Source organism: Nelumbo lutea, chromosome 1, assembly GCF_056320005.1.
Source record: "Nelumbo lutea isolate HS-2025 chromosome 1, American lotus-T2T, whole genome shotgun sequence".
Lineage (NCBI taxonomy): Eukaryota > Viridiplantae > Streptophyta > Magnoliopsida > Proteales > Nelumbonaceae > Nelumbo > Nelumbo lutea.
The window spans coordinates 76204245-76256118 of NC_142684.1; the positions used below are offsets into that span (position 1 = coordinate 76204245).

General features: G+C 36.3%; 2 protein-coding genes across 2 annotated transcripts; one reads left to right on the forward strand and one right to left on the reverse strand.

Annotated features, from left to right (window-relative positions):
* Nucleotides 1-1597: 1597 nt before the first annotated feature.
* Nucleotides 1598-34773, forward strand: LOC148875454 (rab GTPase-activating protein 22-like). The gene is made up of 11 exons (XM_088964768.1): nucleotides 1598-2401; nucleotides 4092-4187; nucleotides 5902-6005; nucleotides 6391-6764; nucleotides 14748-14870; nucleotides 24375-24463; nucleotides 25996-26101; nucleotides 32019-32116; nucleotides 33491-33751; nucleotides 33988-34071; nucleotides 34418-34773. The coding sequence occupies exons 1-11, from the start codon at nucleotides 2312-2314 to the stop codon at nucleotides 34430-34432; spliced, it is 1440 nt and encodes a 479-aa protein (XP_088820894.1). The 5' UTR covers nucleotides 1598-2311; the 3' UTR covers nucleotides 34433-34773.
* An 8800-nt stretch (nucleotides 34774-43573) lies between these two features.
* On the reverse strand, nucleotides 43574-46877 carry LOC148875455 (COBRA-like protein 10). The gene is made up of 2 exons (XM_088964769.1): nucleotides 46111-46877; nucleotides 43574-45601 (listed from the first exon to the last, which is right to left on the reverse strand). Exons 1-2 carry the CDS (start codon nucleotides 46667-46669, stop codon nucleotides 44181-44183), a joined length of 1980 nt encoding a protein of 659 aa, XP_088820895.1. The 5' UTR covers nucleotides 46670-46877; the 3' UTR covers nucleotides 43574-44180.
* Between the last annotated feature and the right edge of the window lie 4997 nt (nucleotides 46878-51874).

A 51874-nucleotide genomic window follows, 5' to 3' on the forward strand; every position in this document is an offset into this window, starting at 1 on the left:
AGGGGACTTTCAGACATTTACTAAGTAAGGTGAAGAGAGATTTTAGACAATTTTCCTATGTAAAAAAAATGTTTATAATATTGAATGCAACTAACAACCATGCTTCTAAGATGAATCTTGTTTTTCTATTCCATTTTATTTAATGTTATATATCTATTAATAATTTATGAGTATACCTGTTGTATTCTTTAATTAAAAACCAAGCAACACGAGGAATTGCCATTTAATGCTCATGGCGTTATGGGATATGTCAGCGAAAGGAAAAAATAATAAAACTTCAATCAACAACCCATTGGCGTGAATTTTGATAACTACCATCTGATTACTTACCACTTCTTTGATACAGGTACATTGGTTATAAGCTTTTCAACTCAGAATTTTGTTTTGTTTTCTTCTTTAATGGGGGTAGCCTGTTCACAAACCCATAACCCCGTCAACCTTAGTCAAGGTGGGACTTAAGTCTCAAGTCCCAATTAGGTTTGTCAATGAACTGGATATTGGTCCAATCCAATCTAGTCTAATATGAATCCATTATATATGGACCAAGTTGAATCCAATCCAATAAATATTTTGCACTGGACTTCTCCAATTCAATGTCTTATTTGACCATCTGACCTGTTCAAGTTGGGTTTAAATCAGATTGTGTTTAACCCAAACCTGATCCATTGACACCCCTACTCTTATGTTCAATCCAACCCGATCCGATGTAAAACCATTACCAATAGACCAGGTCCTATCCAATATAATAAGTACTTTGGACCAATAAGTTTGGATGGGTCCGATTCAGTATGTCTTATTGGACCATCCAATATGTTCAAACTAGTTTAGTTTAGACTGGACTCAACCCAAACATAATCCATTAATACCCCTGATCCCAACTACTACAACCAACCAACCAAAGAGCTTACCAACTGAGCCAAGCCAATTGACTCTTCAATATAGAAATAGAAATAATAAGTGGAATAATGAAATATTCGAGCATAGAAAAAGAGGGGAAAATTTTTTATTAGTACCCTGTACCTTGGGCCTAGTGCTACTTTGATCCCTTTAGCACTCCAACTTTCAAAATGTGCCAATCCAATACCTACCATTAACCAGCCTGTCAACCAGTCATTAAGTGGCATTTGAAAAGATATAAATGCCCTTTGAGTGTTATCTAATTCTCTTTATCAATCATTCAAATGTTGATAAAAAATGAATAGTCCCAAATCCTTGCCTCTTCTATTCAAGAAATTTGGGGTGACGTCTAAGATTTGGGACTGTTCATTTTCTATCAACGTTTGCATGATTGATAAAGAGACTTAGATGACACTCAAAGGGAATTTATGTCTTTTCAAATGCCACTTAATGACTAATTGATGGATGTTAAGATACATTTTGAAAATTTGGTTGATAAATTATCACATTTTAAAGTTAGATGACTAAAATGACATAGGTCCAAATTATAAGGTATCGATGGACAATTTTTTTTTAAAGGCTGAAGTGAAACAAACGCAGACCAAGTGAGAATACCATATGCCCCCCAAAAAGTGAAAATACCATATCTTCAATATATCGTAGATTGATAGGCTGTTTAGTTTATTTAGTTAGCGGAGACTATTGGTAGGAGAAATGAATGTATTGACCGATTCCTGTTTGATGGGTGGTCTCTGGTCTTCTACATCAGATTTCTTACCGCGTGCGCGTGAGAGTTGTCTCAAATCAACAGGAGAAGGAGTCGCACGGACAGGACGCGCACGCGCGCTCTCTCTCGACTGATCGACTCTCGTCTCGTTGGGTAAAATAAAGTAATGGAAAAACCGGAAAAAGACCAGAAATAGATGTGAAATAAGAAGGTGGAAAGTGATGGTCGGAGAAGTTGGAGGGAAGGAGAAGCGCATTTAACGGCCGTTCCATATGGAGAAGATGGGGGAGACGCTCCGACCATTTTCAGCATTTTGGCGGACAAAACCATGATGAGCTCCACGTAACAAATATCGAAAAATAATAAGAAAAAAAAACTAACTAGTAAAAAAAAAGCCAGAGATAATCCTTCTTCGTCTTCTTCTTTCATCGTTCCCCCTTCTTTCTATTTCTGTGAATCGGTCGATTGGTCTTGCTTTCACCAGCACCCGATCTGGTTCCCCTGTAAGTGTTTAACATTTTCTATTGAGTTGATCTTGTAAGGGGGGGCCCAGTTCGTTTGTGCTGGTCGAAATTTTTGGCAGCTGGAGATTCCGTTTCATCCCCAATCTGGTGTTTCTGAATATATATTTAGTGATTGAAATTCGCCTCCATTTCTTGATTTCTTGGGATAAGCTTTCGATTCGGCATGTGGAGGGACCCCGGAACTCCTGCGGATTCCTTTTATGAAGTCCGGCCCGAATGCACTGATGTTCCGAAGAGTCGGTTCAAGATCAGGGTTCGATTATTTTGCTTTTCTGCAATCTTTATTCTATTCGTATGTTGTTAAATATTTGAGGCTGTTGCTGGTTTTGTTGGGTTCAATGTTTTATTTGCTAATTTAGATTACTGCCAATTACACATGCAATTTAAGAATTTTGTGTTCTTGGGAGAATATATGCATTGTCGAATTTTGATGTGCTTGTGTCTCTCTTTGTTGCCATTGGAAAAAGTTGTTTTGCCTGCGGCATTTGCGAATTTTACCTGGTTTTCTTGATGCCAGGTTATAAACAATTACGTTCCTACTAATGTTCCAAGGACATCTTGGCAAACACTCTAACAGATTGAAACATCTAATGGCACCATTTGGTTGGGGCCTCTGTCAAATTGACCTTGGACACATTCCCGGCAATTTCAGCATACTTGTTAGGTCTTTCTTTCCCTGCATTTTTAAATTATCTTCCATCGTTTCAAATCCAAGATCATCTAAAACATATTACTAACCAATTCCCTCCCAGAGAATGGTTCTAACTACTAGGACATTCAATCACATACTGAGGTATTTCCAGATCTTAATGGTAACATAAACAAGTATATAATTTAGAGTAATTGATTTACTATAAAAAATGCTATATACAAATCAGCTAGACCTGCACATTTAAGCTTTGAAATGCCAAGAGCTACTGCTGTTAAGATAATTATTCTTATTTAATTTGTATTAAGTTATAACTCAATGTTCAAATGATTTCATTTTGTGGGAGAATGGACACCTAAAAGAAAATACAAACAATTTCACTTTATGGAAAAGTAGAAGTGAACTCTTTGTAGATTGATGTTTTAAGAGGTGCATCTAGACTTGCAAGCGAGGCTCATTTTATGGGGTGCATCGTATTTGTCTTGTTTCTATGTTTTTATGAATTAACTCTAAGTTGATGTTTGAATTAGGTAATTTACTATGTTCTAGGTTCTAACTACGATTTTGTAGAGTTTGAAACTTTGAATAGTCTAGTCTATGTAGGACTTGAACCTACTACACTGTCACCTTCATGTTGATAACATTGATGATCTAACCGATTGAGTTAGCAGGATTCTATTTTTTTTTTCATAATTTATGTTTGCACATTGTTATATATTAAGATTTTCTTTTCTTCTTTGATAAGTGGTGTCTCATTTTGTTTAGGCATGTCTCTTCTTGCACCTTATCCATCAAGTTTTAAGAATCTCTTTCACTTGTTCTTTTCAATTTTTGAACACTGACAGATGAAGTTAGTGACCCACTTTCAATATCCAAATTTGGGAGAAATTTCTTCTCTTTCAATTTCCTGATATGGACATTGTTCTCCAATTAAAATTGGAATAAGAATCAATTGGAGTGGTTCAATGTCATGTGTAAATGGATCAATAATTAGCTTCTTGTCATGCCAACTTCAACTGATATGTAATGCTTGTTGGCCCAACTAATATGCAATGCTTGTTAGACTACTTCCTAATTTCCTTATGATGAGTAGTGTTGTAGGAACTTGGATAATCAAGATTAAATCCATTGATAATTCTTCTTGTTGAAACTCTTTAAATGTGACATTTTGGATCTTGAGCATCTGTTTATCTATTTCTGTCAGTTCAGTTTGATCTGTATTTCCAGATCCACTATGGTTTTGTGCATTGATTCCTTCCACATCTAAATTTTCCTGCCTAATCTGTTTATGCAGGCTGGTAAAACTTTAAGTGCAAGAAAATGGCATGCTGCATTTAGTCCAGATGGTCACTTGGATATTTCGAAGACACTTGGCCGGATCCAACATGGGGTATATCATATTTTCTCAATGAGCTGTTAAAAATGTTGTACAGTTTGGCTATGCACTATATTGTAAGAGAGATGGTATTCTTATAACATTGTTTATTATGTGTATTCAAATCTTTAACTATTTATGGTCTCTGGACAAACTTGTCTTTTGATAGTTGTCTGTGCTGTATGAATTATTTTTGTAGGTAACCTTTTAGAAACCAGGTTATTGAAGTGGGTGCTGGAACTTTTAGTGGATCATCTATAAGTTTCTTATTACATGATCGGTTAACTTTTCTCAAAAAAGTTTCTTATTACATGATTCTATATATATATATATATATATATATATATATTTTCTTTTTGAAAAATTTGGTCATTGTTGACTCTGGATTACTAGAAAATCACCATATTTCAATGCTTTCAAGTTAGAATTGCTTGAGGCCAAATATTAGGTTGAATAAATATATTTCACGGAGATGGCGTCTTGAAGTATCATCAACAATTGTCATTATGGATTTTTGTTTCTACATGAAATGGGTGGAGAAATTTTCAGTTTAGATTATTTCATTTAATTTTTTAATCTTTTACAATCAAAACTTTTGTTTTCCACCCTTTTTAAATAGAAACCAATGAAACCCATATTGCAAGCTTTTAAATTGGAGATCTTGAATTTTCATTATTTTGAGTTTCTTTTCTTTGTATTTATTTTTTTGATTTTTCATTAAGCTTATCTTCCAGTTATTCATACCCTCTACTATTAGGTTGGTATCCAATACTGTAATTATTCTTCTCTGTAAGAATTGGTAGAAGTATTTCCTTGTTTTTTTCCCTTTTTTCTTTCTTCTTTTCTCTTCTTAAGAAAAGGCTAAAGAGAGGCTACTTGATGTCTGCACATTATCCAATTGCTTCTGATTTCTCACCTATTTTTCTGTTCTATGGTTTCTTTGGTTTTATTGGAAAGTTTTTTTCTTTCATTATCAGGTCTCTCTTTATTTAATACCCATGCTAATTAAATGCTTTAAAGGATCATAGCAACTTCGTTGTCACTAATCTCAAATGTCATTTTAATATTTTAAATGGTTGAAAACCCACTTAATGTTCTCCTCCTCTCTCTCTCTGTTCATTTTTTTATTTTTTGTTTTTTTATGCTGTTGTGATACCTTCAACAAGGTTTTATTTCATAAATGTATATGTATTGTTTATTTTTGTATTCAAGCAATTTGTTTTTTCATGGCATTCCTGGTGAAATCTACAATTATGTATGATCACAAGATCATCTTTGTCCTTTACAGTTTAGTCCATGTCTTCATTTTTGAACTTCATGTTTCTTTGGATTCCATGCTCAGAAAATGATATGGAGTTATAAGGAATCTATACATAAACTTAAGTTTTTAATATCTTTGGCTTTGTTTTCTCCTTCTGTATCCTTCAGAGGAAAGGGTTTCATGTACTTTCTTCTCATTCCCTTAATTTAATAATTGTGCTTTCTGATTATCAAAATTACCAACAAAAGTGAATTTGGTTTTTTCCAATGAGCATTATCATTTGTTAGTGGATTATGAAAGAGATCTTCTTGACTTGTTAATAAATTACCAACATGCCTTTGGTCATGTTGGTGAAAGGAAACTTGTAGCTTTTAAATAAGGCACTGGTTTTTAATTTTATTATTTCTATCAATTTTTAGAAGTAAAAAATCTGTGAGTGTTAAACTTCGTTCTTTTGGATGAACTCAGGGTATTCATCCTTCAATTAGAGGAGAAGTTTGGGAATTTCTACTTGGTTGTTATGATCCTAATAGCACCTTTGAGGAACGAGAACAGATACGGCAACATCGAAGGTAATTTGGCTTACCTACTTCATACAAAATATTGGAAACTTAAAGCATGATATCGTATATCATACCGGTGACTATAAAAAAAGGGACATGGGATAATGAGGGTTAGTGCATAAATGACCAGTCAAAAACTGGTGTCAAACCAGGGTTTGTATTGTAGTCAGGCCAGGCATGTGCTTACACCTAATTAAAATATCATAAAATCTCATCCCAAGTTGGATCATCTATAATTTCTAATTTAGGGCTAAAAGGAGGAGAGAATAGTGTCAGTAAAAAAGATACTTAGGGAAATACTTCCATTTGGTTTGAAGCCATACTTTGGCATGCACATTCGAGGGGATTGATACCACTTTTTTCTATGAAAACATTCTTGTGTTTGCAACTTCAGGGTGCAGTATGCCTTGTGGAAAGAAGATTGCAGGCAGATGGATCCTGTTGTTGGCAGTGGAAGGATTATCACTGCACCCTTAATCACTGAAGATGGTGTACCTATTCAAGATCCTTTAGTGCTTTTAGAAGCAAATCCAGATAAAGTTCCTACTTCAACTGCAGAAAAAAATGAAGATGATGTGAAGCCAGAGCCTTCTAATGACAACACATCACATGATGCTACATTAGATAATGACAACACATCACATGATGCTACATTAGATGCTGCAAGTTCAAATGGATCAGAATCTGTATCAAAGCCACCGCCACCAGTAGGTGAAATTATTCTGGACAAGAAAATAATTCAATGGAAACTCACTCTACATCAGATAGGTAAACCTTTCTCTTTAATTATGGTATTTCATACATTTAAATGACAATTTCAGCACTATTGGCAGGTAGTTTCACCTTAAAATATTGTCTATAATTTCTTTTTCTTTTCAATACTTGGTTTTGCATATAGAGAGAAACAAATAGGTGGTTCTTATGTTGCCTTCATGAGTTGCAAACTGATGCCACCTGATTCAATTTAGATTCTTGCAGTAACTTTTTACTATTGTGATTGCAAACTGAATTTGAACTTTCAAATCAATGTGTAGCTTACACAGTATATGCATATAAAAACTGTTGGTTCTCTGGGCCTTAAGGCATCATCAAGTTTCATTATATTATCTTACCATTTTCTTTAACTATTCCAGTAACATAGAAACTGATTATTATCATGTGATAAAGAGACATATTATCTATGGTAAGTTTTAGGAAATGTATAGAACATTCCATTGTTAATTCCAAGGTTAACCTTGGAACCAGGATGGTTATGATGCAGAGTTAACACTTTCAAACCATGTTTGTTTTCCTTCTTTAACTGTACTATGCAAAGTTGATAACTGAATTTAGTCAAGTACTGGGTTCTTTGGGAAGGTAGTGTACTGCAATTTGTGTTCCTAATTTGCATCATAAATATAGTCCAATTTACATCCATAATGTGTCCATGATTGGGAAACGAAATACCTCTTCTTGTCTGTTCCTTCAAGTAAGCTAAATTTTGTCTACCATAGCTAGATGTGTATCATTGGGTGTATGCATAAACTGACTGACAATACTTACCACATGAAATGTCTAGCTATATTATACAGAAATACAAGAGCTTCCCAACTGAGCACTGAATTATTCCGTTGTGTTTTAATGACTTTCTATCTGATGTTGATAATATAGGTTTGGATCAATATTCAATAGGTGTATCAACTAGTTTGGTCCCTAGTTTACCTACATCCTTTGGTAGATCTAAAACACATTTCTCTGAGAAACAAATATGTCATGCTTGTATCAAGCTACCTCAATAATCAATACCCAGGAAATATTGTAGTTCCCCTAGGTCCTCACATATGCAATTTCCATTTACACATTTTTCTGAGAAATAAATATATCATGCTTAGATCAAGCTACTATTTCCATTTAAAATGATGTCATCTACATATGCAATGAGGGCTGTAAGCAAAGTACTTTTCTTCTTGATAAACAATGTATGGTCTAACTGTACTTGAGTAAGTCTAATTCTCAACAAGTCTCCCTTAAACTGATCGAACCAAGACTAGAGAGACTACAGCTCATATAAAGAATTTTCCTACTTGCATACTTCCTCTTTTCCAAATTACCATAGAAACCACGTGGGAGAATCATATAGATCTTTTCATTTAGATTACTGTTTAGAAAAGCATTATTTACCTCTAATTGGTATAAGGGCTAAGAGTAGAAATTGTAAGCGATAATGAAACTCTAACATTGTTCACTTTTTGTAATAGGTAAAAAAGTCTCTAGATGATCCAACTCACATGTCTTTGTATAGCTTGTAGCCACCAATCTGGCTTTACACCTATTTATGGAGCCATTTGCCTTGTACTTCACTATGAAGACCCATTTACAACCCATTGATTCTTTCCCATCCAGCAAATCAACAATATCCTGAGTTTGATTCTTCAATAGGGCATCCTTCTTAACTTGCATAATTTCCTTTCACTCAGGCCTAGACAATGCTTTGACACATTCTTAGGAAGAAACTTAGAGGATACAAAAGAAAAAACCTATAGGAAATTAGGAATGTGATAAAAGATCATATAAAAGTACTAAGACATATGATGAGAATAGCTGAGTAATGTTTCTGCTTTCTTAAAGCAATAGGAATATCAATGTCAGTGAAGTCAACAAAACTGTGTAAGTGCATACTTGGATCTGTCCTTTCAGAGTTATGAGGGTGGAAGAAGCTTTGCTTCTGAAGGAGGAACAACCTTCTTACGCCTTAGATAGGCCTGTAGCTCCTTTTGAGGACTCATAGCTGAAGTAAAAGAAGAAAAAACTGAATGAATGGAAGTATCAATCAAGGTAAAAAGGATGAGGAAAATATGGTATGAATTCAAAATATGTAACATCTATAGACACAAATCAGCTTCCAGTAATAGGATTAAAATAGTCATACCCTCTTTGATTTGATGCATAACCAAGAAGCACACTTACTAGCTTTAGGATCAAATTTGACCTTTTTTTTGGTAAATAAAATTTGACCTTTGAGGACCATGAACATGCACTGAAATACCCTCGTAAGATTATAGGAATGGAGAACAACTCATCATTTAGATACAAAAGACTAAATGGTATTTTGGAACCACTTATAAAAAATGGTATTTTGAAACCACTTGTAAAAAATGGTATTTTGAAACCAAGAACATGAAAGGGTTTACTATTAATCAAATAAGTAGCAGGGTGGACACATTTCAAGAATCGAATAGAAGTTTAAGCAGCAAGATGGATGTGGTTGAAGGGATGGAGGAGTTGATCGGAAAGTACTCGGTTTCCATGAAGTTTAAGCAGCAAGAGGATGATTATATGTGGGTGCTCACAAATGTTTACGGACCGAATGATTACAGAGAGAGAAAGGAGCTGTGGGAGGAACTGGCTGATGTTCGAGGGTTGTGGGATGGGCCTCGGTGCATGGGTGGGGACTTCAATGTGATAAGGTTCTCAGAAGAGTCCAATAAGATTAACCAGAGGGTGACAAAAAGCATGAGGAAGTTTAACAGTTTTGTGGATGCCTTTGAGCTTAAAGAGATTCCCCTAGTGCATAAGGCATTTACATGGTCAAATCTCCAATCTAGACTTATTTGCTCTAAGCTGGATAGATTCCTGTTCTCTTTGGATTAGGAAGAACATTGGGGAACCTTGGATGCTAGAGCTCTCCCAAGGGTGACCTCGGATCACTGGCCCATAGTGTTATGCAAGGAGGAAAGAAGGTGTCGAGGTCCTACCCCCTTTAGATTTGAAAATATGTGGTTACTGCATCTAGGGTTTACTAACAAAGTGAGGGAGTGATGGCATGAGTGTAACCCGTCGGTGGAGTGGGAGGGGATAAAATTCCATAAGAAACTACAATTCTTGAAAGCAAGAATTAAGGAGTGGAACTTGATGGAGTTTGGGAGGACAGAAGAAAGAAAGGGAGACTTGATGAAGAAGATTGAAAGCCTTGACTTTAAAGAGGAAATGGGAGAATTTGGAGAGGAAGACAATGATCTCAGGAGAGAATTGAGAAGACAGTTAGAGGATTGCCTGCACAAGGAGGAAATTAGTTGGAGGCAAAAATCTCGGTGTAAATGGCTGCAAGAGGGAGATAGAAACACTAGGTATTTCCACTCTCTAGTAGATGGTAGGAGAAGGAAGAACTTTATCTCCAAATTGGTAGTAGATGGAGTTGAGTTAGCACAGCAAGAGGAGATTGCCAGGGCCTGTGTGGAGCATTTCAAATCTATTCTAAGAAGGCCTGTGAGTAGAAGGGTGTGGGTAGAAGGTTTGGATTGGCCAGATGTAGGGGTGGAGAATAGGAGAATGATGGAAAGAAGCTTTAATATAGAAGAGATCAAGGGGGTTGTGTTTTCTATGGATAGAACAAAAGCTTTAGGGCCAGATGGGTTTACAATGGCTTTTTATCAGGATTGTTGGGATATTTTGAAAGATGATCTCTTGCGGGTGTTTGAAGAGTTTTTCAGGAGAGGAATTGTCAATCCGGGTGTGAACTCTACATTTATAGCCTTAATTCCCAAAAAGAAAGATGCATCCCACCTAAAGGATTTTAGGCCAATAAGCTTGGTGAATAGCTTGTACAAGATCATTGCAATTGTCTTTGAGGCTGAAGAAGGTAATGCCGGATATCATTGAACACTATCAAGGAGCTTTTGTGAGTGGAAGACAAATTACAGACAAGATTTTAACTACTAATGAGAGTGGAGAACTTTAAGAGGGATAAGAAGAAGGGAGTGGTCAGTAAGCTGGACTTGGAAAAGGCTTATGACTTGGTGGACTGGGAGTTCTTGAGGAAAGTTTTAACCAAATTCGGGTTTGGGGCTAGATGGTGTAAGTGGATCATGGGCTGTGTCCGGAATTGTCATTATTCAGTGCTAGTGAATGGGACAATGGTAGATTTCTTTCCAGCCAGTAGGGGTATAAGACAAGGAGACCCCCTTTCTCCTTTCTTGTTCATGCGGAGGTTTTGGGGAAATTGATTCACAGAGCAGATTCTAGGGGGCTCATTAGAGGCTGGAGGGTTGGGAGGATGGAAACCCCCTTCACACATTTATAGTTTGTTGATGACACGATTCTGTTTTGTGAAGGTGGTAATGTGAGGTTTATCAGGAATTTAAAGTCGATGATACAACTGTTTGAGCAACTGTCCAATTTGAAGGTTAACCTTGGGAAAAGCTGTGTAGTGGGGGTGAATTTGGAGGAGGGAGAGATTAGGGAGAGTGCTGAAGTGCTGGGGTGTGAAGTCACGGGGTGGCCTCTGAACTATTTAGGATTGCCATTAGGTGATAATCCCAAGAGAGAGAGCTTCTAGAACCTAGTGATGGAAAGGTTTGAAAAAAGATTGGTATCCTGGAAAAAGAATTACCTCTCTCTTGGCGGGAGAATTACATTAATTAAAGCCACGCTTGCTAACTTACCCATCTTCTTCATGTCGGTGTTTAAAATCCCAGTGAAGATTGTTAACAGATTAGAGAAGTTAATGAGAGATTTCCCGTAGGGGCCGGGAGAAGAGAAGAGGGATCATAGAGTTAGCTGGGAAATAGTGTGCAGGAGTAAGTCGTGTGGTGGTTTGGGGCTTGGGAGTATTAGGAGAAGGAATATGACTCTGCTGGGGAAGTGGTTGTGGAGGTTTCCTATGGAGAAGGAGAAGCTATGTGCTAGAATAGTGGCAAGTATTCATGGGCTGGAGCACAACGGATGGGACGCTGGAATCAGAGCTAGGATCACAAGCAATGCTTCTTGGAAAGCCATTCATGACCTGCTACCAGTTTTCATTCCTAATATCAGGTATGACTTGAATTCCGGTAACTTCATAAAATTTTGGGAACAAACCTGGGTGGGGAGCGCCCCTCTAAAGGATCGGTTTCTGTCTTTGTACGCTCTTTCTGATTTGAAAAATGAGCCGATCTCGTCCTTCATCACCCCGTCTTCCACTTCTGGGATTGGGTGGAACTTGGGTCTAAGAAGGGATTTGAGGGATTTAGACTTCGACTGTATTTCGAGCCTTCTTGCACTTCTTGATAACGTTGTCTTAGACCCCACTAGGGCGGATTCTAGAATTTGGAGACCTAACCCCAATGGCATTTTCTCTTGTGCTTCGTTCTTCAAAGTCTTAAGTCAGTCCACCAGTCCTACCCTGTCCCCTTTTCCTGTTGGTGAGGTTTGGTGCAGAGCTATACCTCCTAGGGTTGGTAGTTTTTGTTGGGAAGCCTATTTGGAAAGAATCAACACTGGTGATCTACACCAAAAGAAGAGACCCAATACTTGCTTGTCACCTCAATGGTGTGTTTTGTGTAAAGCAGATGGGGAGACTGGTTTTCACCTAATGGTGTCGTGCCACTTCGCGAGGTCATTGTGGGATTGGGCTTTCTCCTTATTTGGATGCAGCTGGAATCCCCCATCAGACATGCAGGGCCTTTTCGCCCCCTCCTTTAGGTGGCGGTTAAAAAGGGGAAGGACAATGTGGAGAGGACTAAGGGCTGCAATATGTTGGACATTGTGGGAAGAAAGGAACTCCAGGATATTCTCAGAAACTCAAAGAGGGACAGCAGATTTGAGGGCTATCATACAGTTTAGGGCGGTACAGTGGCTGAAATCTCTGGAAATATTCACAGATTACACTGTGGATGACATGTTGAGGAAGTGGGGTGAAATTGCAAGTTGCACGCAGACCAAGTCAGTAATGAGTGTGGCTTGGACCCCCCCACCTAGTGGATTCTTGAAATTAAACTTTGTTGGATGCAGTAGGGAAACCTGGGACAATCAGGGATCGGGGGTGTTTTTAGAGATGAAAATGGGGTCATCTGTGCTATGTTCTCAGGCCCAATTGGAGTGGGTGACTCCCTTAGAGCTGAGATATGTGCAGTTATGGAAGGAGCCTGGAAAGCTAAGGAATTGAACATCAAGAAACTTATAATTGAAGGGGATTCAGAGGTGGTGATAGGGTGGCTGACCAAAGAACAAAATGATCTTTGGAAGTATAACAATGAGAAGAGGAAATTCAAATGGCTGGTGCGGGAGATGGAAGTTAAGATATGTTGGATTAAGAGATCAGCTAATTCCCTAGCTGACGGTTTAGCAAAAGAAGGGGCAGAAAGGGATTCCTTGTTTTGGGCTAAGTTGTAATGTTATGTCCTTGTATCTTTTTATTTTCTTCTTTCCTTTCTTGAAGTTCTTTGTGACTCTTGGAAGATAAGTGTGTTTGTCTTCCACTTGTAAATTTTCTACTGATGAATTAATGAAAGTGTTATTGATAAAAAAAAAATCATGAAACATAAATCCCCAAAGGGACTGATCAAAGCCCCCACAGATTGACAGAATTAAGCGTCACAAACATGTTCTGCTGGGATATAAATATAGTAACTCCAGTGAGACATCTTGCACAGCCCCCCTTTTTTCTATTTATACGAAGTAGTAACACTGCAAAAATTGACCAATAATGTTCCTGGCAAACCACAGCTATATAAAAGAATTAACATAAAGGATTCAGCGGGACATATCTTCTCTTGACTATGAACTTTTCAATAGGAGGCAATTGCATAAATCATGTTGCTAGAGAAATTTGAAGCTGATTAGCAAAACAATCATATTTAATCTAGACTTAACCTTTTGAAATTTCATTTTCAACAACTTCTTTCTTTTGACAAGTAAGATGTAAATTATATTACTACACCAAAAGAAGGGTTAGCACCATTAAGGCCATAACCCAATGTTGATCCAAGCTATATACTGCAAAAATTGACCAATATACTCCTAGCCAACCACAGCTATATAGAAGAATTAAAATAAAGGATTTAGAGGGACGTATTTACTCTTGACTATGAACTTTTCAATGGGAGGCAATTACATAAGTCATGTTGCTAGAGAGGTTCGAAGCTGATTAGCAAAATAACCATATTAAGTTAGAATTAACCTTTTCAAATTTCATTTTTCAACCACTTCTTTTCTTTTGATAGGTAAGATGTGTAAATTATATTACTACATCAAAAGAAGGGTTAGCACCATTAAGGCCACAACCCAATGTTGGTCCCAGCTATCTTAGGTCATGGGAGGGGTAGACTGGGTACAGTCCTAATGTTTAGAATTTTTGTATAAAGCAGCCACTCTCAGACTTGAACCTGCATCCTCACACTTACCATCCTGAGATTTTACCATTACATAAAGTTGTTCAAAGTCTGATCAAACCTGAGAGACGAATTGATAACAAATGAGTATAAGATGTGTTACAAAATTCCTCCTTATCAACATTAGAGAGAATTAAGTTCTCTAAGTCACTTCCTCTGTAACTCAAGTGAGATATTTACAAGGATACATTGTAATTTCTACCAATAGATATTCACTTTCAGGATCATATCAGGGCATTGAACATTGTTAATGACTTCCTATTTTCTATGCTTAAGCTAAAGAGTCTGATTTGTCTCTATTTAAGGTTTACCTCAACTGCTTCTTTGTTAGGCTTCTGGATAACATGACACGATATTTGGTTTAGTTTAGATTGTTCTCTGGTTTCCTCATGAATGATTTTCTTAACCTTACACAAGTTCTCGAGAAACAATTTTCTTTTGGGACAGAAATGGTACAATTTTATATCCTATTACAGAGTTTGAAAACTTTTCACCTCAGCTTATTATTATTTTTTTGATTGTTCAAATGAGCTTATTATAGTTCTAATGCATTCCAGACCATAAAGTTATTTGTATGGTGTTATCTCAACTTTTCTTTTAATGAATGAATTGTTATTTATGTTAGGTCTCGACGTGGTTCGTACTGATAGGACATTGGTTTTTTATGAGAAGCAAGAAAACTTATCAAAGCTTTGGGATATTCTGGCTGTTTATGCCTGGATAGATAAAGATGTTGGCTACTGTCAAGGTGGGTAATCAAATATTGGGTTAGTAGGGGTTTACCTGATCTCAAGAATAAGTTGATTATTTGTGAGTGCCACTGCCACATAACCAAGCCAGCCTTACAAGATTTGCTTGCTTTTCTTGGATTTGCTACTAAGTTTGTAGCTCAGCTTACAAGAGACAATAGTGGAAGCCTTATTTTGCATTTGGTTAGCAACAGATCTAAACAACCAAATGTGAGTGTTGCTATTGTCATTTCTTAGCTATAGCATCCAAATACTTAGAATGAGTTCAATGCCTGTGGCATGGTTCAGTATTAAGACTACATGCCATTATCTACACTGTAGGTATGACACATTCTTGTTGCATCTGGTAACTAGTTTCAGAGTCCAGTTTTGTAATGAATTTGTTTTTTTGGTCAGCAAAGGTAGAATTTATTAAGTATATAATTAAACTGGATGTCACATTGCTGTGGGTAGATTACCCACTTCCAACTGATTACCCCTGTAAAATTTGAACTTTAATCTCAGAACAAACATTATAATTTAGCCCAAAATATCTGCTGCCTATTTGCCCCTTGTTTAGCTAAAGCATCTGCCAAGCCATTTGCAGATCTTCTCACCCCTTTAGAAGTAACATAGGATTCCCTTATTAAGCATTTAATTTCCTGGATCTTGCTTTGTAAATACAGCGTGTTTGATTGCGAGTTTTGTCCATACCTGGGAGTCCCCTTCCACTTCCAGCATTTGGAACCCGAACTGTTTTGCAAATTTCGGCCCTTGTAGCAGAGCCAATAGTTCTGCTGTCAATGAATCTCCTTGCTCTACAGGACCCAAATATAGTCTAGTAAATTACCTTCTGAATGTCAAATGACACCTCCTAAGCCTAAACCAGTCCTTCATTTCCCAAAACCTTCCGTCAAAATTTAGTTCCAAAGCATTGGTTGTTGGTGGTCTCCATTCTATAATCACTCTCTCCTTCTCCTGGGCTGAATTTGCCACTTCCTTCCATGATCTCAAAATATCATTAGAGGAGAAATCATGGAAAGTTTCAAAGGTTTTTACCTGGTGTGCAACTTTTATCTTTATGGTATCTGTGATGTCCGATTCAGACCTGCTCTTCTCATTGAAGGTCCTCTCATTATTCTTCTTTTCAAACAGTTTAAATCAGTGTTGCTCGCACTGCTTTCCACAAAATTCTTCCTCTCTTCTTTGGCTGTCTCAAAAGGTTTGGATCAAAGAGACTCAAGGGGGGGGGGGGAGACATTTATTTGGCCTTGTTTTATGCAGCAAATCACAGGTATTATCTTTCCAAGAAAGATCTCCCAATAAAGGGATTGGATTTTTGGTGGAATTGGCTTGCTCCAAATTTCTTTCATTGGGAGGTTTAAATCCAAAGTGGTAGGCTGTATTAGGATATTGAAGAAAGAAGCACATGTGAAAATACCATCTGTAGCAATAGCCCAAACCCTTGAGTCCTCTGTACTTTGGTCAAAGAAAACTGAATCTAGCTTGGCCAAGAGAAGTATGAGTCTTACCTTCTATCTCCTTTAGACCCCTTATGAAACCAAAATCCCAGTTTAACCCATGCACCATAGTTGCTGGTCACAAATTTGGAAATAGGTTCAGATTTATAATTTGACAAAGCAAAAGGTAAGGGGAATTGGGTCTTTAAAGGTTGTTCCCCTAACCATAGGTCTTCCCAAAACAGTACCTTGTTCCCACATCCCATATCAAAATGAATATGGCTAAGGAAGGAAGGATACACCTCATGAATTGCTTTCCAAGGAGATGTTGATGATGCATTGGGAGCTACTTTTGCATCCCCACCATTGTCCGACAACCCGTGTATACTTTCAATCACCCTATACCAAAGCCTTTCTCGTTCTAAGGAAAATCTCCATAACCATTTTTCTGGGAGAGCTGTATTTTTCCAAACTAAGTTCTCTATCCTCAGCCCCCTTTGTCCTTTGGTCTACAAACCTGCTCCCATAATCCCATTTCACTGAATGATCTTTCTTTACATCTCCTAGCTCTCATAAGAAGTCCCTCATCATCTTCTCCAACTTTCTTGCTAGTTTGATTGGAATTTTAAAATTGGATAAATAATACACAGGAAGGTTAGCTAGAGTTGAAAAATAGTTCCTTTTCCACAAGGCTAGCTTCCTAGCAAATCTCTCCCCCACCGGTTTCCAAAAACCATTAGGCCTTGGGTTTCCTCCCAATAGTAGACCTAAATAATCCAAAGGCCAGCTTCTGATTTCACAACCTAAGATGTCTGCTATTCTAACGATTTCCTCCTCTTGCAACTTTAAGCCCGCAACATAGCTTTTTCCTAGGTTCACCTTCAACTTTGAAACATTTCCAATGGAGGTTCCCTAAGGAAGGAAGGCTAACAAGTAACATCGTCATAGAAAAGAATTATATCATCTGCATATCGCAAGTGGGTAACCACAACCTCGTTCCTCCCCTTCCTCCAACCTCTGATCAGGTTGTTTAAGTCAGCCTTGATGATAATTTTGCTAAGCACCTCTGCACTAGAGTGAATGGGAAATGAGATAAGAGGTCTCCTTGCCTTGTGCTTCTTTTTGCTCAGAAGAAATCTCTATCAGTTCCATTGATCAGGAGGGAGTATGGCACCAGACTTCTTTTTTTTTTTTTGAAGCAGGTAAAGTATTGAATTGTATTAAAGTAAAAAGTAACAGCCCATGTACAATGGGAATATACAGTGTCAACAAAAGAAAGGTCCAGCTTGCAAAAAAGAGTAAAGCTGGACACCCCCTTAACCAAGAACACCAAAAGCCTATAACCTTGTTCTTTACTGAAACTACAGAAAAAGAGTTGTAAAAAATTCGACTGTTCCTTTCCTTCCAGAGGGCCCAAATGATAGCAGAAGGGAAAATCCTCCAAAGAAATTTACCCCTATTGTTCAAACCCTTGAGAGACCATCCTTGCAAGAGCTGAAGGGCTGATTCAGGTGGACAAGATTGGACTCCAAAGCAGGAGAAAGCCAAACCCCACAGCTGGGAGAAGAAGCTGCAATGAATGAATAGATGGTTGGAGGATTCAGGAACTTCGTTCATAGAGGGCATAGGATGTTCGGTAGGAACATCCCCCTTCTGAGCAGCCGATCAGTGGTAAGACATTTACCCAAAACAGCAGTCCAAACCAGAAAGGAAACCTTAGAAGGGGCATGAGAATTCCAGATCAAGGCCCATGGGAAGTCAATACCCTCATATGGAAGCAAGTTAATGTAGAAAGACGGGAGAACTTTCCTGAGGGGCTCCAAGCCCAAAATCTTTCATCTTCAGTCTGTAGATTAGGATGGATGCTTTGAATTAGATTTAACAGCTCAGATAGAGGACCAATTTCCCAATCATTGAGGTTTCTTATGAAAGTGGGACTCCAAATAACATCCCCATTCACACAATCAAAACAGTCTTCGACCACAGCATCCTTGTCAAGAGCAATCTCGAAAAGAGAAGGAAATCTCTCTTGTAGAGTCTGGTTTCCACACCACCTGTCATGCCAGAATTTGAGGCGATTGCCTTTACTAACCTTGCATCTGATACCCCTCAAGAAAACAGGGAGAATAGAGGCTATGTTACTCCATAAAGCACATCCCTAGGAGATAGACCAGGACCTGAGTCCCCACCGAAATTTGTAAGCCCATATTTGTCTTCAATAAGCCTTCTCTAGAGGCAGTATCTTTCCTTGTTGAACCTCCAGCACCACTTACCCAAAAGGGCCTTATTTACCATTTCGAGATTTCTGATGCTGAGGCCTCCAAGTTCTCTAGGCTGGTACACAAATTTCCAGTTCACCAAGTTGAATTAGAAGGTGTTCCTCCAACCTGCCCAAAGGAAGTCCCTCATTTTCTTCTCTAGGACCCTTGCAACACTTACAGGCATCTGGAATTAAGACAAATAGTAGATAGGGAGTGAAGAAAGAACACTCCGGATTAAGGTGAGCTTACCTCCTTTTGAAAGGTATTTAGATTTCCACAAAGAAAGTTTCTTATCAAATCTGTCAATAACAGGATCCCAGATCTTCTTGGAGCTGCATCTGGCACCCAGGGGACGGCCAAGATAGGTGGAGGGTAGTTTCCGTACCTTGCAGCCTAGAATGCTAACCAAAGTGAGGTCAGGTAGCCCATCTTCAATCTTTAAGAGCTCACTCTTAGAGAGGTTAATCTTGAGACCTAAGATAGCTTCAAACCACCTTAGAATGAGGCCTAGAGAAGTCAATTGTTTGGCTGAAGAGTCAAGAAAGAAGATGGTATCATCAGCAAACTGTAGTAAGGCAAAAAAGATTGAAACCTCCCTCAACTGCCCGAAAACAATTTTGCTTAGGGCCTCCATAGCTATGATAAAAAGAAGAGGGGATAGGGGATCCCCTTGCCTTAGGCCTCTAGAGCTTTTGAACTTCCTGCAAGAGGTCCCATTGAGGAGTATTGTGAAAGTGGGAGTAGTGACACATACCTTGATCCAGCTCCTCCATTTTGAGCTAAAATTCAATCTCTTTAGCATGTAATCTAGGAAGCTCCAACTGACATGATCAAAATCTTTTTCCAAATCTGCCTTGAGAATCAGTCCATCTCTGCCTTCCCTCCTTTGAGAGTCAATCAGTTCATTAGCAATGAGGGCGCTATCAAGGATTTGTCTCCCTTCAACAAAAGCTCCTTGGGTAGGGGAGATGAACAATTCCATCACCTTTTTCAACCTCGAAGCCAAAACTTTTGCAAGAATTTTATAAACACTTCCAAGGAGGCTAATGGGCCTGAAGTCCTTCAATCCTAAGGCTCCTTACTTCTTGGGGATTAGAGTGATGAAGGTGGAATTGAGGCATCTTTCCAAAGCAGCCTTGGAGTGGAATTCCTCAAAGTATTGCACCGAACTTAGGCATCCCTTAATCCACATTTTCAATTTTCCCCCAACCTAATCTTCCCCATAGCCTCAAGTGATAGAGACCATCCACATAATCATAGACTTCTCTAGATCAAGTTTACAGATGAAGCCTTTCCCTTAGCTTTCCTTTTTTCTGCTACACACTCGTTTTCCTCTAGGATTTGGTAAACTATTTGTCTCCCATCCACAAAGGCTCCTTGAAACTGTGAGATCATTGAAGGTAAGACCTTTTTCAATTTACCTGCCAATACTTCAGCTAAGATTTTGTACAGGCTGCCCACTAGACTAATAGGTTTGTAATCTCTTGGGGTTGTAGCAATTTTCTTCTTAGGTACTAGGGCAATAGCAGTTGCATTTGCTCCTGGTGAAATCTCTCCTTTTTGATGGAATTTCTCAAAGACCTCTAGCAAATCGTCTTTTAAAATCTCCTAATAATGTCTTGATAGAATGCCATAGAGAATCCATCAAACCAAGGGTCTTTTATCTCTCCCTAGGGAAAATGACTTCTTTGATTTCCTCTATTGTAAAGTTGCTCTCCAAATACCTAGATTGATCACTTGTCAACCTATTCCACTCAAGATCAGGTAGTTCTTGGCTTCTATCATCTCCTCTGGAGAAAATACCTTTGAAGTGATCCATAAGTAATTTGATGATTTCCCCTTCCCTCCTGATTTCCTGCCCTTCCACCTCTACCGAGGTGATAAAGCTTTTCCTTCTCCCATTTTCAAGAGAATGGAAAAAACTTGTATTCCTATCCCCTTCTTGAAGCCATTTACTTCTAGATTTTTGTCTGCATGAGATTTCTTCCTTCCTTATTTTCCTTCAATTGTGCCTTCAATCTCCATCTTTCTTCTCTTTTTTCCTCACTCAAAATTCTCTGGGTTTCTTTCTTATCTAAGACCTTAATTTTTGAAGAGATTCTTTCTTGGGCCTCTTCTAACCTTCCAAAGTGAGTATTGTTCCAATCCTTGATTCTTTCTTTTAGGTCCTTGACTTATGAATCTAACACCCTTTTTCTTATTTCTAGGTCTACCTTCTCCCCACCAAGACTTAATTCTTTCTTTGAAAGTAGGTAAAGGGCCACCTAACAACTTTTCTTGTTCTAAGGTAAAGCCCTTGCAACCAAGTTTTCTCACAACCCTTCCCAATCTATTGAAAAAGAGGAACCTATCGAGCTTAGAGCAGGTTGGGCTGGTTTGGAAATTTGACCAGGTGAAATAAGCTTGTAGTAGAGGTGGGTCTCAGCTCAAAGGTATCAGCTAGCATGTTAAACTTTCTCATGTTTTGGGTAATGCTTTGGTTTGGGTTGTTAGTTTCCCTTGAAAATCTTATGACAGAAATTTACCCCTCTCTCTGTACAAGTTAGGGCCATAGATATTGGTCAATACCCACTCCCCCCCCCCTCCCCATCAACTACCTTTTTAACTTTGATTGAAACTGTTCCTATGAGTTCTTCTACACAATCCAATTCTTCATTCTTCTAGATTGTAAGTATACCCTTTGACCCTTGAGTCTCTCCAAGACGGTACAAAAGCCTAACTTAGTCCTCTAATTCTGCAAATACTTCTAGTGTCCACCTTCTATCTAGTTCAGGCAGTTTTGTCTCTTGGATCAAGAATACATTTGGTTTCTCTTTCCACAAAACGCTCCTTATTAACCTCCTCTTCCTTGCACTTCCTAAACCCCTCACATTCCAACTAATAATTTTCATTCTAAGATCCAGATGCTGTCCGTTGAAAACTCCCTCTAACTGAAGCCTCTCCCTTTTTATTTCCTTTGATTACTCCCCTTCTCATAAGTTATTTCAATCACCAATCTCCCTACTTTTTTTTTTTGCTTTCCCCCTTCCATATCTTTTCTTGAGTAAACATTTACTTTCAGTGGAAGCCTCCAAGATATTGTCTTCCTTCAGATTCTCAAATCCTTCTTCTAGTACAAGGGCTTCCCTTCCTGTAGGGTTCATGAGACACCTCTAACACTACCCCTCTTCTCCTCTGCTTCCAATAAGGAAAATAAATTATCCAACACTAGGCTAGGAATTTTACCCTCATCCTCCACCTCCTTTCCTCTCCTGAGATCCCTACCCCATTCTCATTGGCAGTTTGGCATTACAAACATCGGAGGCAGGAACAGAGGGCTCCAAATTAGGACCAACAGAAGAAGGAATTGAAGAAAGAAGAGGAAAAACAAAAGACGAGGAGTTAAAAGGGTTTGAACCTCCTTGTTCCACTCTTTAAACTATCCCTCTTTTACTGTTGCACTTATATTAGTAGCAAAATCTAAGTCCCTCTGCTCTAACACCTACTCTTGGCTTTGGTTGAGAGGCAATTCTTTGTCCTTCTTGGAATTAGAGTTTATCGCGCCGCACCCCCCCCATCCCCCCCTCCCCCCTTTGGAGTATGCAAATAACAATTTTGTCTCCAAACCCTCATCTTCCCAATTCTTACAAGCCTTCATTAAATCAATGCTCCCTATGTTGGTGGGTTGATTAACTTCCTCTTCCTCTTCAAATTCAAAATCTTGTGAACCTTCCTAGTTGTTGTCGTCTTCCTTAACTTCACAGTTCACACGTGCTTGTACAATACCTTGGATTTGGCCTATTTGGGGTTGTAGAGTTCTCTGAGCGCATTGATCTCCAAACTAGAGAGCAATTTCCACAAAACTCCAAAGGGGCAAAGCTCTTTTTGGCTGAGCCAAGACTATTGAGCCACACTTCTTTGAGAGATCTTTAACAGGGGCTTCTCCATCAAGTGGAGGGGATGATGATAGACTCCTATTAACATCTCCTAAGTCCTGAAGTACTTAAGTGGGGCACATGCTCTTTTAAGTTGTCATGTGCCTTTATAAGGCTCGGTTCCAAAGAGTTAGGCTGCCCTGATTCATCTTACAAAGGGCTTAGTCCAGCTTGGTTCACCAACCCCTCCAACTCCCACTTATATTTTTTTTTTCTTTTATCTCCTTTCTCGAAGTAATTGGCAACCCTTCCACTACCTCTGCAAACGATTTGAATTGGACCCTGTGATGGCCAATCGAAGGTTCTTGTTTTATCATCTTGGTAACCTGAAAATTACTTTCGTCTTGAAGTGATCGTTGGCCTTCTTTCGCAAGAGGCCGTTTGCCTTCTCCACCCCAACACCGAGGTGCCAAGTGTTCTTCTTGGAGCCACATCATCTTCTTCTTCCTCTGCTTCCTCCCAACTGCCTCCATTGCTAAAAGAATCCAGACCTTGTGTTCCATACCTTCTGCCTGAACTTCCACCATTTGGGGAACATTCTCTAGTTTTACTCCCAGCAGTTTGAAGGAAGCTGCACAAGGGTTACTAATGTTAAGCTCTTCAAGTACTGAACCACATAGCTGTGCAATTTTCCATAAAGTCGATTTTTCCCAAAGATGGAAGGGAAGTCCCACAATCTTCACTCAAGGATTCTCCCCCAGGGCAAAGCCAGGGCTCCAACAAGGTTCAAAGTATCAATACGATACGCCCCATCGGGCATATTGTATCATATCTTTGGGTGTCTGATACACCTGTTTATAGGTGTTTTTAGGACCCCGAACTTTTTATTAATTAAGTAATATAAAAACCTTTATAAAAATGAAAATTGGAAAAAAAAACTAAAAAATAAAAAGTGTGGTAAAAAAAGTATCAATTCACCCTTGCCTATACACAAAGGTGTATTGATACTTTAAACCATTGGATCCAACCTTCCTTCATTTGAATCTGCATCACCCAGAAGTCAATCAAAGGGAGTGGAGCTCCATGATTGCTTTGCGGTTCTGAAAGGGGGCCGAGGATAACTTTTCCTGATGCTTTCTGCAACTTCTTCCCAATCAGATTTTTTTTTTTTTATTTGCAGCTATGATCAGTCTTTTGCCCCAGACTTACTTTGTTTGCATTTGCCCTTAGCTTTGGTTGCTTAGTGTAGCAAGAGAGGTGTAAGTCTTCCCCCTGTGCAACCTGTGTATCCATTTTACTCACCACCATTTCCTCTTCCTTTGTTTGTTCCTCTGCTATTCCTTCAAAACCGGCACTACTGCATCAACATAATCCACTTTTTTCCTCTGCTGAAAGCCCTGTATTACTTCCAGGATTTTGTTCCATCCCAATCTCTGTTTTCCCATTGGAAATCAGACCATCTGTTTTCTATCATTCCCGAATCATTCAGTCAAAGTAATGAACCACCCATTCTTGTTGTTTCTTGTTTCCACTTCAAAGTATTTTCTATAACTCCTTAGACTCCTCCACTCTTGTATGCTAAACAACTTGCAAGCCCCTACCAGGAAACACTTGAACCACTGTAGGTCTCGTACTCTTCTTCCATCAAAAAGACTGTACCCTTCTTCCCTTCTCGCAGCTTCAGTTTCTCCAATCCTTTTGTTCTTATTTCTTCAGCGATGAAAACCTTTGCTTATATATTCACTTGCTTTCTCCATCTTCCAGCCAGATCAAAAGTTCTTTCACTTACTTTCTCCATCTTCTGAGTTCTGACTTGCCCACCATATCTCTGTAAACTCTTTTTCTCTTTAGCACAATGCACTTCCTTGTCCACTTTTGTAATGATTTCCATGTTTATCTGTTCAAAACAAAGTGCTAAAACATTTGAACTTTGTAAAATTTCTGAGCAGGAATGAGTGATCTCTGCTCTCCGATGATAATGCTTCTTGAAGATGAAGGAGATGCATTTTGGTGCTTTGAACGTTTGATGCGCAGATTGGTATGCATTTCTTATTCATAGCCTTCATATTATTCACCTAAGTGTAAATATGTATCTTTGAAGTTTAGACTCCCATCAGAAGGGCATAGAACATTCATGTACCTCCTCTTTTTTTGTTTTCTTTTGTTAGTGCCTTTAAATTTTCTTCTTGTATTTTGGTTTGTTGGGCACCTATTATATGAAAGATTTCCCTGTCAATTTAGTACTCTCATAGAACTCATTGATAACTCACTACAGTAATGTGTTCATTTGCACATAAATTAGCTTAACAAACTTTGTCTTTTTGTTTTTCCTTTATTTGGCATTTCTTTTGGTAAATTCTTGGTTCTTTAACTAAAATAATTATCTAATTTTCTGAGTATCTCTATGGAGCTTTGTCAAAATACGTAATTCTAGTTATTAACAGGGTTCACTATGTTTCTTGGGCCCATCTTGTTTCTCTTTTATCATACTATGTAATAATTCAGTTGTTGCATCTGCTAGAAATTCATGAAAGTATTCATTTCTTCCACTGTCAGAACCTTTTATTGAGTCTTTGAGCTGGAAATAAAATTGCATTCCAACTTCTACAATGTATTAAAAAGTTCTACTATGTATTAACAACTAATTTCTAAACATTTTAGTTAAAATGAAGATATACTCCTTCACTGATTTGTGAAAAGATGAGTATTTGCAATTAGGAGGCGATCTTTGAAAATGTAAAGTGCCTTTTTTTATTTCTCCCAATATTTTATGGATGTTGTTATATTCAGTGCAGTGTATTAAATGAATAAAGTATGTAGATTTTGATTCATGAAAATTCAAGTATTGGGACTATAAGCCCCTCATTTTTTAATAGATTTCTGTGTTTGTTTATTGGTTTCTTCTCTCTTTCTTTTTTCCTTTCTAAATATTCATGTAATTGTGTAAAATGTATTAGTTGGCTTATAGGGAATTCCGTATTTCTTTCTGATATCTTTACATTTCGTAATGAAATCTGAAGAGAAAACTACTTGCCTGCATCAAATGATCTTCTAATTATGGTTTCCTCTAATTTTATCTAGAAACAGATATATGAATCTAAAGTATTTCTCTTGGATTTCATAGGAGTTGATTCCTTCAATCTACTTATTCAAATGGTTTAGTTATTGTTTTGATAAATTCGAATTTGTATTAATTGCAAAAGAGGCCAAGAGGGGGTTAGATTCCATTTAGAATGAAAAAAAAAAGAATAAAAAATGATGTGTTCCAACTGCTTCCTGATCTTTTCTTGTTTGATGCCAGCAAACTTATTTATAATTACCATCCATCTACATAGCAGACCTTCAATCTTCCCAATAATTGCTCCCACCAGAAGGATCAATTGATATTATTCTTGCAAACTTGTTTAAGTCCTTGCAAATTCCAAATTTTCTAATGCTTATACTTTCTTTTTATATGAGAAATCCGTTCTTGTTCTCTTGAAATTGCATCTTGTTTACTTTTTGTTATTTTTTTCTAATTTGTTCGACTTCAAGTTGCTTATGATATGCATTGCTATTTGATTTTTAAAGCGAGGAAATTTCAGATGCACGGACAGCTCCGTTGGTGTGGAAACACAATTAAGTAGTCTAGCATCAATTACTCAAGTACTCGACCCAAAGCTTCATCAACATTTAGGTACTATTTTGATTACAATTCTGGTTATTCTGAAATCTAGTTCATTAGTTTTTTCTTTTCTTTTCTTTTCTTTCTATTTTTTTGAGTTTCATACTTCTATTTTTTGTCGCAATATGTATGTATATATATCATACTCTTTGATTAGTTATAAGAAAAAAGATAAAGCTTTTTTCTTCCTTTTTTTTGTTGATAGGTAACAGATCAAAGAGATATATTAAGGAGTAAATAAGAAAAGGAGATAGAAAATCATTAAATTTTAAACTGAATACATGCAAAAAGACTGAGGCTTTTGACTTCACCAAGTCCCTCCCTACCAAAAAAAAAAGGATGAAAAAGTATCCAAAAGAACTTTTCAATTTGGTGTTTCTATTCTGACATTTGAGAAATCAAAAGTGGCATCAGGAATGGGGATTTGGGGAATGCTGAAAAGTATTTCAAAACATGGAGATTTGGATTGTGGATCAATGGAGCATCAAACTTGGTTGGGTAAATCAACTGATTGACAATCAAACTTGATCAAAGCTGGATTTAAAAGGAAAAAGGGAAATAAAAAAAGATTATCTTAAAACATGTTAGGTTACACAGTCATTCTCTAGTTTCAAGGCCATAGTTGTCAAGGTGTTGCCTAGGTGACTAGGTGCCTTGCCAAACACCTTGACTTTTAACAACTAGGTGCCCTTCTAGGCAACAAAAATGACAAGTTGGGCACCTTTTATAATATCATTTATATTGCTATATCTTATTAATGTATGTATTAATACATTTTATTATATGCTATATATATCAATTATACTTTGTTTTAATGTTTTACTATTGAAATTTAAAGATCAAAGGGTTTTGAGGAGAGAAAAAGAAAGAAAGAAAAAAAGGAAGAGGAAAGAAAGAATAGAATTATAAAGAGGTTCTGTTTTTTTCTATTCTCTCTCTCTAATTAAATAAAATAGAAACTCCATCCTTTTTTTTTTTATCAGTAAAAATCTTTCATTAATAACAGAGAGATTAAGATACAATAGCTAAAGATTGCATAGGAAATTGCAATCTCCAGCAATCAGTTACAATTCTGCCCAATACAATGAAGATCTATTTGCCCCTTGTTTTGCTAGGGTATCCGCCATCCCATTTGCATCCCTTTTAACCCAACCAAACTGAGAGTTGAACTTCCTTACAAGTGTGTCAATTTCTCTGAAAATAAGCTTGAGCTTCCAAGGTGCTGATGTAATTTTTTGGCCCTAGAGATGACCAATAGAGAGTCTCCTTCAATTTCTAAGTCTGTTGTTCCCATCTGCTCAGCCATCTTTAGACATTGAAGTAGGGCTAGAGATTCAGCCTGTATTGAATCACCATAACCTATTGGTCCAGTGTAGAGTGCCACCACCACGCCCAGATAATTTCTAAACACACCCCCTATGCCTGCCCTTCCAGGGTTGCCAAGAGAACTCCCATCAAAATTCAGCTTTAGTTTGTTCCGTGCTAGTGGCTTTCATTCCATGCTTACAAGAACTTTGGGTACATCTGTTTGTGCTATTTCAGCCCAATTCCTTAGTATCTCATTCGTGGAGTAGTTTCTAAATATCTCCATGGTCTTCACCCAATGTGCAGTTCTGATTTTTATGGCTTCAATAACTTCCTCCATTGTTTTGCTTTTTCCTGAAAAGATTCTTAGGTTTCTTTCCTCCCGAATAGTCCGTACTGTATCTGCTCTCATTGCCTTCCATATACATTTTCCCCTTTTCTTCCGTTGACACAGGAAAGAGGGGCTGAGTAGACTTACCACATCCTGTGGGGGAGCCCATCTGCATCCAAAGAGAGAACAAACAACATTCCAAATACCAGAAGCAAAAGAGCAGGATAATAGTAAGTGGGTTAGAGTTTCACCACATCCCAAACAAGGGATACACACATGAGGAGAGAAGCAATTGTTTGGCCTCCTTTTCTGTAGCACATCACAAGTGTTTACCTTCCCTAGGAACACTTCCCAACAGAAAGCTTGTACTTTTGGAGGGATCGGTTTAGTCCAAATTTCTCACTGGGAAGTTCACCCCCATAGGGTTAATATGAGTGAGCAAACCAAAGAAAGATGCACAGGAAAATAAACCATCAGAAGTTGGGGACCACACTCTACAATCAGCTATAGGTTGGTCCAAGTAGGCCCTCTCAAGTGTTGAAATCAACAGCACTAGAGACTCGCTCATTTTCCCTCAACCCTCTTCTAAAGCCAAAATCCCAAGATATCCCTGATTCTGAAAGCACACCAAACCTAGCAACAGGTTTGTTTTTATAGTTTGATAAAGAGTAGAGTTCTGGGAAATTGAACATAAGAGGCACATCCCCAACCAAAAGGTCTTCCCAGAATAAAACTTTGTTGCCACAACCGATATCAAACCTGATAAATTGAAGAAAAGTTGGATATACCTCAAAGGTCTTCCCAGGTTTCTGTTATCAAACCTGATAACAGAAACTCCATCCTTGTTTTTTCTATTTTACTTTCCATCTTGAATATTTATCATATAAAGTTGACCTTCTTTAGCTACTAATTGATATGAAATTTCTCTATTAAATCCTTATTATAGTTTATTTTTGAAAATAATGAAACTAATATATGTAAAAGATTTTTATCTTTTAGATGTGATCATTTACCACATTTTTAGAGGAAATTTAATGTTCTTAATAAAGGAGAATTGCTATTTTTTCAATTAATATACATGCTGAATGGTATATAAAACTAGGGAACTAGCCAAAAGTTAGTTTTTTGTATTATGAATTTTTTATCGCCTAGGTGACCAGGCACCCCAGTGTCGCCCAGAATCACCTACGTCTTGAAAACTATGTTCAAGCCCTAGAGTCTGCAACCTTTTTTTTTTGTGGGGGGGGGGGGGAAGGGGGTGGGGCTGGGCCTAGCCCTTAGGTAGCTCGAGCCCGGCCTGATCTTATGGCAACCCTAGCCCAGCCCAAACTTGGCCTAACTTTGCATACCTGTATATACATATATAAAATTCTTATATACTTGTTTGAATTACTGATGCTAAATAGGTTTAGGACAGTTTTTGAAACATTGGGCCTAATAGGACTGCCTGGGCCTGATTGACCAACATGAGCTCAGCCCAAGCTTGGGTCTTAGGCCCTAAACTCCTCAAAATCCAAATCCATAAACTCCTTAGAAATGCTATCCTATTGAAGAAGCATTCTCTCCACCTTCCTGATCACTGCCTCATAAGAAACCGCCTTGCCTCTGAAAATTCTGCCATTCCCCTCATTCCAAATTGTCTAACAAATGACAAGAGGACTCCTGAAAAGAATTGGAAAGCCATGCAGCAATTAGAGAATCTAAATCACTGGGACGGCAACCTGACACCAAACAGATTCAGAAAGTGCATCAATATGTTGAAAGAGAAATCACAATGAATGAGTAGATGTGCCACTGGCTCTTCCTTCCTATCACACAACCTGCACATATTTGGGATGGCCATCCCTTTGGACTGGAGGTGATCAATGGTCACTATTTTATCCAACATTGCAATCCAGAGGAAAAAATGGCCTTAGAAGGGACTTTGGACTCCCAGATCCACTTCCATGCCTTCAGGGGTGAGTGCTGACCTAATTTATTATAGAAATATGCTGAGAAAAAAAAAATATTATAGAAAGATTTGACAGAAAATATGCCATCCATGGTTGCAATCAACCTCATTTGATCCTACCATCCTAGCCATCAGGCAATACCTTGACCTGGGAGATGACTTCTAACAATGTCAATAGGGCCTGAACTTCCCAATCAAAAACATGTCTTCTCAAAGTAGGAAGCCAAGATACCTCCCCTTCTGTGACCTCAGTTATCCTTAATTGATGCTCCTTGATCATGGCTGTAAGATTGTAAATGAGAGGAAAAGATTGGCTAAGGGGTCTAGAACTCTAGATCCACACCAGACGTCCTGCCAAAAGGATATACGTTCACCACTCCCTACATTGAAAGCCACAAGACGAGAGAAATCCTCAACATAACAAGGGGGATCGGTGCATGCTTCAAATGGACAAGGAGATCAGCTAATGGTTTAGCTGACACGTTGGCTAAACAAGGGACTGTGAGGGAGAGAATGTTCTGGGCAGTTTTGTAAGAAAGATTACTGGGGGCTCAACACCTACTTGGGGGTTGACAGCTGTACTTAAATCTGGAAAGTTCTTAAGTTATATTAATGAAATTACCATTTCCAATAAAAAAAAAATCCTCTTTTATGTTTCTCGCCTTCAATAAAAGGTATCTTTGTTCAAAAAAAAAAAAAAGCCTTTTCAGCACAGAAACCTCCACAGCCACTTCCCTAGCAATGCTCTATTCATTAACTGAAGAGGTGTTTAATGCCAACTCATCCCCTAGAGAAATTTCATATCAATTAGCAGCTAAAACACCTCTTCAGTTAATGAATAGAGAGGCAAACTCACCTGGTACCATGCCAACTTTCCTTAGAGAGGCGAAGTTATTATTTCAACCTGAATTGTTCATCCAGATGGATGCTTTGATCAGCCGAGGGTGGTGGTACTAAGGGTGCATTAGAAAGAGGAGTGACAAAGGACAACTTATTATAGGATTACCAGTCCCTGGGGCGAATGTGTAACAAGGTAGTTGTTTAAGGACTATACTGTTTGCAATATTCAGCCTATGGCCATTATTCTGTCCCCTAACTTCTTTTTTCCAAAATGAGGGGTATTTCTTCTTTTTGATAAATCATGATTTAACGTTGCTAATGTTTCATCTTCCTTTAATTTTTCCATTCTAAAGCGGTAGTGTAAAGAAAAATGAAAGTTATAAATAAGTACCATATGTGGGAGTTGTGAACCATAGAGAGGTGCATCATCCAAATATGTAGCACATTGGTTTCAACCATGGACCTTTTTTTCTGGAATGGTAATGTATTTAACTTGTATGTATATCAAATTCCTATTCTTCCCCATTTACTGTACTCACAAATTAAAATCTTGCAAGATTGAAAGTTAATTCTATAAACTCAAACATCTATTCTCATAAAGTGATCCTGAATTTATAACTTTCTTTTTTTCAGGCCAACAAAAAATTAAATCTAAATAAAAGAAGAAGATGAGAGCATCTTGTTTCCTTGAAATACATTATTAAATTGTTCTTTGTTTTGTTAGTACTATTGAACCTAGAACATTTTTACGTTGCTGATCAACATTTTAGGGCACTTTCTCTTTTCTTTTCTGAGAGGAAAAAAAAAAGCTTTTGACATGTAAACATTCCCCTTGTCAAATCTAATAATGTTTCCTTGAATTAGATTTTTGGCTCAAGCATGCCAAAATGTTCAGTTGGAGCAAAGAACTTGGAATAAAATTATAATGGAATAAGTTTTTTTTTTTTGTGTATATTTGTCTGCTTATACAATAATTTAATAATGGATATGGCATTAAACAGAATGGAATAGCAAAACAGGATTCATGCAGCGAACCCCATATAGTTGGGATAAGGCTTAGATGATGTTAATGATTTGTCTGCCTATGCAAAGGACAGTATCATCCTGGAATTTAGAAGTTCTATGAAGCTGCTAACTGGACTGGTTAAAGTATGAATTGTGCTATTTTTTTTATACCTTTAATTAATTTTCCATCTCCAATTTTGTTTTTCCTTTTTGCTTTCAAGTTTCACCCATGATTTACATCGGACCAAACATTTGATGGATTTTGCTAGTATAGTGCAGTTATTTAGTTTCAAGTTGCATGTATTTCTTTTATCTGTCTGTAACTTCTGATTATAATCTGGGATAGACCTTTTTTTGACTATTCAGATGTTTCTGTTTTCTTTTCAAGTTAAGGAACACTACAGTTATTTCTTATTTGCAGTCCCCTCTCTGATTCTTTCCTCAAACTAAAAACTAACAAGAAAATTTGTGTTACATCCTTGATCCTTGGAGCACAGAGACACTAGGTGGAGGTGACTATCTATTTGCGTTCCGTATGCTTATGGTCTTATTCCGTCGAGAGTTCTCATTTTGTGACTCATTGTACCTTTGGGAGGTATGTATGAACCGCTCTAGCAACACCATCATTCCCATTCTCCTGCTTCTCCTTCCTTTGTTCTTATAAATTAAAGTTTCATAAATTTTGATGGAAAAGAAATCTGCCTTTACGGTTTGAATGATTCTGTGGATTCACCTTAGTCTACTTTAGCAATCCGTTTTTTATTCTTCTAACAGTTTGGTCTAGTTGGTTCTCATCTTCTTATAGTGATGCATATGCGAGTGGTCTAGTATAAATTGGAAACTGATAGACCCTTTTCAGGCTTCTTTCACCAAATTCGCCTCTCAGATACAGAATATTCTGTCTGATAGTTTGGTGCGGCTTTCTGTCAGATATGGACCATAAGTCCATATAACATCTTTTAGTTTGAGGTGACAATAAGACATTGTTATGACTATTGGCATGCATAAGTTATGGGATAAGGGCTTTTCCTCATGATGAACAAGGCAAGAAATTGCTCATTGTTCAGTCAATTAGGCACAAGGTTGAAACTTTCACCCGGTAAGTTTTCTGCATCAAGATCAAGGTTCAGGCTTCTGTATTGTTTTGAATTCTATATATGTGGAGGCATCTAGGACACCTATTGACCATGGCCTGAAATCACTCAATTATGGGATGATCTAACCCACTGATCTAGATCCTTCATTTCCTTTTCCTGTTTAAATGAATGCTTTAGGAGTAAATCTAGTAATGTTCTTGTCTTTAAAGCTTTTGATCCAAACTTCCACAATTTCCATCTCATTGTTTCAGCAGCTGTTGAATTGACCATGGCCCATTATACATGCTGCTTCTATATGCTAACCATTCAATCAATAAATTAGGTTCTAGTCAATGCCAATCCAACAATGGTTTTAGTGTCTGGATATTCTGGTTAGTGTCCTAGGCACAAAGAATCTGTGATAGGATAATCGTTTAGCTTATCCATGACAGATTTGATGTTTAAGAAAACCTCGTTCACATTTGTGGTCCGTGGTACAGCATCCTGTTAAAATTTCAGGACAGAGATCAGTACTTTTTTCTTGCAATTCTCTTAAGCATCAAATCTGAAACTAAGATTTGAATTGACTATTAGAAAAGGTTCATAATCAAGAGGCATGCCATTAGTCTATTTGAAAATTTCAAATTGGCTAGTTAGTGTTATGTCCAACCCAAGCAGCATAGTAACAATAAAGGACCTAGATCTACAAATTGGTTAGTAGTAATCTGGAGGCATGGGCGTAGAAGGCTACTCTGTATGTGAATGTGGTTTAGTCTTCCTTCACATCTGTGTGGATGCAATTGTGAATTTGATATGCAGTCTGGTTTCGGTCCTTGGAGTTTGGTAATGTCTTTTTAGTAGAGCCTTGACATGTGGTATCAAACTTTATACAGATGATGTGGGCCCTGGAGTATGATCCTGATCTATTCTCCATGTATGAAGAAGCTGACTCAACAGGTGAAAAAAGTGAGGAATCTAAAGGAAAAACAAAGGCAATTCGCCAATGTGGGAAGTTTGAGAGAGAGAATCAGAGATGTGCAGGAAAGAATGGGGATGCTCCTCTCCCTATTTCACTTTTTCTTGTTGCCAGTGTTCTGAAAGAGAAAAGCGCAAAACTACAGCAGGAAGCCCGGGGTCTGGATGATGTTGTCAAGGTAAGAGTCATGTGAGTTGTGCATATATGTGTATGCATTGTGGCACCATAAAAATGACCTAAGAGCTAAAACAAACTGTGGAGATTGCTTTTCTTGAATGGTCGTACAACTCTGGTTATTCCTTGCTGGATCTTAAAGTTCTATATTCCATAAAAAGTGTAAATGGTGGAGCAATTGATCTGCCTTGTTTCTGTTATCTCATATATTCATATATATATTGGCTTCTTCCCTTTCAGATATTGAATGACATAACTGGAAATTTGGATGCCAAAAAAGCATGCAATGGGGCAATAAAGCTTCACAAAAAGTATCTGAAAAAGGTAATAACTCGTACTGCTCTATTGTTGACAGAATTTTTGGTTTACTTCTCTGCATACTGTAGAGTGTTTCACACTCACGTTTTAAAAATTTTTGAGGTTAAAACATGGTGAAACATGGCAAGATGGCAGTCTCACCAAAATTTTAAATGCATTCAGATTATGCACCTATCTTTAGTATATTGAAAGAAACATATGCAGCCAGCCACATTGTACTGTTAGCTTACACTCTACCAGAACAACTAAAAAACCATTGTAACATATCCACCAACATAGTGCTCTATTGAATATTCAATTTCTGTCAAAAGCTCTCCTTATATTTCTGACTGTTCATTTATTGTCTCTGCAGGCGAAGAAGACATAAACCTTGAATTGAAGCAAACTTCAGATCCTAAAACATTTTTTCATCCTACTCTGGTATAGAGAGAGAGCTTTTTATGCTCTATATCCCGAGTTGGCAAAAGAATAACTAATTACATTAAGATAGAGGATAAATCTTGGCTTCGAGGAAGGCCACAGATTGGTTCCTCCAACCAACAGAAAACTCCAGGGAAAGTAATTGTTTTATGTGGAATGAGTTCTCATTGTTTTGTATATCCAAAGCTCTGTTGAATGTTGTACTATTATCTTGTATTTTATAACATTTCTTGTAGTCTGTAATTGTTGTTGAAGTGAAAGAGAGTTTGCCTCAGGGCCTTGAATGAAGTTCTTCAAATTTTTTTTTTTTTTTTTTTTTTATTTGATGTCATTTGGTTGTGATACTTGAGAATATGCGCCATCTAAGGCCCTGTTTGGCAATGTTCTCACCTGTTCCTGTTCTCAAGGAAATTTTTGTTCTGAAACACTTCCGAGGTCTACCTTGGTCACATCCTTCAATGTTATAGTAATATCTCCCCATTCACCAATAAAATGCGGCACCGCTCGAACTTGATCTTTGTAATAGAAACTGCTCCTGTCTTGTCCCGTTAGTAATGGGTTTGCTTTTGCTACCTGTACATTTTGGTTTAGATAGGAAGTTGGTGGACAGATTAAAGGAGATTTGCAGGGTTTGGGGGGTTGAACTTGCACAAGGGTTGGAAATAACTGGGTGGAAGCCATTGTTGGATTATTTGTTTGAGAGAAGAGAGTGTGGAGGCTGACATGCTGTATATCCATTACCTCACCTTGCTTGTAACGTAAGTGTTACATTCCATGATTTTGGGAGAATAATTACGTTTTAGGATTTAAGACCTAGCTCCAACAAAAACAGGTTGGGAGAAATGCAGATTCACTGTTATCTATTAGTGTTTTAAGCTAGCTATTCTATCTCTTAGAACAAGGGTTGGGAGAACAATAAATCAGAGGACCAAAAAACAGAGCATCCACATGTCTACAACAAAGAAACGGCAAGAAGGAAAACAACCATGCCTGTGTAAATGGTTTTGGTTGGAAAAAAGTCGTCAATGTCTTTCCGACCATTCACCATCCTTGACTCAGCGTTCACCACCTCCCTAGGTTGTGCTATCGCCACATATCGGCCCGTAGCGGCAGATACATATCATTTCGGGAGCTCCTGATATGCCCCTATATTGGGGTTCTGACCGGTTCAGGGGGTGGAGGAGCTTTAAACCGGCCCCCCTGAACTGGTTTTGAAAAAAAAAACATAAAAAAAAGTATAAAACAAAGTACCGATATGGCTCGACACGCCCTTACTGGCATATCGATATTTTGAACCTTGCACGATAGAGATGAGGTTGAAGGAACGATGAATGAACATTATGGCTTAGAGTATATTAATTTAAGTGGAATGACAAAAATGCCCCTACTCTCACGTGGGAATGTGGCACACGTAAAGCGATGTTGTGGGAATCATGCATTCCCAGAGAACGTGTTCTTTGAGAGCGCCGATTTGTCACTGCCAAAGAACACATTTTTTGGGTGTTATTCTCACGTGAAAATTGCTCATTTCTTTTGTTTTATTTTTTCCAAACATGTTTTTGTTTTGCGGAAACACCATAAAATAATAGAAACACTCTCACTTACATGTCTTGCATATAGATCCAGATCTTGTTCCTAAGAAAGAAAATGCGTCAATTTGTATCATTGAATATCAAATTAACCCATAATCGTTCTTAAACTACATGCACATCTTTCACATTGAAAAGCTGAGAAATGCTTCCGTAGTTCCTGATGAAGGGTTTTTTGCCAGCACTCTGTTGTTTGGACTACTTCTAGGTGGCCGGCAACTTAGAGGCCGAAGTGGAGGATTTTTGCTGGATGAGAACTTGAATGTCGAGCTGACTAGGCCGAGTTGGGGGTAGATTGGGTGCCAAGCTAGGTTGATTGCTGAGCTAGGTAGCTCTTCAGAGAAACCTGCAAGGAATCAATGTTACAGGACCCGGGGTGGCTAACCCGGTGAGGTCACTTTGATGATTAAGTTAATACTCTCGTAGTAGACCGCGAGCTAAAAAATCATAAATGAGAGATAGAATGTGCTTACTCGCCTCTCTCTTGTGTCATTGGGGTTTGTGCCTTTATATAGGCATTGTTTGGTTTGGTCCTCACACAATACAATCGAGATTTCTGAGAGGTCGTGCCTAATTGGTCCAAGATCCTCGAAGGTAACCGTCATGCACATTGACCATCCTCCGGAACATTCGGTACGTGGGCCAATTTCCGAGAAACCTAGGAGCATTGGGATATTCATGCTCGCAGGTCACCACCTGGTCCCTAGTCAGGTTGGCAAGCCCTCAAGGGAGGTCGCTCATCGCATCGATGTCACTTCGGCCAGTGAGGAGGTGCTATAAGTTGACCCTAGACGAGGTGCTACAAGTCGACCTAAGTTGTGATCGAGGTCGCTAGGTCGGTGTAAAGGCAGGTCGCCAGGTCAGCGATGAAGGCAGGTTGTCAGGTCGACAGTAAATGCAGATCGCCAGGTTAGGGTAAAGACGAGCCGCAATCTGGGATTCCAAATGATCACTTAGGTGGTGTCTAGGTGTCATCTAGCTATTCTGAGATGCCATCTGTCACAATATCATTGGAGGGCCAAATCCGCCCTCATCAATTCCTATTGACATTGACACGTTATAAAGGATCTTTCTCTTCAGTCAAAGATTTGAGATGCACAAGTAAAAAGAACCAATACACCATTTATGTGTTTTCACTTTTCATATGATAACGAGCTAAACCATCAAGTGATAATGTGATATAACAATGGAAAAGATACCCTTAATTATTAGGGCTCTAGATGGTATCAATTTGTGAGTTTGAACTTGAATTTGATCAGCTAGGAGTGATCCTGATCCGGATTCAATCCATTTTTAGTTGGGTCAGACATGGATCTTTGATGGTATTTAAATGTATATGCTTATATTTGTGAAAAATTTATGCTATATTTACGAGTAAAGTTGGTTCCAATGTTTATGTTTATTAAAGAGTTTAGAGGTTAAAATTATTTATGATACACCATCACAGTCAGGGCCATTACTTGGTGTAATGGAAAAATATCGGGCTGGCTAGCATGAAAAAGCAGGTTTAGGACTACAAACAATATCTGATTGTCCGAATTCGAATTCAGTCCATTTATAATTGGATCAAATATGGATCCAACCTATTCGATGAAACATAATCCAATTCGATTTGAATATATATATATATTAACACTAGTCCTACCATGTCAGTATATCTCTCCTTTGAGAGAAGCTATTATCTATTTTCTCCATTTTTAATTTCTTTTGTATTTTTTGTATTTTCTCCATTGCTTATCTTGATTAGATTAAACAACCAATGAGATGCACTTTTCCATAACCTAAATAATTTATTCTCCTAAAATTTCTCCTAAGATATCTCTAATTTCTAATTATCTTCTAAGTTATCTCTAATTCCTATTTATCTCCAAAATTATTTTTAAAGAAAGTTTGGATTAAAAATTTAAGAATTATTTAAATATTCTAACAAAATTATATAATAAATTTAAAATATTTATTAAAAACACAAAAAATAATTTTATATTTTTACAAAATATATCACAAAATTATGTACTGACAATTTAAATTATGTTTTTTTTTGGATTATCAATTTATATGTGTTTCAAATATTTAATAATATGCAATAGCTTTAAATAAATAAAATTCAAATAACAAAAAAAATTAAATAATTTATAGATTATTTAAATATTTATCATAACTATATTTTAAATAGATAAAATAACAGAATTATGTAATAAATTTAAAAATTTTCTTCAAAGTAGAAAAATAATCATAACATAATATTCAAATTAATAATAATTTAATATATTACAAAATTAATATGGAATTATGTAATAATAGTATAAATTGTGATTTTATGGATGATTAAATTCAATAAATAATTGATATTTTAAAATTTAAATATTTTACATTTTATTTAAGTATTTAAATAACTAAATATTTTAAATAAAAAAATATTTAACATAACTAGATTTTAAATAGTTAAAATAAAGAAATTATGTAATAAAAAAACTGAAAAGTAGAAAAAGTAATTATAACATAATATTGAAATTAATAATAATTTAATATTTTTACATAATATTGTAAATAAATAATTTCACTTATATCAAGTAGTAATTCGAGAAAATGACTTCAAAAACATTAATATGTATTAATAATAATTTTAAACTCTTAATCTATATTTATTATATAATTATATATATACTAAAATTAATATTTATTATATTTTAGTAATTATTTATTATTTTTTATGATAAATATATTTTCAATGGTTATGTATAAATTTAATTTATATTGTATTTTTGTTATTTAATATATAAAGTTTTGTTATTTAATAGAAAACTTTCAATAATTATTAGAGATTAAACTACTATTATGGAATTTTTTAAATTTAATTTATTGTACTTATTGTATATATTGTATTTTTGTTATAACTTATTGATTAATTAATATTTATTAGAGATTAAATTACTATTTGTGATTATACTATTTATTGACTAAGTTAATATATTTTTAGTAATTATTGTATTTTTGTAATTATTATATTTTTTTCATTATCAATATGTTTTCAATAATTGTGTGTTTTCGCTATAAATTTTTAATAATTATTGGATATTAAACTATTATTATTTATCGGAGATAAGACTATTAATTTAGCTAAAATTATGAGTGTTCATGAGTTGGTTCAGACCGGTCGTAGGCTATTTGGCCAACCAAACTGACTTGGTTGGGGAATTGATCAGCTAAGTCGATTGACTTATTGTAAAAATGGACCCATTCAAGTTGTATTGGTTTGGGTTGGTTTTCACAATAGGTCTATTCAATTCAAAAGAGTTAAACTTAAAAATTTAATTTAATTTTAAAACTTATAGTGCAATTGTAGGTACATGGTGGTCACTTAGACCATCAGAATAGATGAGGTGTCAAACTAATACTATGTGAATGCTTGAAATGAGTTCACAATTCATCGCACATCTGCAATGAGTTCATAACTCATCACACATATGTGATAAACTCATAGCCGAAACAGGTTGCGATGAACTTTGGATCCGCACGGACTTGCAATGAATTTAAATCCATCGCAGAACCGCAATGAGCTTTGGACCCGCATAGACTTGCGATGAGTTTAAAGTCATCACATAATCGCAATGAGTGCAGACTCACTGCAGATCAAAAATAAATAATAGAAACACATGCGTCATTAAATAATGTGCATGACGGGACACCCCATAAGCCTAATGAGGGCGCACAAGCTAAATAATGACATCACCCATGCTACATCTTTTTAAAAGGGTCATGAAAGAAAGTAGCACACGTATATTATGATAATCTTTAGACGAAAGGAATGTTCGTCCTTGAGATATGTCATAAGACATGCGGCGAAACCCTAGTAGTGTTCCCTAACAACTGACACCAAATCAAATATTCCCTTTGCTAATGGGAACTAAACAATTTTGGGTTTTGTCTCCTTCCTTTCGGGACCTTGGGATCCCTCCCTATAAATAAGGGTCCAATTCATAACGAGATAATCATTCTATCACCTCATTTGCTATAGCCTTTAGCCTACCTCCTGCACTCTACTTTCCTTTGTCCTTCAAGGAGACTCTTGTTCGTAGCCTAACCACCTCACTCACAGCAATTATTAAAAAATAAATTTAAAAATTAAATATATAAAAGTAAACATTTTAGACTAAGAAATATGAAAAATTTCTCACTTTTTCATATTAAAAATTACATTTAAAATATAAAATATTAATATATATCCATGGTTAGGTCATTTGATTTTGGTCGGTTTACAAATGGATAAAGTGAAACTAATCCAAATTGGTCGAATTGGGAATTGTTTGAACCAAAGCCGACATAAAATACTAGAAAACTGACCAACTCGGGTCGAATTGATCGGGTTGGTCGGTTTTATAAATTTGATGAATAAACCTAACTGAAATTAATTATTTTTATTTTTGTATTATCAAAAATTTATTAAAAGTAGTATATAAAATATGAATAATTATTAATTATTTAAAAAGTTGAAAATATAAAACAATTGTATACTCTTATGTGTTTCTATTTGGGTCATTTATTAGAACAGACCTTATAGTTTTACATATTTACTTAAATCTACTTTATAGTTTTAATTTTACTAAGATATCACATATATTTTACAATTTATTTACTTAATCAACCTTTCATTAAGGAGTGTTTGTTTTGCCATTAGGCCCATGATTTTTTATTCCAAAAAATAGCCTTAATATTTTTTTATACAAAAAACAAAATTGGCCAAATATAACCAATAGAATGGTTTCTCATGTCTTATTAAGGGCAAAATGGTATTTTTTTATTTCTATTTTCTTTTGATTAAATTTATTTAAATGAACTTTAGGGTCAACACTATCATTTTTCACTATCATCTAATGGAAGATTGATTAAATCCATTACAAATTAGAAGTGGTGTTTTAGTAAAATGCTAATTATAGGGTAGATTTTTAGTAAATCCATGAAACTATAAGAGTATTTTAGTAAATGACCATTTCTATTATTTATCTTTTGCTTAACAAATCATGTGCATCACACGGGTCCCTGCTAGTTCAAATATAAATAATTCAAATATAGAACCTATATCCAATTTGATTTGATCCATTTGCAGCCCTAAGTAGGTTTTAGTCTCAGAGTGGTCACTTTATGCCCCTCACCCCAACCCAGAGAGAGAGAGAGCAAAGGGTAGGACCTAACCCAGTTTATCTCTCCCAAGACCCCTGATAGTTGGGATTTACATTTGAGTAAAGTTCTCTCTCTCTCTAATACAAAATCAAAGCGTAAGAGAGGCTATTTAGAGAATTTGAAATGAATAATAAGCAGAACTAGATCTAGAGACAGTAGTAGTAGTTAGTACTGTCCAGGAAAACTGTTTGGAAAGCAATTTTGAATTCATATCGGCTTTATAATCTCAACTAATTACACTTTATGATGGTGGGATAGAAAATTCTCATTAGCTAATTGAATCATCATTTGAATACTTCTCAGTGCTCGTTGTACTAGGTCTACACTCAGAATGATCTTGTGGCTCAGAATTTTCCTGTTCGTCCCCAAAAGTTGTATACACAGGTTCATTTTTATGAACTTTTTATAATACGACGCCTTCTACTGTCATAAATTGTGCAAAAATATGCATACCGTGGCATGGAGATCAAGAATGGACTCTAATTTTCTATGTTATCAAACTCTCACTACCAGACCCCATATATATGGTAGAGATAAGGCTTCAGTAGTTTCTCTCTATACATTCGACTTTTGACTCATAAAACATTGAGATCTAAAAAAATCTGTAAGTGAGATGAGTGTCTGAGTTCCTATAGTTTCCTATTAACAGCTCCCATTTATTGATTGCTGATCATATTCAAAGATGAAATCACAACTTTGTAATTTTATTTGCGCTTGTGTTTAAATTGTACAGCAGATTCATAAAAAACAATGGGTTGTAAAAGGTAAATTGTTTGGTGCTCTCATTGATAATGAATGCCTAAAGAAACCTGTAGTCTGTACGTTTCCTTGAAGTTATATGAAGTTTCTTCATTGCGGCAGCATACTTGTTAAAGGGACTGGGCCTAGTAGGCACAACATAAGTAAGCACGCTAAAAGAGCATTTGATAAGTATTTTGACAAGTGTCAAAAGTGGATTTTAATCGTTTTTAAGGGTGGGGTGAGGGTATTTTAAGGGACAGGTGTTATAAATTTTTTTTAAGTGCTTATTGAACGTGCTTACAGTATTGTGCCTACCAGATCCAAACTGCTTGGTAACATGGTTCCTATATGACAAACCAAGTTATATTAAGTGAGGTCCCCGAATAGGTTTTTATTTTTTACACACCCCCTCACATGAAAGCCCATTGAGCTTGAAGCGCGGGTAAACATAGGCCCATCCACTTGGTCAAACAAGCTCTGATACTATCTCAAAAAACCATTCAACCTAAAAGCTTAATCTGTTAGCTATGGTCCTTGAATAGGATTTTATTCTTCAACAGTAGTCTTAGGACTTTGGTTTGTGCTTCATGGCAATCATCATCATCCATGCCTTATCCCAACTATATAGGGTGGGCTGCATGAATCCCGTTTTCCAAATCTGTTATATTTAAACCATAACAGATGTTAAATTATTATTGATTAAATCATTTATTAGTACTTTTATCCATGTTCTTTTTGGTCTACCCCTAACTCTTCTAGCCCCTTCCACTTGTAATAGATCACTTGTTCTAATTGTTGTTGTTGGTGGCTGCTATGCATGTGACCAAACCATCTTAGTCTATTCTTTCTCATTTTATCACCTATCGGAGCTACTCCTAGGTTTCTATGAATGACTTCAATCCTGATCCTATCATTTCTTGTTCTTCCACTCATTCATTTTGTGCTTCATGACAATTTTATTGTTTAATGTTTATTATTAATCTTGTGAATACAATTTTGTAACTAGAAACTAATCCTTCATCAACATGGGAATGAAACCGTTAGTTGTGTCCTGAAATGTTTTGGGTTTGATTAATACAAATGGGTGACAAATATGTGTTGTAACATTTCATACACGAGTCCCTTCAGATCGATGATTAAACTTCACCCCCTGAGCAAGAAACATTTCTACAAACAGCCTCCCATACATGCATTTTTGTATTTTATTTTTAAGTAAATATATACCTGTTTCAACTATAAACGGCATCAAATAACAGTTGTATGCCAATTTGTATTGATCCCAAAACGTTTCAGCAGTAGAAACAACAATGATACCAAACAATCTAATGGACCGTCCTAAAAGCCAAGAAACTTCTAACTTCAACACTATAACTCCTTTCTAAGAATTCATGATTGGAAAGAATGGCTCCTCGATCGTTATTGCTAATAAACATTGAGTGCTGAATTATGAACTAAATTTGTCTGGGGTGATGAAAGGAAGAGAAATGTTTCCTTTTATCTACCATAGTAATTAAGATCCATTATAAATATAATGATGGAAAAATTAAATTGACAATGTATAGCAGTGCTGAAAGATGGAATTTAAAGGAATACCGAGTGAATTTCATCACCTAACTGCTGTAACTGAAAATCTCTTCCTAACACAGCATGTACATTGAATACAAACCGTCATACAATCAGAACAAAGTAAGACAAAAGACGTCAACCTATGAATGGTATACAGAGAAACTGAAAGTTGAATAGTTCTTCCACATAGGGTAAATTTCCACAAAGAACCCCCCTCCCCCTCGTTAGACACAGATATCCATTTTAATATGTATATAGAACTTTAGCTTGACTCATAGAAACAATCATATTTCTTTGCTTCAAGAGCTTGTTAGAGCCTCTTGCATGCACCTTCAGGGAATCAACTTGTAGTAGAAACCTGCAATGATATCCAAACTCACTTCTCCAGTATTTAGAGATAGAATAAGGACCCTTGATCTGGGAAGAAGAAGAAGAAAGTTGTTGCTTGTTTATGGAAGCAGGTTCTGCAACTCAATTCTGAACCTTGAAAATCAGATCAAAATCTAATTCCCTTCAAAGTGAGGACTCCCATCTTGCATGCCGAATTGAAGTGTCGTTCAAGGAACAAATATTCCACAGATCTGAGGGCAGAAGTAATAAAAAGAGTCCTGGGTGATAATATCAGAGGGGACCCGGCATAAGAACAAAGGTCATCAATGCGAAGATTATTACTTGCAGAAGCTTAACATGAGATCGATGACCATCATTTGCCATAGGAAAATGTTTAGGAAGTGAACACTCTTCCCCATTGAAAATCACTCTTTTAGGAAACCCATCTCCTTGTATTATGTTTAAGCCGTGTATTCCGCTCTTTTTAAATGAAATTACTGATTGTTGCTTACCAGGTACCCTCGGACTGTGTATATCAGTTCCATTCGTCTCTGCTATCAGATAATTCAGACCTGGTAATCCTTGGAAGAGGATGGTATCGTTGTTTCCTGGCAGCCTGGTTCCATTGAATGAGTAGACATTTTCATAACCACGATTAGCTTTGTCCATTTCAATTGCTAGGAACCAATCTTCAAAAGCGTGGTCTTCCCAATTGAACAGAGTGACCCTAGCCGTCCATCCGTCGCTGTAGTCAGAGTGGATGTGCCAATTGATGCTAACCCCACAGTTGTCGGGACAAGGTAATGGCTTGGGGATGTGACGGTTTTTAATTTGCGCCCAAGCTTTGGCTTTCGCAGTTCTGTTGTCAAAAGGAACTAGTAGAGCCTCCGGAGGAAGAAGCACTGGCGGTGCGTCTGGATTGCAGGTATCTGTGTCTATGTCATCACAACCACACGCACAAGTATTGCAAGGGATGACAGTGTCGTTGTAGAAAGTCGAGAATGAAACACAGCAGTGAGACTTCTTCTCCTTTGGCCGAGATATGTTGCAGACAACTTGCCAACTTGCAATGGCTGAGCTTGTTTGTTGAAGCCCGCTTGGGTCTGGAAATTCTGTTGGGTCTACTCTAATGGGAGGCCCACACTTGTAATCTGGATTGAGAATTCCATTAATTTTCCATTTCTGAGGAGGATTAATAGCAGTTCGGTTTATATCAGGTGGAAGCTTAAACACTTGCAATTGGAAGATGGCCCTGGATTTTGTCGAGTCCATGGTGTTTGGTAGAAGAGTTCCATTTTTACAGCAGTAGGGGAGATTTCCAATTTTCTCATCCTTGGCTTTTTCTGGAGGGAGATCAGTTATAACTGGCCTCTTTTCACAGTTCATGACAGGGGAGAAGTCAAAATCCTGGTAATATTTTCCAGCATCACCATAAATGCACCCTGTAAAATCCTTTTTATGAGTGTATGCTCCTCTCATTGAGTATATGAACTCCCCCCTCGTCCACTCCCAGGTCAAGTTCCAGCGATCAAGACGTCCAATAGGATGGTTGTTATCAATTGTTACCTGAGCGAAATAGTTCCCTGGATAGGCTTGGAGGACATCATAAACGAGTGAGAGATCACCATTCTTGCGAGGCGAGAATTTTGTTTTCTTGACTGGTTTTGGTTTGAATTTTGGGTTCTTTACGCAACATACATGCATTGTGCTCTCTGTGGAGACAAAAACAGCAGAAATAAGTTCAAATGCCTTCAGATCAGATTTCGCTTTTATATATGCAGGTAATACACTAACACAGAACAAGCTTAGAGCCCAATAGATTTCCAGATACAATAAATACCAAGTAAAGCTTTCAACCTTCTGAATGAAGATGCATTATCTGCATACTTGTTTCAGTCATCCAAATTATGGCTATTGTTCGCAGAAAAATCAGAAACCATTCCAAAAAGAAAAGAAATAATTTTTTAGACTACCTACGCATGTCTATTCTATGGATGATCAAATATTTCAATGTCTGAAAGGATGGATGGCCTTGTTGGCCACTTGGGTTATTGAGTTGGAAAATGCCCAGAGCGTAGATACTGTTCAAACTTCAATCTGATTGAGGTGATGGTGATGATATACAAATTGTTTTGACATCATTAATTGCAAAGAAGGTGCAGTGCAGTTATCTATATCAACTATCAAAATCCCAAGGCAACCAAAAGTGAGAAATACTTACTACGTCGAGTGGGTGCTGGACACTTGTACCCATCGTTCACAAGCTGTATGGTCTTGGGCATCGGAATTCCGGGTGGCTTCACCCCAAACTGTGTTCCCGTCATCTCAATCTGAACCTGAATTTGGTTTATGTCTCCAGCTGTGTCGATCGATGTCTTCAAATCTGTCTGCGAATTGCCTGCAAGATACGTGCCATTACCAACTGCAGCGGGGAAATCATCACCATCCACGATAACAGCTCCAGTCGCTGAGACTAAAACCTCATCATGTTGAAACCCAATAAAGATCTTCCACGCCTTGAGCTCGTAGGATCCAGCATTCAATACCGTTGCCATGGATTTGAAAGCCCAAGCTTGAGCTGTTGCATTCTTCACACGTGGGTATTCTTTCTCTCTGGATATGAACACATAAGACAGGAAGATCCCGTTGCAGTGTTCTTGTTCAGGTGGAGGGGCAGCTGGTTCTGGTTCTGGTTCATCATAATCCTGGGCTCCGCCTAAATAAAGTTGGTAAGGAAACAAGAAAAACACGAAGACGAGCGCTTTCCACGCCATTTTCATGTTTTTCTTTGTATCTTACTGTAAGAATTCAGAAGCACAGTGGAGCCTGAGACATGATGCTGTCTGTGTAGATTCGACCAGGCGCGTAATGGACTGTTAATGGCAGACTCTTCGAAGACCAGACACAGAGAAGATGAGGGAACGCAGACGCAGGGTAATTCTGTGGTTGTTTCGAACCACCCGGGCCGCGCAAGGTAACACAGCAGAGAGGGTGGGTGGGAGCAAGGGGGAGTTAAGGGGAGACCCATACCGGCCATGTTAGAGGTGACCAAGTCAGCTGAAATCTCCTCCTCCAAGTTAGCGTCGGAATTGGAGGAGAGATACAATAACGGTCTTTTTTTTGTAATTCTTGTATAATTTTTTTAATGACCATAATACCCTTGTCGGTTTCATTGTCACCCACGCCACACAAACGTCCCGAACTCATCAGTCTAACCCGTCCAAAATGTCATTCTGAAATTATCCGATTTGCTTGCCCACGTGTAATATCATGAGCTGTTAGAACTTAGAAGGTATGACCAATATTAATTGGGATAATAGCATATATTTAAAAAAAATTTCAAAAATAGGTTAACTTTTTAAAATTAATATCAATAAATGGCAAAAATACTGTTCATCTTCTTCTTATTGCCATTTGTTCACCAGAGCCATCGTCCGCCGATGCCCGCAACCACCTGCCACTGCCTCCGCCTCCAGCAACATTGCAACATTGCCGGAGGTGGCCAGAGGCAGAGGTGGCGGCGACGGGGCTGGTGGTTTCTCTGTCCAACGCTGCTACCTTTGCCCACCTCTGGCAACATTGTCGGAGGTGGCCGAAGGCAGAGGTGGCGGCGGCGGCGTTGGTGGTCATTTCTCTGCCACTGCCATTGCCACCTCTATCTCCATCCATCTCCAGAAACGTTGCCGGAGGTGGTGGCGAGAAACCACCAGAGCCACTACTGCCACCTCTGGCAACGTTGCCGGAGGCGGAGGCGGCGGTGGGCGGCAGCTCTGGTGAACAAATAGAAAGAAGAAGATGATGAACAGTGTTTTTGCCCTTTTTTTATATTATTTTTAAAAAGTCAACCTATTTTTAAAATTTTTTTAAATATATTACTTTTATTGATATTAAACCCCAAAGGTTGCCCTTATATGCTAGAAACCCATATTAATTTTCATGTCGTCATTGACCCAGCTGGTCTGACCAATAACTTGGCGATCTGATCATGATTTTGGTTGGATCAACCTGCGACCCATCATTTTAAAAATTGAAAAAAAAAAACATTGATTTGATCAATCACCTATATGATTAATGGTTGAACCACTGACCCATTTGATGGGTTCACCGGGTTATCAAGTTAAAGGGAGATTAATTGCTCACATTTGCTAATGACATAATATTACTTGATGAAACCAATGACGAATCGGTAATAGAAAGAAAATGTTTTGAAAAGGGTTTTACCCTTCATTGTGTAGTCACATGTTGTATGGAGGAGTGGGCAGTTTAAATATAGCATGTCTAAATAATGAGCATGGAAGAAACGGAAAGGCTTATAAGAGTAGCAAAACTAAAAAGAATAGAATAACAAATGAAGTGATACAAAAGAACCCAAGAGTGACTCTTATATCTTACCCATTTATAAAAAAGAAGAAAAGGATGAATTGTCTAACACACTGATTTTATATTTCCAATTTTATCCCTTTATGATTTTATATTTTCAATTCTATCCCTTCTTAAAATGCCTGAAGAGAATGGGATAAGTAGAGTTTGTGGGTTTCCAATCCTATCCCTCCCAGATTTCATATTTCTAATCCTATCTCCTCTTAAAATGCTTGAAGAGAATGGATTCATCCAACACCCTGATTTTATATTTCCAATCCTATTCCCTCCCTGATTTTATATTTCCAATCCTATCCCCTCTTAAAATGCCTGAACAGAATGGGAGTATGGGACAAGTAGAGTTTGGGGGTTTTCAATCCTACCCCCTCCTTGATTTTATGTTTCCAATCCTATCCCCTCTTAAAATGCTTGAAGAGAATGGGACAAGTAGAGTTTTGGCGAACACCCTAGACTACAAATGCTTGGTTCAACAGGTACAGTCCAACCAGATTAGTAAATGAGATAATAAATAAATTACTAATGCACTAATTAATAAATAAGTATATTACAACAATCTATAATTAATATATTAATTAGTGAGGCAATAATTAATAAGTTAGAAAAATTAAAACATTACTATTATTAATAAATATATTATTTATACTTATTAATCAATAATATTCATTTAAATTTACAAAAATAATAATAGTAATTTCTGAAAATAAATACAAGTAATTAATTTATTAATAAATTACTATTAATATTTATCAATAATTTCTAAAAATTTTAGTAATTGATTGTTGGTAAAAGATATTGAAATAATTACATTTCTAAAAATTATAATTATGATTTCAGATAATTATAAATTATTGATTAATTTCATTGGAAAATGACAGATAGTTTGGTTTAGTTTTGGAAATTATGGATAGTTTATTGACTATTCAATATATTACTGAAAGTATTGAAAGTTTATTGATTATTCAACCAATAAATAATTATTGAAAATTAATAATTTATTATTAACAAAATTAGCTTAATTCTCATTATTACATTTTCAGAAAATTATTGATTAATTTTAATTGAAAATAACAGACAAGTTAGTGCAATTTTGGAATTTTATGACATTTTTTTAATTTTTGGAATATTGTGGAAAATTATTGTAACTATTAAAAGTTTATAATTATGTTATCATAATATATAATTACTGAAAAATTTATTAGTATCAATGTAATTATAATTATTACACTAAAATAATTGTTAGTGTAGTTTAACTAATTCCTTTTTTCATAATCTCAAAGAGTAATTCCCATTATCTAATAATTTTTGAAAAATTAATAATAGAAAAAACTGTGAATCTTGATTTAAAACAATGGAAATTAATAGTAATAAACTAATAATTATAATTACATAATTAACAAATTTTCATTTTGTATCAATTACAATAATTACATTATTAAACAACACAAATTTCCATTATTTAAAAATAATAATTACTATAGAATTATAAATTACAATAAAATCTGTTATTTGAAATTACTGTATTACAGTAATTTTGAAATACAGAAATTCTAATAATAAGTATTAGTGTAATAGTTACAGTTTGTTTCAAAATAATTTTAATTCAATTACAATATTTATTGTAATGAAAATTATATTTCTAATTACAGATTTGTTTTTCATATTAACTTTATTACAGAAATAATGATCTTTGAAATTTTAGTGTAAATTTCTATTTTACAAAAATTTATAACAATAATTATTATTGGAATTTTATTGCTGATAATAATTACAGTAATAATTATCATTGGAATTTACATTTTCAGAAATTTATTAATGTAATTTTGTTAGTGTAATTTTATTATTAGTATAATAATAATTATTAAGTTACATTAATTATTATAGTAAAATTTGTTATTTTCAAAATACTATAATTACAATAATTTTGAAATAACTGTAATTCCAATAATAATTATTAGCATAGTTAAAGTAACTATTTTTTTAAAATAATTATTACACTAATAATTATTATTGGAATTTTGTTGTAGTAATTAAATAGAGTAATCATTATAATAAATATTTTACTATAGTTGCAATTTCTTAAAATTAATTTTATTACACTAACAATTAAATTGTGTTATTTTCCAGAAAAATTACTAGAAATCAATGAATATACAAAATTTTCAACCAATAATTTATTTATATTAAAATTAATTAAAAATTATAAAATTGAAAAATAAAGTAAACAACTATAGCTCTAGGAAAGAGTTTGTGGAGTTTGCAAATTGGCAAACAAAATATCATAATTTTGGAAAATTTTGGAGAAGAAAATAAAAAATATATTAATGTAATTTTCAAAAATTCTTTAAAATATAGTAAATAATTATTGAAAATTATTGTAATATTTTGGAAATTTTATTACATTTGATAGATTTTGAAAAATTATTTAAAAATTGTGTGATTTTCATTTTAAATTATTAAAGATAAATTAGTATTGGTAAAGGACAACAGTAATTTGAACCAATAATTACACAAATTATTTCTGTTATTAATATTAATTAGTATAAAATTGGAAAGTTTTAGAAAAGAAAATTATTAATTAACTTCAAATGAAAAATAAAAAGATAAATTAGTATAATTTTGTAAATAATATATTTAAAAAGAAAATAAATTATTTAATATATTTAAAAATCAATAATTTAGTAGATATACTTTTTGAAATTTATTAGCAGCGGACATTCAATATATCCTTTTGATCCTTTTTACCAGCAAATTAGACATTGGGTTTTCCCGTGCATCGCACGGGTCCCCTACTAGTACCATAAAATGCAAGAAAGTAGACTGCATTGGTTTGGTAATGCTCATAGAAGACCATCTACAAAACCCATTAGAACAAATGATGTGGTACAAGTTGAAGGGGCTAGAAGAGAGGGTTAGAACGAAAAGAACTTGGATAGAACCAGTAAGAAATGATTTAAAGTCTTGTTTGGTTCGTGGGAATAGGGGTCTAGAATCGGAATCGGAATGGATCATTCCAATTCAATTGTTTGGTTGGGTGGAATCAGAATCTCATTCCCGTTCTTTCCCCCATTTGAGGGAACGATCATTCCTTCCCCCTCTCTTGGGAATGAAATCCCATTCCAGCTGAATCCAACTCCCATTCTGATTGCTGTCTAAGCCAAACAGTATGGGAATGGACCATTCCGATTCTTATTCTGGCTGCGAACCAAACAGACCCTAAATTCTCACAATTTTAATGATAAAATATGACACATAAATAGTGAAACAGGGTTCACATACCCAATTCTATATAATTGAGATAAGGCTTAGATGATGACAATGGTGATGATTCTAAAAATGACCAAGCTTTTAGCTAACACCTCTGAATAAGAACCCTAGTGTCTACTTTGTATGCAAATGGATTGGATTCGAAATTTGAATCAAGGTTATTCAAATCCGATCTGACATTGTTCATGTCGGACTTGATCTGATTTTACTCGATTTGAATTTGAATCCTATTAGTAAGTCAGATCTTCGAATCTGATCCAATCCAACTTGTTTCCTTTAAAGGTTAATAAATTATTAAAAGAAAAATAAAATATACTAATTTAAATAAAGTAAAAACAAAA

Excerpts from the sequence above, each read along its gene's own strand:
- LOC148875454 (XM_088964768.1), top strand. The coding sequence starts at position 2,312 with ATGTGGAGGGACCCCGGAACTCCTGCGGATTCCTTTTATGAAGTCCGG. Across the intron at positions 32,117-33,490 it reads ACTCATTGTACCTTTGGGAG|ATGATGTGGGCCCTGGAGTA; the intron begins GTATGTATGAAC and ends AACTTTATACAG. Across the intron at positions 33,752-33,987 it reads GTCTGGATGATGTTGTCAAG|ATATTGAATGACATAACTGG; the intron begins GTAAGAGTCATG and ends CTTCCCTTTCAG.
- LOC148875455 (XM_088964769.1), bottom strand. The coding sequence starts at position 46,669 with ATGAAAATGGCGTGGAAAGCGCTCGTCTTCGTGTTTTTCTTGTTTCCT. Across the intron at positions 45,602-46,110 it reads TCCAGCACCCACTCGACGTA|AGAGCACAATGCATGTATGT; the intron begins GTAAGTATTTCT and ends TTGTCTCCACAG.